The sequence below is a fragment of the Anas platyrhynchos genome, chromosome 14, assembly GCF_047663525.1.
Source record: "Anas platyrhynchos isolate ZD024472 breed Pekin duck chromosome 14, IASCAAS_PekinDuck_T2T, whole genome shotgun sequence".
In the NCBI taxonomy this organism is placed as follows: Eukaryota; Metazoa; Chordata; class Aves; order Anseriformes; family Anatidae; genus Anas; species Anas platyrhynchos.
Genome location: NC_092600.1, coordinates 3,456,270 through 3,527,253, shown reverse-complemented (window position 1 = coordinate 3,527,253; position 70,984 = coordinate 3,456,270). Strand labels below are relative to the sequence as shown.

The 70,984-nt window shown below is 48.2% G+C and overlaps 2 protein-coding genes across 2 annotated transcripts; both read left to right on the top strand.

Annotated features, from left to right (window-relative positions):
• The first annotated feature begins 32,483 nt into the window (after positions 1-32,483).
• On the top strand, positions 32,484-40,715 carry CXCL14 (C-X-C motif chemokine ligand 14). The gene is made up of 4 exons (XM_038186609.2): positions 32,484-32,762; positions 33,658-33,763; positions 37,840-37,950; positions 39,571-40,715. Exons 1-4 carry the CDS (start codon positions 32,699-32,701, stop codon positions 39,584-39,586), a joined length of 297 nt encoding a protein of 98 aa, XP_038042537.1. The 5' UTR covers positions 32,484-32,698; the 3' UTR covers positions 39,587-40,715.
• A 14,276-nt stretch (positions 40,716-54,991) lies between these two features.
• On the top strand, positions 54,992-55,528 carry NEUROG1 (neurogenin 1). The gene has a single exon (XM_072044664.1). It carries the CDS (start codon positions 54,992-54,994, stop codon positions 55,526-55,528), a length of 537 nt encoding a protein of 178 aa, XP_071900765.1.
• The last annotated feature ends 15,456 nt before the right edge of the window (positions 55,529-70,984 follow it).

The window sequence follows — 70,984 nt, the reverse complement described above, 5'->3', positions numbered from 1 at the left end:
ATCACAAGCCAAAAGTCTTCATGACCATATTCTTTCAAAGTTAAAAACAAAACCACTGACCACTAATAGTTCCCACAAAAAGTAACCTTGACACCCCGAGGAACATTTCCAAGGCAAAATAGGGGATTTCTGGTATAACAGTCCCATTAAAATTAACAAAAACTAAGAGACCCCTACATACATCCATCATCATGTCAGACTTCAAGATGATCCAGAGGCTCAAAATTCAGCTTTCAGTTTGGGTGATTTATTTTCTGACATGTTCCCCCATCCCATAGCTCCACTAACGTGCTGTTGGCTCTCTGTTTAACACGCGCTCTGGGCTGAGCTGTTCAGTATTTTAGAGCAAGAGCATACACGACACGAAGTAGGGCAAGAGGGGTTATCCCCTCCGCGTCAGAGCAAACCCCGAGCTCTTGCTCAATACTGCAAGCGATGAGTTGTGTGAGAGCGGTATCGGATACACTAATTAGTGAAAATTGTTTCCTTTCCAACATCCTGTTATTTTACCCACACAGTGATTTACTGATGTTAGAAATTGGGTTTGGCAGGTGGAGTCCTCCTTGCTGCTGGTAACTGCCAGACAAGCAGGTGTCTTGTTTCAGGATTTAAGAGGCCTTTTGTTTTCCTTTGCCTGGATACATTTTTCTTTTTGAATATACCTTCCCCTCCTTCAAGGATTCTTTCTCTTCTTTGCAATGCATATCTTTTTTTTTTTTTTTTTTTTTCTAATCTCTGATTTTGGACCATTTCCATATTTGACTGTCACTGGTATTTAAACAACTTCCTAATCTCGAGGATTTCCTTTCCTCTGTAAATCACCTTTAAAAACCCAGCAATCCCTTATTATATCCTCTTTCATTTTCATTGTCTCTTCTATAACAAGCAACATTAAATCCAGAGAGCATTTAAGACTAATTTCAATTTCTCTATGAAAATAAAGTCTGAAGAAGGATTTTTGCCAGTGCAAATATTTGTTCTCTCTCTAGTAACAAGGTGACATGGTGCCAGTTCAGTCTAATTTCACATGGGGCCAGGAAAGATTCATTTAAATGACCATACTATCCATTCAGTGCTTCTTTCAGAGTGGCCTAAATAATCTAAGAGCTGTGTGATGTCTGCTGAGTTGCTTCCTTCCTCCCAGGGAAATCGGAGGGCTGTGCTTCTTTCCACAGGTAGCAACAAAAGAGGCCATCTGCTTGGCTATTTTATAAGCAGCTTATTTATCTGCATGTGACCACTACAGTAGGCTCCAAGCATGCCCCCAAAGCTGATGGCCAGAGGGGAGCACTGGTGTCTGCATATTCTTTGGGACGAGACCAAAGTCCACCCCTGCATTTTCTACCCCATCAGTAGTCCCTTTGGCTACGCCTGTGTTTGATGGTATTTGCACACAACATTATCTGCAGAAGCTGGGCTGAGACTCAAAGCTACAACAGGTGGGGAGAAATCGGCCAAGTGGACATGGCAAGGGGATAGAAGGGGCAAGAGGGGGGTGGTAATTAGCTGCGTGCAGCCTTCATAGATGTAAGGAGCCCAGCAGTGTCAATAATTGCAGTAATCAAAGTGAATCACATCTTGCCACTTGCCTAGATGACATTTTTCTCTCTGCACATGACAACAGAGATGAATTTTCCGGTTGCGTTTGAAGATGACGGTTTCAGAGATTTTGCAAGAAGATTAGTTACACATTTCAGCTGGAAAAAGAGCTCATATGGAAAAGAGAAATTCAGAGCTTTTAGTAAGATTTTGAAGAGCGCTATGGAGATCTAGACGTAAGTCAGAGCAAAAACTGAACCTCATGACTGCATATCGGATTGTGGATATCCTTAAAAGAGCAATTGTGCTTTGAAGTACAATAGGAAAATAGAGATCTTTATCTCAATGAGGTATGATGATAATTGCACTCAGAAGCTTTAATCAGCATGCTTCAGATTTAGGCAGATGGATACGGAGGGCAAATCTGTGTAGGATGAATTATTTATTTTGGGCACACTAAAACTTTGTCTCTTAAAGGTCATCAAACTTTCAACAGAATTGACAAAGTCTGCTGCATATGTGAATACGATTAATCTTCTCATTAGCGAGAGGCAACATTTTCTTTTGAACTTGATATGCCTGGTAGGGGGACCAAAAAAAAATCAGAACAAAATCATTTATGGAAAAGTACAGCTGAAGAGCATCTGTTTGTCTTACATCAGTGATCCTGCTCAATTGCTAACCAAAAAATTAAACTGGAAACCTTAGGGCAGAATAATATGTTCTGTCCAGTAGGCATAAATATTTGACGGATGTATCATTTTTAATAGGATTATAAAATTAAAAGCCCCAAATCAGTGTTTATCAGTTAGCACGATACCTCTTTAGTGGCTGGCTAAGGGACTTCAGTGTCAAAGGCAATAGAAGTCATTTACACTCTGTACCAGAAATCAGCAGTGAATAAAGGAGAAAGCAATCCTATTGTTCATAATTGACTTTGAGACTGCTCGCATGGGTAAGCTTAAACACATGTGGGAATGGCTTTAAACGATTTACAATACTTTGCATTTAAATCAGGCATGGGTCAAAATCAGGCCCCCAGCTTGAGTTTGTCCATCTGGACCCTGAGCGGTGGGGAAAAATATTTATTTTGGGGGTTGAGCTGTGTTTGAGACAACGTAGGGTCAATGTCTGCAGTGGGCAGGGGACACAGTGAGGGAGCCAGCCCTAGCCCTGGTGGGTTTCTGGGGACTCCTGCATGAACAGAGGAGCCCCCAGGTGCCAGTGGGGTGCAGGCATCCCCACCAAACCTGGGGTCAGGCCCCATCGTGCTCAGGATCTGCTCCCTGTCCTGTCAGTGTCCCAGTGACTGGGCAACTCTTGCTGCCTTTGCCCATGTGAAAAATAGGAAAATAATCTTTTCTTTTTTAGAAAGCACTTTGAAATGTGCAGGAGATAAATGCTCAAGGTAAGGTATGTGGCATGAGCTGTTCACATTGAAAATATACATATATATTATTTTTATTTATTAAAAAGAAAAAAACTAATTCTTGAACAGACACTATTTCAAAAGCATTTTATATGATTTCTTTTACATAAAAGCCCTTTAATTCATTTGCAGCAGGCAGAGAGCCCTCTGCGATTTTTCAATCAAGCATCTCAATGAGCTAATTAGGGACAGGACAGGTATTATTCCGTCAGGCTTCTGAGCGCATTATAATAATCCCGACACTCAGCACATCTGACATTTGCAAATGCCTGAAGGAATCCTTCATGGAGGGATGGAGGGCTGACAAAGGAGAGCTGCACACTTGTGACCATGGCTCTGCATGGAGTCTGGGGCTGGGAATTTGTTATCCTGCCCTGTAATGACCCAGCCGTGTGCCCTTGTGCCCTGCGTGCTGCAGGAGGTGCCACAACCTGGCAGAGTGCATCACTCGGTGCCCCAGGACATTCCCCTGCCATGTCCTGCAGGAAGAACCAAGTTGTATTTTATGGAAAGATATTACTCATTAAAAAACAGCCAGTGAACAAACAGGAGTGTGAATTTCAATTTTATTTTCCTGCTTCATTACCCCAGAGATACAACGTTTAATCGCCAGACCCTGAAGCAGAGCTGACCTCCCTGGGTCCACCATCTCCTGCCAAACACCCACCAGCCACTGGCGTGAAGGGAAAGATGAGGGCACACCGTGGAATTCAGAAATGCAAACAGCACCTTCATGCTGCCATCAAATCAAGGATGTTGTGTGACTACTGCACGTGAAGGGGGGCAATTAACTTAATCAAATAACTGAGAGCGCTTCGTAAAATTACATCTCTCCTCTTCATCTTCCCAGGTGAAAAATCAATAGGAAATTATAGCCTGATGTACCTGAATATTAAAACCTGGAGATTCATGTAGGATAGGGAAAAAAAAGCTGAGATCCTAGCAATTACTCAGATGACACAGTTATTGAATTAATGACACAGAGCTGAGCTGATTTTTACTCTCAGAGTAGGGCCAGGATAATATTGATGGCTCCTTCTGTGGCTTCCATTAGTTGAGTGCAGCAAGAGGAAAACTTTTAGCCATGGGCACCTCTTTGTTCGTGGCGTGGACTGCAGCCTGCCCGCATGGAAGCACAGCACACGTGTTTCGGTGCAAGCTCCCCTCCGCTCAGGAAAGTGCTTCAAGATGCACAAAAGTACCTTTTTTGATCAAGAAGTGAGCAACATGAAAGGCCTTGGTGCTAACTTGCCTTTCATAAATAACTGCTCCGCAACGGGTCCTTAAGCACAAGAAGTGCTGCAGCTACTTTGAAAACTCTGCGCCCACACTAAGTGCTTCCATAAAGGCAGCTTTGCCTGAAACCTGGCCTCTGAAGAGGAAAACCTCACAAAGTTTGTGGCCTTAGGCTTAAAGAAAACACTCTTGGGTGCTTTATTTGTGGTGCTAGGGTTCATAGAGGGAACCAGGCCACAAAGCAGGGTGAGAGCACAGCAGCCTGGGCTCGGGGCAGTCTGCTTGCAATGGGGCTGCTGGGCACCAGCTGAATCCTAGCAGTGCTCTGAGTTCAGCAGCGACACTCTTAATTTCCCCACTGTTTCTTCTTCGATTTCTTTTATTTCTTTTCCACCCTCTTTGGCAGCGCCTTGGCCACTGCGTTTTGCCACGCACCTCTGGCCACCCAGCAAGGTGCCCCCAGGGAGCTGTCCCATGGCTGTGTATATATCGTGGTGGCACAACCCCAGCGCAGGAACACCCAAAATTCAGCCCAGGGTGCTGTGCATCTACCAGGGACACGGTGGTGATTAAAAGTGAAAGAACTGCTGCCAGATATCCCAGCGTGGCATTATTGGCAGGGTGAGGGCTGAGCAAAGTAAGCTCCAGAGGTTATGTACTTTGAGAAGATTTTCTTTCGTAAGAGAAGGTTGTGATTAAACAGTCCTGGGAAGAAAAAGGCCTTTGAACAGCATACTTAATGAAGTACTAAATTTAAATTTAAACACACACACACACAAATCATTTCTGAATGTTTATTTCATTTCACAATGGGAAAATCCCCCTTCCTTTGGTTAGAATTATTACCTTTTAATGGGTACCAGAAGATTCGTTCATCGCCGTAATTTTTTCCAGGACTTTTCTTCCTTTGTGTGCCCACAGTGTTCCCTGCTTCCCTCTGTGCGGCGGTGCCAGGAACGTGCCCTGTGTTCAGTGGGACAAACAACGGGGTGGTTTCAGCATGCCTGAGATGTCCAGCCTGCTGCGGCAGGCAATCCACCCACAGATTTTATCCTGGAGTCTAGAACTAAAGCAGAGCAAAAAAAAAAAAAAAATAATGAAAGAAACAAATGCCAAAGTGCTGTTATAAACAACCTCTTGGTATAAGGTGCTGCACATAACAGGGAATGACTCCGTTATCTGTTGTGCGATTGGAGGTGCCACATCTGGGATGTCTGAACCTTCTAAAATAAATACAGGTTGGTGTGAGAGTTTGTGGGCTGGGGTGATGCACAGATGATGAATTTCAGCAACGTGCCGCGCTGCTGGGGTGAGCCTGCAGACCCCTGCATTGCAGAAGACTGGCAGCAACCAGCCCCCGTCCCGGGCTGTGAGCACGGCCACGTCCCCGCACCAGCGAGGGGCTGAGCATGAAGCCAGGCCGCCTTAATTTATTGCACGGAGGAGGTCTGGAAAGTGGAAAATTCCCCCGGGCTGAACAAAGAGGCTCGGCTGTAGGCAGGGGCGCACATCGAGCACCACCCAGGATGAGGGGCTGAGGGAAGAAGTGCTGCTGTACGGGGGGAGCCAGCTCTGCTTTCACTGGGAAAGCGGCGTGGTTAAGGCAAAGATGGGCAGGAATTGAAGCTTTGGGTGATTTTAAGGAGAAGAAATAAGCTGCATGACGATTATCTTGCACAGCCCAAGAAGGGTTTGACCCCCGTCAATACTGCAATGCAAGGGTCAATAGGCTTGTATTTACGCACCATAAGGATGCCCAAATTTTACACAGCCCCGTAACTTTCTACAGGGAGGAAGAGCAGTAGAGAGAAGCATGTGCAGGTATGGGAAGCCTGGTGTAGCAGCCAGGGCAACCTCTCCTTTCATTTAAATGAAAAAATTAGCTTTCCTAAATCCCTTTCTCACCTATCTCCCGGCACAGAAAGGACATTGCCATTTATTCTGTGACACATCCAGCACGGTGATATAAAGAAAAATCAAGGATTTTTCAACATTTCAACAAAACATTTATTTTGTTGCCTGGGTCAACCCTACAGTTATAATAGGATTTTGTTGGATTGCTAAAACAATTTTATTTCTTGTTGGTAAACCAGACGTCCCTCCACAGTTACCAGCTGTTTATCATCTGACACGGTATTTTTTCAATGAAACAATTCTTTCACAATCACTTCTTTATCACAGCTATCATTGTTTAAAAGCTGCAGTTTACAAACAGATTGTGATTACAAACACTTGGAAATGGACAACAGGAGATTATTTATGCTCTGTAAAGGGTGAGTAAATGTATAGGAGCCTGTTAAAGCAATAGGAAATGAGGAACCATGAACACACACTCCGGCAGCATGCAGAAATTTGTTCTACTCTCTTCCAGGTGGACACAAATCTGGATTTATGCAACTAAATTTGGGGCGAAGGAGGCATTCCCTGCCTGCATGAGCTCCATCCCCAAAGCCAGGAGGGAAGCAGCCACCTGCACTCCAGTAGTCTGTGACCCAACGGTGAAGCAGAAAAGGATAAATACAGCTTGTGTCCTGTCCGTGTGTGTTACAGGAAGGCAATAATCACATTATTTTTCTAGCTTAGCTGCTGAAGTTTTAATCATTGCTAGGAACTCAATTAGTCACTGGTTTAAACAGCAGACTGAATGTCAGAGTGGAAATATTTGACATTTTCTTAACAACTTGAAAAATTCCAAAACAAACTCTTTTGGGGTATATTATTCCAGCTGAGTTGCCAAAATCTCTCAGCTATCGCAGATCTGCGGCAAGCGTCTGAGGGTTTGGGTAAGGGAATCTCAAACCCAAACACTGAAGAAAGTCCCACGTCATACCCGGGGAACCACGAAAGCCACGAACATTTGTAAGGTTTTCCACTTGCCAGAGGGTCTTGGGCTTCCAAGAGCTTAGGGAGCTCGTTCTTTGCTACCTTAGGGTGAGAGACTTACTGAGAAAATGGAAAAGCTGTTCTCAGCTCTGCCTTCTTGGGGCTGTAAGGGAAGCACCGAGCGCTGAGGGATTCCCAAAAAAAGTGAAGATCAAAGACCTGCACCGGCTGAATGAGGTGTTGAATACATGGGCCGTGCTGGCAGGGGGAGAGGGGAAAGCAAAAAGGCCCAAAGGGGCAGAGGGGCAGGGCTGGAAGCCCTGGGAACCACAGCACCCAGCCCTTGGAGAGTCAGCGTTGTTTCCCAGCAGCAGTTTTAGGAGAAACATCCCAAAAAAACAGCAAGGACAGATGAGAAAAGGGAGAAACCTGCCACCTGCCCCAACCACAGGGATCTTCAGAAACACGTGCAGGCCAAGCATGGGATGCTCCTTGGCTGCGTAGCTCATAAATTCCTATTTTTTTTAATGGCCTAGGAGCTGCCTCACCTCGCAGGTTCCCTCCCCATCCGTGGGACACGGCGTTCCCCCCACGGAGCCGGGTTTGCCAGCGCCTCGCAGAGCAGCTCGCAGCCCAGGCCGTCGGAGGAGGCGCGTTAGCGGAAGAGCTGCACTCAAAGCATATTTCCTGGAAAATGATGATTCCCACATGGTCCCGAGCGCCTGGAGGAGCTCCCACTCAAACCTTGCAGCCGTGCTCAGTGGCTTCAGCACGGGCAGCGCAGGATGCTGAGGTTTTGGTAGCACCCTGCAGGAGCAGGATGAGCCCAGGGGAAGGGCTGGTGAGGGGAAAATCAGGCTTGGGGGGTTCCTTTGAAGTGACCTCAGCTGAAAATGAGCATTTTTAGCTGAGAGGGAACCAAGGGGGAAGGTGGGAGGCAGCAGCGGGACCACACAGCCGAGAAGCCCACGCTCCTAGCACAGCTGCTGGGACGCCTCCTCGCCGGGAAGGTGACAGGGAGGAATCCGCAGCTGACACACGCGTTTTTCTGCTGGAGGATTTCATGTCTTTTCTCAGGCACTGTGACTAATTATGCAAAGGAAAAAAAAAAAAAAAAGAAAAAAAAAAGGAGGAAAAAAAAAAGAAAATCGCAGATTTTGCCAGCAGACATTAGACTTTAAAAAAAGAACCCAGCAACCTACCAAGGGACAGTTCACATGACTGACCAGAAAAAAAATGGCAAACAGCTGTGCGTTAACATCTGTACTGCACGGTCGTGCTCCGACAGAACGAGTAAATGGCCAGAAGAGAAATTGTTGAGAGCTCCGCTATACAAGCCCAGGTTTGGGGACAGGAGGGACTTAGACTCACGTGGAATGACACTGAGGAAAACTCAAATTTCCAATCCAAACGCATTCGCCTAGAAGGGTGCTGAATTGAAGTGCAGAATTTCAAGCTCTCCACCCCTCTGCTGGTGGTCAGTCCTCGGGGATGTGGTGCTGGGAGCTGTAAGCAGAGCTGTGCCCGCTGCCCGGCCAGCCCAGCCTCCAGGGCTTGTAATGGTTTTATTTTGAAATTACCTGGGGTTCTGGTTGATTCTCAGCCCCGATTGCAATGGTAGTTGCAATTCCCAAGTGCACATTGCAGGTGACAGCACAGGTCAGGACAGCAGCAGGGAGGCTGCGGTGCCACCTCTGTCCTGCACCCAGCAGGTCCCAGCTTGGCCAGCAGCTCTCAAAGGAAGGTACTTGCAAGCATCCAAAAGACCCAAAGGCATATTTGTTCCCCATGCACCTTTTCTTTAATTACAGAAGTAATTAATGTCCTGCCTGTTGAGACGCACTAAGATAAATTTACTGAAAACTGCAACTTAAGCCTTTTTCAGGTGAGATGAATTAATTTAAATACTAAGTAAATCCAGGCAACAAACTCATACAGAATTCAGCCGAAAGTGATGTGAAGCAGCCAGTGAATGCCTTCTTGTTAGCAGCAGGAATAGTTTTCTTTGGTTGTTCCAAAAAGGTTTTCAAAGACAGATGAATATGTTCAAATAACATATTCATGTTCATTTGGCAATATTTCTAAAAAGAATTAAATGCATTTCCAAAATTGCCTACATATTTCAACATTTTCTAAAAGAAATAGATTACATTTTTATATGAAAAAATGCTGTTTCTTTTTTTTCTTTTCTTTTTGCAACTACTGAAAACTGGGGGAAGAGATTCTATCATTTGAAATGCCTGGAAATCATTTTTTTCAACGAGGTTTTAGATCACTCAGCTGGCTGGAAAAATTGTTATATCTTAGCTCTCTCTCTAGAGAATACACTTTGATTTCATTAATTAAAGAAAAGAGGATGAAAGACAGGCTATTGAGTTTGCCTCAGAACCCCAGCTTGCATAAATTGAAGGAGAGCCATAAAAAGGGACTCGATGGTTTACAAGAGCTGCAAATCTCTTCCATTTTTGCTACAAATATGAGCGCTGGAATGTCACGTACACTCTCACATGCTAATAGCAGAGTCGTATTAATGCTGTGAAATCACACTTGTGAGCTGCAGACTTAGATGTCACTTGGGTAAAAGGATTTCTGAACGGAGCACATAAGTTCCCCAAACTTGCTTTTGGCTGGAGGAAGAGGAAAGCGGACAGTCCTTTACACTTTTATTTTTGACTTCTCTGTCAATACCGACTAGCAGTGGCTTATCACATAATGCAGCTGGCACCCACCCAACACCGAGTGAAACCAACTGAGAAAATCGCCGTGAACATTTCTGGGCTGGAATGATGAGTTTTGGTAATGAATATTCTAAGCTCCTTTGACATTTGCAGCGCTTGATCCTGGGGCAGGGATGGATTTCAAAGACAAGTGGAGGATCCTGGAGGCTTCTGACGTCATTTGTGCGGCCGCGCTCAGCGAAACAATCTCATTACCTGGGTGCCAAAGTGGTGCACAACCACAGCCCCTGCGGGCTGGGTCCTAGGGGATGCCTCAGGTCTCTTCTTCAGATCATTTCTCGCTTTGTTTTTTGTCTGTAGTGCATTAGGCTCTGTGTCTTGGCATGGTTAATTAATTAATCACCTTAAGTGCTGCCAGATTCCCGCAGCAGGCAGAGCTGCACTGCCCTGTCCATGAGCAGTGGCAAGGCCACCAGCAGCGCTGCCCACAGGCATTGGCTTCCAGTGCATGGGGCAGCTCCTTAGGGTATGTTTTTTGGCTCTTTCTCATATTCCTTTGATCCACTGATGTACCAAGAGGAGTATTTGGACCTTGGACTTGTTCTCTCCTGCGGCATTGCCATTTGCCTTGGAAAACCTCCATTAGTCCCAAAAGGGAGACTTTTTTTGATATCCCATGGGCTTAGAGCCCAAAATTTTACCAACTGTGATTTTACATCATTTTAATTAAGGACATTTTTTTTTTTCCATTTGTGGTTTTGAAATTAGGCACCTGAATTTATATAGTTTCCACATCAGTTCTCTGACCATAAAAACAGTAGGCAATGTGCCTCTACTCTCCACCTCTCCCTTGCCTTATCTGAGAGTGAAAGCAAAAGAGAAGGCAAGCAGCTATCTGTATAACAAAAGAAGGCTCAAGTAACTTTACCCTATCATCATAGACCCTGCCCCATATTGCACACCGTACCGTAACTGCCACGCTTGCATGGACTTCTCCATGCCAAACACCACACAGCCCCCAAGCCACGGGTCTGCTTGCTTATTTATGTATATAAAGCAGCAGGAAGCTTTTAGTACTTAGGCTGGTGAGCCTGCCTGCCGTGTCCCCCAGAACCTGGAGCTCTGACTGGTTTGTCACAGCATGACACCAAAATTAGCGACAGAAGAATTGGGAGTGGGCGAGGTGTTCATGTCTGCTGAGCCTTGAGCAAGGCCAAAATAAGAAAATGAACTCGAAATAGAGCCGGAGGTGCTCCTCCCACAGAGATGGGAGATATTCCTCGCTGCAGTGTGGGAATTGTTTGAGTGTGAAGAAGAGGTTCGGTATGAATCTTTAAGTTTGGAACTAATCTCATATTTCAGCTCTGTAATCTAGGACCATTAAATATTTATACTGTTGGGATCCACACAAAGAAAATTAATACCTGTTCAAATGAAAGGGATCAAGCTGGGAAGGAGGTTAAAAATAAAAGAGAACAAAATATCAAGTAGGATTTTCTTTCCAATTTTATTCTCAGCTCTCCTTCTGCTAATGTGTTATTTCACCCTCAATACCTCTGACAATACCAGCTGCTTTGATCCCAAAGGCTTATTTGCTCCCTAAGTCAGCAAGTTGGCAATAGCTTAAATAAACTCCTAGAGGTTCAAAGCCCAGTAGAGAGAGATAAAGTATACTTTAAAAAGACATGAAGTCAGGAAGGCATGTGTTTCTTAATGACTTTCCTGGAGGCTATCTCTCTTCTCCCCCCTCTCCTCCTCCTCATCTACCTTCCTTCTGTTTCCTGGCTTAAATTAGACTGTAAGATCTTCTGGATAGCGAATGCATCCTTCCTGTGTGTGAATGCAGTGGGCCATAATCTTCACTGGAGCCCCTGCTCGATACAGGGACTAATTTTCCATCTGTTGTCAAGGGCACCTCTTTGCTCCACTGACAAACAGCAAACCAAAGAAAGCAAAACAGGACAGTCCACACATAATGTGTTATTTCTCATCGCTGCTCGTTTCTCATCTCCAAAGGCTTCTTTTAAAACGCAAAGGGTATTTTGCTCTCGTGTTGATGCAGTGGGGAGGCTGTGGACAACCATAACAAGCCCAAACAAGTTATGGAAACTGGGAAGAGTGCTGTTATACACAGCGTAATTTATTACCTGCTGTGTTTTGCTAGTGGCAGGATTACATCTGTCCCTACCTAAAGGGAGGAATAAAGAGGTTCCAAATGGGTGAAATACCTCAAGAGTTACTGAGTGTCCTGAAGATGCAGCCTGCGGGGGGAAAAACAACTTGTCCTGAGTGTAGGTGTGGGGAAGGAGGCACAAATGCAGCAGAGAGGATTGTTTTTCTTTGAACATAATGAGGATTTCTGTCTGTGACAGCACTGAGATCAAGGTTGGGCTTTGCACTGAGTGATGGGCATCCCCTTTTCAGCATTCTTTTGGCTAGCAATACCAACGATGTTTCCTCCACACGCTGCCTGCTGCTGTCCTCAAGATGTTCTCAGAAGTCAAATGCTAAGGATGTAAAGAGCGAGCTGTGCTAGGCTCCCTGCAATTCAAACACCTCAAGTGAGGCCACAAGGTTTTAAAACATGGGGCTCTCCGCCACTGCCAATCTGCAAAATGCCCCAGGAGGGATAACACTGCGAGAAAGCTGGGACTGTAACTCCCCACTAAAAGAGGGAAAAAAGAAGAGCTGAACGTGTTTGCTGCCAGTGCTTGAGCCTGCCTTGAGCTGCTCATCCCACTTTACCTCTTTCCTCAATCAGCAGTGCAATCCCTTCTGCTTCCCAAATCTGGGGAGTCTGGTCCTGATTAAAATAAACTCCGATGATTTTCCCATTGGCTAATCAAGGAGAGCTCTGCATTTTGTTCACCATCAAAACACAGATTATCAAATTTTAAGTGTTTGCATTTCGAGTAAATTGCTTTTATGGGGAACACTTGCTCGTGCTCCTGCAGGAGGGCAGCATCTTCCCTTCTCCTTCCCTACGTGACCGTGGGCAGTGACCGCAGGAGTCTCTGAGCCACCCCAGCTGGGGCCCAGAGCTTTGTGCTGCCCACACACCTTGCTGTTTACCACTCATCCCGACTCATTTCAAATGCAACTTCTGGTTGTTCAGTTTGCACGAAGGAAAAAACACGGATGAACGAAGCTCTGGCTTTGCGAGGCGGGGGGAACAGCTGGGAGGCAAGGCTTCTACCACACAGATGGACGTGGGTAGGGTTATTTACTCTACAAAATGAAATCAGAAGCCCCAGCCAACACTGACGCACACCTGGGACCAGGTACAGCACCAGCATCACCAGCTGGGAGGTATGAATGGGATATTGCCTGGGTATCTGCTTTCAGAAGGCTGAAACTGCATGCGGAGGTGTCTATTCCTGCTCCCCAATTACAAAGCAAGCTTAAAAACACCTCACTCAAATAGAGGCTCTGCTTTTTGACTACCTGACTCCCACCCCAGTCCCCAGCTCAGGTGACAACTGCCCCCGTAACTGCTCTGTCCTCTTTGAAAATCTTTCCCTTGGCCTCTGTACTCTCTTGGTGCTCACAGGTCCCAGCAAAAGAGCATCCAGATGACAGCAGTCTGTTCGGAGTGACAAAACCCAGTCCATTTCTGCACAGCTCCACTCAAAAGCTGCAGAAAAGTGGTTGTATTTATTTATCCGTTTATACCCAACAAGGGAACAGTCACAAGTCATCTAAAGTCATTACTGCCACGTTCCTGTGTGCAACCTGAGTATTTCTAAGCTTCTTTAGCAAAACAGCCTCTGATCAACAACCATATAAAACCTTCTGCGTGTCAAACTCTGCCTAACTCTCTTCTTCTAGAAGCAACTTCGGTAGTTGATCCTAATCCAAGGCCTTCCAGCAGTAGAAAGTTATTGTGCATTAAAAACACATGTAAATCTTTGGTAGATTATGTCCAAAAATGCTGAGAACAACAAACATGCACATCTGACCAGTAGCCACCAGCTTTGCTGTAAATATTTATGTAGGAAAACAGGCACAAAATCTTTGTTTACGGCATAGCAGTAACACTCAAATTTAAGGAATTTTTAGGCACATACGCAGCATTCATTAGCTGAAAATCTGTAGTTGAATTTTGAGTGACAAGTCCTGGGTTTGGTTACAGTCAGCCACTTTGAGTCTCTGGCACTGGATTTGAGGCTCCAAATCTTTGGTAGCAGCAATGAGCAGCTCTTCTGGGCCATTCCCAGAGCTTCAGATCAGGCTGTAAGGTCCTCCTTGGGAAGGGTTTTTGAGATTTTTATGGGGTGTGGATGCATTAAATTAAATGTGGGCCATGACATACCCTTGTTGCATGGAAGGGGGAAAATATCTGAGGAGGCAGCTTTTGGTTCCAGCTTTGCAGGTGAGCTGGAATGGCAGGAGCTGGGTGCCTCACCAGAGACACACATACCAGAATAAATCCTCACCCATGTCTGTGGGCTTTGTTGGTTTCTCTCCTTTTTTCTCAGTCTGTTGGTAAGACAGAGAACTCTATCACGCGGGTGTTTTTTTACAGGATACCCGAGGAGCAATGACACGGGAAGACAGATGCAATCAGCTTGCCATCTATCAACCTAGGGAGAACAAGGGTTGGATCTCACAGCTGATGGTTCCCTGTCCCATCAACATTTTTCTTGTTATTTCTAGGATCCTTCCTACAGCAGGATGCTGTGGTAGCTCCCAGCTGTGCTTTCCCCAGCCATGGGTATGGGTGCATGCTGAAGCAGGGAGGCGATGCCCCATGTGCCTGGGGGACGGGGATGTGCCCACAGCCACAGGCAGGGTGAGCTGGGCCATGCCCTAGAGAAACAGCTGAATCAAGATGTTAGACTTCAATGCATGCAAAAGTAATGGGGAAGGGAACATATTTTAACACTTTATTTATAACCAGAGAGTGCCTTTTATTGAATGGGTTTCCCCTAAATACTTTTCCCAGGAAACAACCCAACTTGGAAAGAGAGGGGAAAGCACTGATGAACATCTGATCTCACATAGAGACGGGCTAAAAATATTAATCCTGTTTCCGATGGAGAAAACAATGAAATAATAAGAACTTAAAATAAGCTGCAGATGATCAATCCTGGAATATTTAATACTGTATGTAAGGAGACGCAGTTTGCTAACGGATTTAACATTTCCTCAGTACCCTGTCTGACAATTTTCTCTATTTCCTTTGGATTTCATAATCTTGATAATTTCCTATTTTGGATGCAAAGTAACAAGTAATAGTCACTCAGGGAAAAATGTATCAAACATAGGAGAGGATTTTTTTTTCATTTCTACTGCTTAATAACTTTAGGAATGTGTGTCAAACTATTTCTTTCTCTACTTCTATTACATTAGCGACACACAGAGATTTTAGAGAGAGCTCCATCCCCAGTGTTCCCCTCCATCTTTCTTTTTTAAATCACATAAAATTAAAATAAGTTTTTCTGGGATACCCCAAGCCAGTGTTGTGCAAAGGGATAGAGATACTGATCAAGGCAGTCCAGGCATCCAATGGTGCTGTGCAGGATGGGAGCAAGGCATGGGCTGCCTGTCCTCTGAAGGTAGGGGAGAGCTGGATAGAGATCAGACCCCTTAAAAACATAAACAAAGACTAAATCCCATCCTCACAAGATATAGCTCTCTCTCTCCTTGTATCATGCTGCAACAAGCTTTTTCTACCAGGAATTCTTGGTAAATAATTCTCGGTATCTGCAGGCCAAAAGGTCACTGGAAGGGTAGAGGAAGTGCTTGTGGCTTTATAAAATGTCCCCCTTTTTCTCTGCTCTGCTTACAAACCTTGTGTTTCTTACAGATAGAAAGGGAAGTGCTCTTGCATTCCTGTTCCCCACAATTATTCCTCAGTTGAGTCAGAGTGGGAGCTCCAGAGGGATGCTCACTGCCTGCCTTCAAAGCAAAATTCACAGATACTGAGTAACTCAGTAACTCTTGGCCTAATCCCTGAGAAATGAGATCTGGCCTACTCCTGCTATGGTGGCAACGAGATGGTAATGAAAGCATCGTATCAACAGCTCTGGGGTTGTCTCCGTTATTTATACTAGAAGCTGGTGATAGATGCAATTACAGTAGATTAACTTTGGCTTAGCTTCAGCATGAAAACAATATACCAAGGCCAAATTTTATTCCAAATATAATCTCTCTATTGCCTTGCCTGAGTTTCTATTTGTTTGGTTTGGACTGACAAACTTTCATTCAAAGAATGTAATTACAACATAATTTGCCACTAGGATTTTCAGGACTATATTATTCATTTGAAGGGAAAGTAAGTTCACTTCTCATTGAGCTTAAATCTGAAGGTTAATTTTCTTTGAGGTAGAGGAGTTTGGTTTTGACTTGATTTCTATGTATTCGGGGCAGGCAGCACAGCTGTGAGAACATAATTGCTGTTAGAAATTTCGGGCTGCTCGTTCTCATTTTCAAAATTGCTCGCTCTTTTGTGTGCTTCCCGAGTGCGAGCGGAGTGAAGCGGCGCTGATTACCCGCCGCAGGTGCCAGCCTGCTGGGCTCCTCGCTACCTCTGGCTCCAACGCTTCCAACCGCACTCTGCAGCACAAAAAATAGCCTAATTACAGACAAGAAGCTGACCCAACAAATTGGCAGAGGGGCCGGAAAGAGAAGCAGGGAAGCTTATTCGCCCCGTCAAAGTCAATAGGAATTTCACCCGCAGGCAGCCCCGGTGAGATGCTGAGGATGCTCAGCTCCCTGCACCCACTCCCCAGCTCCCGCCCCAGTGGTAGGATGGCTGGAGAGCTGCCTGCCAGAGCAGGGGGGTGAAAGAAGAGTAGAATCCCATGATGTATGACCCAGGAATGTAAATAACAAAGGTAGGTAGAGCAGCAGCATCTCTGGGACCTCACCTCTCAGCAGGCTCCGGACAGGATGGAGACTTCTCTGCAAATACACGGAGCTGAAGCAAAGCTCCCGTGCAAGCACCCATGTCCAGCAGGATGCACCAGTGAAGCACAGGGCAGTGTCCAGATCCACGGCTGTAATGAGCACATAAATTATCCCTAACGACCCCCTCCACAGACCGGCATGCATGTGGGGACAGAGAGCCCAGCCCACGCTCGCGGTGGCTGCTGGAGCAACGCGTCGGGTTGCAGGGAGCACAAATGGCTCTTTCACACGTCCCAGCAGATGTTACTCATTTGCTCCTCATCTGACTTTAGGATTTGGCTCCATTCTTTCGCTGCTCCCAAAGCCCAGCAGTTGTCCTAGAAACCTCTCCATGGGCAATATGCTGACCGGGCTATGGCAGGCGCCATCCCACCCTCTAATTTCTCATCCCAATCACCTTTTTCTTCCCCAATGAAACCCATCCTGCCTACTGGCCCCTTCCACTGTTCCACTGCACATTATTTTATTCATCAAGGTGCTAAAATACCACACAACTCGTCCCTTCTGCACAGTGACAAGCACTCAAAAATGTTTAAGGACATCTGCAAAATTTGGATGGAGGACAGTCACAGCAAGCAGGACCTGATGCTCAGGGGGAAAGACGAAGGCTGCACCTTTATAACACAGCATCCAAGGCTCAGACCTGGACCTCAAGGAACCCAAAGAGCAGCTGGGGAGACAGAAGAGCTCAGGGATGGGGTGCACGTGCAAGGGGCTGAAATGACTTCCAGAAGCACAAACAAAAGTGACCTGATTTGGGTGGGTTTGCCTGTGTGCACTAACAGAGCCTTTTTTTGTAGAAAGTGCCAGCCACAGAATACCCACTGCAGTAGATGACTTCCAGGTACTTAGTCCCATTGGAAACCTTGTTTTTCTGGAAAAAATAAACACTGTATTTAGCTCCCAGTCCCTTCTACTTCTTGGTTCCCCAGCTCTGCTTGAAAATCAAAACATCTCCTGCACAGTCCGGGCAGAGCGTGGGTCTTACTGCTTTGACTGAACAGTCACCCATGTGAGTAGGAGTCTGTAATTCACATGGTATTTTTCCATAAACTATCTTTTAATTTATTCTAAGGATCCCAGAGGAAGCTAAAAATCCTCAATAGGCACTTCAATTTCTTGCCATGTCAATAGTTTCAGCCGTATTGCGCTCTGAAAAGTAAAAAGATAATAGGACCAAATTCTTGGAAATGGATTGCTGACAATATGCGTGTATGTGTTTTTACTCAAATCTATAAACCAGTTGTGCATCACAAGGCATACATGTCACTAACCAGTCCATAACTCAAGATAAATAACATTCCCCAAGGATCCTACCGGTTATATTAAGCACACAGATCACCCAAAGTCAGTTGTCACCGCCGGCAGGAACTGACCTAAAATAAATCACCAAAGAGATTGCAGTGCAACGACTGGAGCCAAGGGTTTGGGGGAAAGGGGCCGTTGAGGGAATCTGTGCCTCCTGCCCGGCTTTGTCCTTGGACTTCCCCACTCCAGGGTAGGGAGTATTCACAGGAAATGCAATTAAAATATAAACACTTGAGGAAACCCTCCATGCAAAATGTTTTACCCCAGATCTACATTGAGCAAAGCTGACTTTAGAAAAGCCTGGGGCAATCGAGCAGCAATATGACAGCAACCACCACCACCAGCTACTCAATATGTAACACAGGCTTGACATAACATTGTCGTATGGGTGGAGAAGCTAACCACATTGCTCAGGGGGATTTGCTACATGCTCATATGGATGAGAAAAAAATAAATCCAGAGTGGCTTCAGGTAATCAAACCTCAGCAGTTGGGGCTGAACGCTGCCTTGTCCAAAGCTGCAATTTGTTGTTGTCTGGGAGGAGATTTGTGGTGCTCTTCGGCACAAGAAATGTGCCCGTAAATGTCTGGATTTACGAGCATGCCTCTGGGCTGTCCAAAACCCCGCTGCCGCAAGCTGAGGGCAGCATGCACCATTTTCGTTCGGGAGGTACTTCAATAATTAAAACACCGAGCGATAAGCTGTGACGGTCATTGAAAAAAGACTTGTAAATATTTTGCAGGCAGCATGTTCGACCTTTGCCCTGCCGTTTTCTCTTCCACAACAAACTCAAACCATTTTGGCAAATGCCTTTGCCACCCTCTGCCACCACTCCCAGCCCCAAATGACACACACACACCAAAAAAAAAGTGAACCATTTCCCCAAACAGAGGCCAGGGAGAATGGTCAGAAATTAATTAAAATCAAAACAAGTTTTCAGCAGGAAACAATGGAACAGATGTAAGAATATTTATTACTGGAAACTGCTAAACACGCCAATTAATTTTGAAGGGACTTAAATGGATTAAGCTATTTTTTACTGGAAAATGTGAACAAGTCATGAATCATAGTAGTACCTTCAGCAACCTAGATGGGTTTTCCTGGAAGCCTGTTCAGAAATCAAAGAAAAGAAATCTGAAACGTCCAAACTGGGCAATAATCCTTCTGTTGCATCAATTGCATCAATGCTGCTGTATCCCTAGAAATGACTCTGTTTTATCTGTATGGGGAATGACACCAAGCATGAAAGCATGGCAGTTGCTCACAGCACCCCCAGGCCAGCAGACTCATCCTGGGTCTGCATCAGTCCAAGTGGTCAAAATCGCTCTTCCTTGGGGAAAATTCATGGAACGGAGCAGTCCCAAAGCTTGTGCAGATTTCTTTCCTGCCAGTGCAGACAGCCCCTTCCTAGGAATGCGAACTGAGAAGTGCTTTTCCAGTAAATCTAGAATATCCATTTAATTTTTCCAAAAGGAAATTAAAAGTACATCATGACACTGAAATTTGTCCTTTGTAAATGCTGATTTTGCAGAGGGGCATTTTCCTTCAGAAAACCATCCAGAGACACTCTGCTCAGCTCTACTCATTATCACTCCCTTCCCTTCCTCTCACATTTTATATAGCACTCCATGTTTTCCTATGCAAAATTGTCTTGTTCTTCCCAAAATAGTACTCTGTTTAGAGAGGTTAGAAGGAGGCACTAATAAAATTCTGGTTATTTAAAGAGTACAAGATAAATGTGAGACACTCACTCTGCTAAACAGAAAGCAGCTGGAAGAATACTAACAATGTCAGTGCTATGTGTAAACTCCATTTTCCTATCGAAAACTATGGAAACAGAAAAAGAACCCAGAAAAATTCAGCCTTTGCTTAAGCTGAGACTTATTGCTGCTGATTCTGGATGTAGCTGCTACACGAGACAGATTGCTTCGCGTTTCCAAGCTTTGCTATTCTGATCTCAGCAAGTTTCATTCTGATTTCCTTCCTAACACCTTAAAGACCAGAGAATTGTATTTTCTTTGGCAGATTCATAGCAATTGTGAAAATATTTTGTCCCTAAATGTGAGGAGGTTTTCTTTTCAACATAGCGACCTAAACCCCGGAGATTTTGACCCATTTATGCAGACTGAATAACACGCCTCCCACTTCTCGGAATTTGGTGGAAGCTTTGGCTCTAGGAATAACCTAAGATGAGACTTTTTCAACAGGGGCATGGTGGTATTTGAGCAGTCCCTGCAGGTCCTTCAGCAGGCTATGGAATGAGACAGACATGTCTGAAGCCCAGCCCCATCTCTGCTGGTGAGCGAGGACACCGGTGTGACTGCCCCAGCGTCTGCTGTCAGCTCAGGGCAGCCAATTCCCACCACAGAAATCCTCAGGGAAAGGAGGGAAATGCTATAAATCCAGTCTGAGCCCTGCAGGAAGGCTCTTCCCCCTGTAACACCAGCCCTAAATCCTAAGCGTTGCCATCATACTACAACCACAGGAGCCATCCTGGTGAAAAGGGTTAAAAAAAAACCCTCAAGTAATGAAAAGCGAACAGCCTCAGGGCACTTCAGCTGCTGAAGCAGGTGTCACTTAGGGAAAGCTCCCAAAACACAACCTTTTCCCTACCACCGATGCTCAGGCCTGCAGGAATTACTCTCACACTTAGGCCCAGGTGCTGCAATCAGCCGCGCTCAGCCAGCAGGGATGGACCCTCCGCGTCTCACGGGCTGGTTTGTCTCAGCTGTAGGACAGACAGAGCCAAATCGCACTGCCGGGGACACCAATGCATGACCCTGCTCCAGGCCACACGGTCCTGCTGGAAGGGGACCGAGGATGAGGGGCAGGAGCCGGCCGTCGGTCCTGTGCAGCAAGTGGGAGGCCTTGGGTCAGGCTGCTCTTATTTACGGGCTCCTCCTGCAGCCAGACCTGTTCAGCTGTAGCCCTTCCTTGATTATTAAATATTCGATTATGAACTCTAAGTTCCTTGACAATTAGGACTTTTTTTTTTTTTTCCAGCACAGTTTGGGCACAGGAAAAAAACTCGCTGTGGCAAGTTGCTCACACTGTCTCCAGATGGATGGATGGGTGAAGCCTCCAGCACGCAATGGAAGTGGTTTAAATAACAAATACTGCTACTCATGCTGTGTTCCTGGAAGTAATGCCACTGACTGATCAATTGTTTCATGCCTCCCAGGGCATTGCCACTTTGGCCAGCTCTGTCCCATGGGAAGCTCAGCTTCCATCCAGCCAACACCAGTGCTAGGCAATAACCCCATCCTCAGAGCTCTGCCAGCTCCTTTTCCAACCCCGTACTTGTACCCACTATTTATGCAGCTTCTCCTCACTGGATAGAGATACAAGACAGCAGATTTCAGAAGAATTGAAGAATGACTGGTTGAGAAGGGTAATGACATCCATCACCATAAGCTAAAGATCAAATTGACGTTGGGGTAGAAACATTAAGGCACAAGGAGCTTCCAGCTCAGGTCTTTAAAGTCAAACACACAACCATGAGCATGGTGAGGAGGGGGAGGAGCGGATGAAGGCTCCCATTGCTGCCATGGGATATCCACATGACATGTGCTAAGAGCTCTCTGTTCACACTGTCCCCTGTATCCACCCCAAAAACCTGTGTGTACGTGGCAGAAAAGCAAAGCAACGTGACACTCCTTTGGCTCAGCCCCCGGAGAGGTTGTGTTTTACTAAATTAATAATCTATTTAGATCTGTTCAGCTTCAGCTTCTTAAGAAACTAATCCAGACAAGCCCAAAAATACTAATAACATTTCAGTATGGGCTTGGAGAGAGATTAGGGAACATTTGTTTAACTTCCAGTGTTTTCTGATTGCTCTCAACCTTTCCTTGCACAAGCACCTAAATGAGGAAATACGGCCAAAAAGACTAAGTAGTAGGGTTTGTGTTGAATTAAATTCCACTAGAAAAAATAAAAATAAAAAACCTGAGGTAACCTCAGTAAAACTGATCCACTTAACATTCAGCAGAAGAAATGCAGAGGAACACACTTAGCTCTGCATGTAGAGAATTGGGGATTTATACCTACATATTTTAAAACTACTTCAATGAACTCCTTCAACTGCAACTTAAATCTTATCTCCCAGATCACCTGCAACTCCCTGAAAGTTGTCGTACTTGAATTCTCCAGCTTTGATTTTTCTGGAGGGTGTTTGGTGTTGGGTTTTTTATGTTTTTTATTTTCTTTTTTTTTTTTTTGGCATCTTCAGCAGAAGCATGTTGATCCAGGTGACAGAGACAAGCACCTAATCCAGATTTTTTTATTCACAGAATAAAAGTCAACTTTCTCCTCAAGTTCCACCTTTGGCCCTTAAATATTTGCAGCATAAATATATCGAGGCAAGGCAGAGTGGGAAGGCTCCAAAGTGCAAATGTGGAATTCAGGTTGCTCTGCTCATGCCTGCAGATGGAAGGAGCGAGCAGAACATTTCATTACCTCCAGAATAGAGTAGGAAAAGAGGCTAGCTAAACAGGAAACATCTCAGGGTGAAAACAGCAGGTAGTAATGGCTGGGGAATAAAAATGAAGCCAGTTCATCTGGGGAGAGGTGGGGCAAGGTGTGTTTGCTGTAAGTATCACTGCAAAAAAATATTGGGCAGGGAGCACATCAGTCTGAGCCTGGGGAACCTGCAGCAGTGAACCCACCTGGCGAACTTGCTGGGATTTATTGGCTGATAAGTGGATCGTGCAGGTAGGTATGAAGCCGTAGCAAGATTATCTGAGGATGATAAGGAGGTTATAGTCTGTAAGGAAGCACAACGCAACCCCTCTAAAAGGCTTTGATGATTGATGGCAGCAATATGCAACAGCAGTTTATACAAGGTTTGGCAGCTGGAAAACTGCAAAGGCCAGACGAGGTTGTGCTGGAGATGTGGAAATGGAGGCGTGGGGCCGGTTTCTCTCATCCTGCGGGAGAGAAAAGTGCCACCCATGGGCACCCACCCACCAGCCATGGGGTAGAAATGCTGCCAGGGCAGGGCCACAGCGTGCGTGGCTCCAGCAGCCAGGAGAGGACAAGGATGCTCAAGAGGGCTAAGGCATTGATTATGCAAAATTCACCCTGCTTAAAGGAAATCAAACCTTAAAAATCCAATTTTGAAAAGGACTGGTCTTATGATTTTGCCTGTGCAAGCCCATGGTATGGCTTCTAGGAGTTCTTTGAATAGTTTACAGTCTTTGCATGGCCATGAAGTCATTAACCCTCCCCTTGTTTCATTAGTTAATGGGCACTTCTGTTTTACAGGCAGGGAGAGTGGGACAAGGGCACAGCAAGTGATGTCCAGGCTCAGCCACAAGCTGGGGCTGGAGACCACAGCCCCGAGCCATGCCCCTGTCTACCCATGTCCCATTGCTGTGTGGCTCTGCGGCATCTCAGAGCAGGCAGGTACATGAGCTCAGAGTCACCAAATCGCCCTAAAGCACCCAGCCCCATCACTTACAACTCTTCCGAAATTGCCTGTGAGATATCAGCCCCCTGTTAGGCTGCACTGGAAATAGCTCGCAGGTTTAGATACTTCTTGTGGGAGGAGAGAGAGGCAGCACAATCACACAGCTTCGTTTCCGTAAGAGACATGGCTAAAGCTGCTCACGTTATCAGGTTACTGAAATGTTGCTTTGGTGCAGGACGCCTTCATCATTCCTCAAATAATTGCATGTTTAATCTGCTCGAGAGAGGCAAAATTTATGGAGGCATTTAACATAGCTGACATCTGCCTTGCTGTATTATGAAGTGTTTTTTAATAAATCAAATTCTTCACCATAAGGCACAAGTTTTAACATGAGAAACGAAGAGCAGAGGAAAGGCACCCGCCCGGACCCAGGCTGAACATACATCAAACCCACGGGCTCCTGGGCAACAATAGCCAGAGCTATCAGCGACCTGCCCATTTTCATAAATAACATCCTGACAAAAATGAAAGCAGAAGGTGATTTGTCAAGTTAGTTTTCCTTCACGGGTCAAAGTCGGGGTGATTTATAGCACGCATCTTGAACAAATTAGGGAAAAGACATGGGATCTGGCCACCGAGATGGTTAAAACTACACACTGAAAAGAGCCAGATTGTTCCACAGCAGATCTGCTGATGGGACTGTGCTGCCTGACATGTCCTGAAGGCCTGATAGGTGCTTTATATTGTTTAAGGAATTCCCCAAATTCCATACAATACTCTGTCAGTCCTGCCAGCCCAACATCCAGCAAACTCCACCATGGAAAGGCGCTGTGTCTTGGACATGGAAATGTTCAAGAACAATAAAGCATAATGCTGCAAAACCAGAGCTGGGCCTGAAGAACACCAGGAGGAGCTTTTTGAGGCAGAAATACATTAAAATCCCAGCCTGCCCTGCCCTGTGTAGGGACAAGGGGCTGGGCTGCCCTACTGGGAAGTCTCCACCACGCTCCATGTATGACAGAAGCAGCCCCTGGTCTAGCACTGGGATTGCTGTTATTTGCACCACGATCATTGTGGTGCTTCTCTTCCCACCCTGACCTTGCCCAGTAGATGTTGGAACCAGAGCTATCCACAGACCAGCTCTCATTTATACACAACAAGCACTGAACAGGTTTGAACAGCAGTAAGCATTGACACACTGCAGAAATGTTTTTTTCCTTGGAGGCTGAAGAAAACAAAGCAAAGGGCATTAAGCTGAAGGCTACTAGAAACATCTACTGGTCTCTTGCTCCTTTTTTTCCACAATTGCAGGGAATCTGAGAATTTGGACCTCATGTGTACCATGCCTGCCTCTGCTAGAGACAGGCTACATACAAAATCCAGGGGCCTCGCCCTGGAAATTGTCTCCCAGCAGCACAAAACAGAAGTTGAAGAATGTTAAAGATTGGCTTGTCTTATCATGCTCCAGCCCCAGATGGGTTTGTACAGACAGAGGCACAAATTATCCCTTAAAATAACGGGCTGACACTTGAGAAAACACTTGCAGCACCTTTTTTCCCATTTGCCCTCACCAGCCAGATTCCCATCTCTGCAGCACCAAGCGTGACGCCAAGTGAATTGCACAAGAGGCCACAAAGAAGGAATGGGCTGGCACGGAAGTCACGAACGTCAGTAATGCCCAGTGGACTGGGGCAGGCCCAGAAGTGTCTGAAAGTTAACATAATTGTCTTTAAATGTCTTTAAATGTGACTTTAGGGTACTACATCCTCAGCTGTCTGTTGCTGCTGTGTCCAGAATTCCAAAAAGAAATAAAGGGGAAATTTTGGAGAGTTTCAGCATAGTTGGAAATACCACTGCGCGTAGTCATGGGGGTGAAGAAGGGAAGGGGGGGAGCGTCTCCTTAGACTGAGCTGGGCTGTTTTAAGAGCTCCTTAAAGGAAAACAAGGCCACCCTGTCCTACAAATACAATGACCAAATCAGTAATTGTGTTCTTGGCTGATGAAGTCCTTCTGACCAGCTAGCGTGACCACAGATAGAGCATCAGGCCAGTGCTGTGGGAAAGGCAAACTTCTGCCTCCTTCCCTTTCTTGCAGCCAGCCTTATCTGATAGCTTCATTTGGAGCTATTTACGTGCTCAGGCCATTGCTCCGGGTACAAACATGCCTAAAAACTGTGTGGGCTGCTGCTCCCTCTCACAAAGCGCGCTTTGCTCTCCAGGAGCCAACCCAGCATCCCGTTTTCGCTTCCGGAGAGCGGCTCCCAGGCGACTTTCTTCCGCTGACCTTCTCCGGTGAGGAACATCAAGGGCCGAAGCGGACCTTTGAAGACAGGGCCAACATTCCCAGTGTCTCCTTGGCAGGAGCAGAGCCTGCAGGGCGGCCATCCCACCTGGCGCCCTCGGAGCCGCGGGGTGGGCCACGCACGGCGGGGGCGCAGGGCACAGCTGTGCTCGCCGCACAGCAGCCTTTTCCCAAGGCAGGCACAAAATGCAATTAGAGAAAGCAGGATATTCCGAGTGTAGGGTATCAAAACAACCCGCTCACATGCAGGAAGCAAGGCTCGGGACACGTGGAGCTGGCCTGCGTTGTGCTGGCACCGCTGCTTGCAGGCAGGGCGAGCAATTGCTGCTTAAAAGCTTTCTCGTGGTGCTCTCTGTGTTTTGGTTTTGGAGCCTGTTACTGCAATTGAGGTGTTCTTGTTGCTGGAATGTAGCTCGTAGGTCACCAAAGTGCCACTTCTGTGGAGATTTCAATATGGCAAGGGGAGAGGGTGCTTCATGGCACAGCCAAAGGCATTGCGAAGTAGAAAGAAAAGCCCACTGAGATGAGATGCCTGCAGGGGAAACTGGTGCCTAACGTAGCTGATACCACCGGGAAAACACTGGCTAGTGTAGCTGATACCACCACAAACATGTGCAAAGCGCCGGAGATACAAATCCTGATGAAGAATTTATAAAGGCGAAGGAGTTAATTAGAGAGCCCTCAGTCTTAAGAAGCAGTGACAGCAGCACAGAGATAAATCATTCATTTCGGCCTCTGGCAGCACTTGCCTGCTGTCAGCCAGCTGGCACAGATCTCAGACCAGGGGCTGTGTGTCAGGGCAGGGGCAAAGCCCAACTGCTGGAGCACCGGCAGAGAGGAGGTGGTTTTGGCAGCATCAGGTCACGGCAAAAACCCTGAGCCTTTGCTCACGGGAGGCTGGGCACCAGCCGCTGGCTGCTGGTACCAAAAGGACGGGGTGATCACACCAGCCTATGAACACAGCAATTATTTTTGCAGCTTCCACGAGCCCAGGGCAGCGTCTATCAGCACCCCGCTGCTTCGTCTGAGATGGGCCATTGCCTGCCCAACCCCTGCAGGGGATCAGCCTCTGTCACGGGTTTTGTCCTTGCAGTCATGTCTTACCCAGCTCTGCTAAAAATATAAGAGAATATTTGATCTCCTACAGGGAAAATTTCCCAAATTCGCCATATGAAATAACCCGTAAAGCAGCATTTCCTTTGATTTCTCATTTCCTTTTATTTTTCCATTGGTCTCATCACATTCTCTTGTTGTCTCATCTTATAGAGCGAGGCAAGAGGACAGCTAATCTGTTTTCCCTCTGCCCTTCTTAATGTCTTCTTGATTGAAATTCACGTTAACTCTTAGGTCCCCTGGTCTCAGAGAACATCCATAAATCCACATCTTGAGGAAGCTCCCATGGCCTGGCTGTCACCTGTAGGGGTTGGGACCAAGATGCAGCAGCTCTGTCTGATTTCACTGAGTTTCTCTGAAATCCTCCTGGGGACAAAGCGATGCCCTAGCACAGGGGGTGAAGGGAAGGAGGAAGGCTGACTGCCCACCCAGCCCCTCCTCGGAAAGCTGAACCACTAGCACAAAGCCAGACCCATCCACACTGGGGACAGCCTTGGGCACAGCCCTCTCCCGCAGCATTAGGGCTCCATTCTGCTTCCAAATTCCTTTAGCAACAACTGCCTGCCTTTTCAGAGACAGCCAACTGCCAGGAAAGGCTGCCAAAGAAAGGCCTTTGGAAAGGATCGTGAGCTGGACATATTTTTGTCCCCAAGAGTGAAGGCAGTGGAGCCCCGAGTTTGGGGCAGACACCTCGGCAGAGCTTTGCAAGCCCTGTCCTGGTCCCACTGCCGATGTGCAGCCCCACAACATCGTTGTGTTCAACATTTACACACTTTATCATCCCTGCCTTGTTCTCTAGCTGATTCCTCGTTTAATTTCAGCAGCTAACACCCGTGCTTCTTCACCACGTCGGCTCTCCAGTGTGCCATCCTTGTGTGATTTTATGATTGATTACAGCCTACTAATCTTCCGTCAAATTTTCAAAGTCTGCATCGTTAGGTCATTCATTTTTTTTATTTTTAAAGATGTTACATATGTTTTCTATCCCAGGGGGAGGTGGAAATCAGTCTATGAAAAATACCCATCATTACCAACACACAGCTCAGCAGAAAAAGAACAGAGATGGGGAGCACCTATCCTGGCTGCAGCAGATGGGGGCTTAATTAAGGGTTTGCAAGGGCTTTAAATTATGGGGATTTTTGTTTAATAACTCTAACTCTTGATTCTGGGGAGTATCATTGCTGTGATTAAAGGGCAAGAGCAAACAGATCTCAGCTACCCCTGGAGCAAGCTTTAAAAGAAACCCTCAGTGTGCAGGGGGTTACGTGCTGCAGCCACACAACCACTGAATTTGGGGGTGGGTGGTTTTTTGTTTGGTGCTTCTGCACCTCTGAATCTCCCTAAGAGCTCACCTGGGACTGGGTTAGAGACCTGTTCAGCACTGATCTCATTTGGACATGTCCTGTTGCGAAAATGAAACACCTTGCGGTTCGCTTTTTGGATTCCCCAGGGCTTTGAATGTGCGTGGGCTATCTGAGGAGCCAGTTCCTTTTCAGAAAATTGGCATTAATCAGTGTAGAAGGGGGTGCCTATAGCTTACTACATCCAGCAGCACTTTAGGGATAGGGATGCCCTTTAAGGACAACCACACAGCATCCTTGCCTGAGTATTCACAGTCCAACACCAAGGATTAAAACCACTTAGGAAACAGAGTAGGCAGCAGGGTCCTGGTGTCATCCTGAATCATATAAAAGCAGTCGCCTTGCTTGCCTTGGCTTTGTTCCCCTACAATGCAGCAGGTGCCAGGGTGGGTAACAAAACAATGATCCAACTCGTTGCGTCATCCCATGCAAAATAAATACCTGCAGTGACTCTCGGCTTAGACGCCTATTGAGAGGAAGGCATGAAGTGCAAACTGTGCTTGCACGTGAAAACAAACGGTGAGTTGTAGCACGCAAGGAAGTGAGTCAGTAGAAAATTAAACACAACTTACTATTTTCTCAACAGAAAAAGCCACGGGCAGGATTAAACCTTTTGTGCGTCTCCAAAGGTGATTCTCGGATCACCCACACAAAGTGTCAGGTCTCCGTTTTGCCATGCTATTGCAGCCCCTTTTAATGATTCATGATGACAAGCTTCAAAGGGCTCCCACACATGACAGCAGCCCCAGATCAGACCTACTCGTTCTGATCTCAGAAAAAAAAAAAAAAAATCCTGCTCGGTGAATAATTTAGGCCTGTGAAGAGAGCGGTCTTAAAACTGTTCCCAAGAGAAGGAGCAGAGTCTAGAGTTTAATCTCATAATGGAAATAAAAATAAAAAGAAAATATCAAAAGAAAGCAGTGACTGCAAAAACAATACGCGGCTTATTTTGCAGAACTCATCCGTTGTGAAACTCCGCAGAAGGGAACACAGCTGTTTTCCCTGAATTATGTTTCATGTTTCCCGAGACAAAAGGCGAAATCCAAAGCCTTGACTTACAACCGACGATAGACAAACACACGCAGGGATGACACAACTACTGTTCATGGCTTTTGGGGAAAGGAAAGGGCCGTTTGGAGCTAAAGGTGAAAACGCAGCCTTGACCACAGCCCTTAGCACGTCCGCCGATGACCGAGGAGGGCACAGCAGGAGCAGACTTGCAACACAATCCCGAAATCTGAGGCAATTCCCCCACTCACTCCCATCTGGGGCTGGCTCTGTGGTGAAGCTGAGGGCCCGTGAGCCCCAGGAGGCTCACACCACCTCGCCCACACCACACGTCGGATCTGATGCCAAACACAGACTGCTTGAGGAGCCAAAAAGGCTCGAAGAGCGAACTGCACCACCCAGGAAAAATGCTGCGTACAGCACACGACACGTCTCTGCGCCTCCACCTCATTTCTGCATTTTTTTAGCGAACGTTTAAGTCTAATTCCTGCCCCGAGTTCCTGACAGGAGCTGCAGGGATTATGTCACGTCACTGCAACTGCTTAATCTTCTCCTCACCGGGCTGGTTGGGATATTCTTATACATTAAACACAGAGGAGCTAGTCACATCAGTTTGCTTCCCTGGCAATAAATAAGTTTTCTGTTTCATGGCCATTTTGCCAAGATTTCCCACAATGGCAGCATCTTCATCTTCCTGGTACGACGTTCTGAAGGACAGTTAATCCAAGCTGAAGCTCATCCTGTACTCGAAATAACCAGCACTTAATGTGATGAAATGACAGACCTTTCACAGGGAACAATGTCTTTCTAATTAGCTAGATGAGGCAGGTGATGTGCTGCACACACCGTGGTGCTCCCCTGGGGACAGGCACGGCTCTCTGAGCACATCCCATCTGCAGGACCAAGGGCAGTGACCAGACCTCAGTGACTGTGGTCCTAAAAGTTCCTTTTGTGGGGGCAAAATCAGGCTTTGGAGATCTCCTGGAGATGCTGCAGGCACACAAGGCATCAGTGTGTGCTGATCAGCTCAGCGTGTGCTTGCACAAAGGAAATACACCTGGATGAGCAGGGCTTCTTTAGGGTCAGACTGGTGAATTCCCTACACCTCTCCTTTCCCTAAAATCCTCCGCCAGAACTCCTTCCTCCTCTGTGACCATCCTTCTGAGACTGAGCAGGTGTCTGGGCAGCCATACGTGGCTACCAAAATCTGTCCTAGCAGGCCAGAGAAGCGTTTGAGCTCTCAGAAATAATTATTGTCAAAGCCAGCACTTGGCACACAGGCACCAAACTGCCCGGGCACACAGGGTGTATTTTCCGTACCCACACATGTCACACAAATCCATTTCCCCACGTAAACTGGAGCTAAAGCAGCCCTTTGCTTACCAAACATCACACGAGCTTGGCTCTTTCAACACTAACAAGAACCACATAAGACGAGGGGATTCGCTTTTTGGAAAGCTCAAGAATTTCCTTCGTTTTTTCTCCAGCCTGGACACGAGTTTCCCGGTTTGGGGGAAGTTCAAATTGCCGACAGCTAAAGCTGCACCCAAATTTTTATTAGCAGAGGGGGAGGGAAAAAAAAAAAAAGAGCTTGTTCTTCCCACAGCCCCCCTCTGTGCAGGATGAGCACAGCCTGGGGCTGCTCCTGTGCATGGAGAGCGAGGTGCAGGGGGCAGGATGGAGCCCTGGGATGGGACGGGGGTGACCTGATGCTGAGTGTCCCCAGTGCCCTGCCAGCATCCCCCCCACTCTGAACCCAGCTTTTTCCCCTCCAGCTTTTTCTCTTCCCCGTGGAAGCAGCTGGATACCGGCAGCACCTTTCAGAGGTTTGAGCTGAGCTCCCCCCATGCCTCAGGTGATTGTTTTTATCACCAGGCTATGGAACAACAACAACAAAAAAAAAAATCTCTTTAACATTTAACAGCACGCAGAGCATCACATCCCCAGCAGACTTCAACAGGAGACTCAGAGCTGGCGTAGAGCTGTGCAGCACAAACACCCAGAGCCCAGCAAAAACCTCCCCCCCAGCCCCATCACACCAGTAGCAGCTGCGCAACCCTACCCACAAATGGGTTTTTCACCCCAAAAGCCCCCAAAAGCCACGTCCGCCGCCCCCCCAGGCCTCAGTCCCGACGCAGGCTGTTCCCTGCGTGTCGGCACGTCCCGCATGAAGCCCAGGGCCGGGAACAAGGCGTTTGCCTCCACCGCCTGCGTGCAACGTGCAGGCTGTGTGTGGTAGGGCTGTACTCACTGCCTGCCAACACCCCAGCAGGGAACGCCGCGGGAAGGCCGCTGCCAATGGGAGCCGGCAGGAAAAAAGCCAGGGGGGGAAACTTAAAACGCTGCCGGGGCCGGGAGAGCGTGGAGGGGGCTCCCCAGCCACCCCCAGGGATGGGTTTGGGGTTTGGGTCGCTCGTGGGGTCTGTGGGTACGTGAGGTGGGTAAATGTGCTGGGAGAAGGGCTGACACGGAGCGGGGATGGGCAGCAGCATTTGTTAGCAATGTATTTCGGATGCATTTCAACGAAGGAGATCAGACCTGAGTGATTTTTGCCCATTTCAGCCCCACAGGCAGAGATCTGGAGTGGGGGTTTTAAGGATGCTCTGCTAGCTGTGAGCGGAGTCGGCACCAGGAGAGGAGAGGGAAGGAGCATCTGCATCCACGGGGCTTCTGCCTCTTGTCACCTTGCTCCTCACAGAGTGGAACAGAGCTTGTGCATTTGTTAAAGCAACCCTAAACTGATCGGATTTCCTAAAATACTCCATAAACCAAGCCCACCTAACACCGCTCTTAGGAGATTTTCTTTACTTTTTTTTTTTGTTTTGTTCTTGTTGAGTTTTGTTTGTTTGTTTGTTTTGCCATTGATTTCACCAAATTTTCCTCTAAGGTTGAAAGCAGCCCTAGGTGACCCTGCAGGCAGGTGAGACCTCCCAAATTCTCCTTCTGTGTCTGGATGCCCCACTGCCCTTCTCCCATCACTCCACCACGCTGCCCTGCTCCCACTGCCCAGCAGAAGCATGCAGGGCACCCATCCCACCCCATCCCATCCCATCCCATCCAATCCCATCCCACCCCATCCCATCCCATCCCATCCCATCCCACCCCATCCCATCCCATCCCATCCCATCCCAACCCAATCATCCCATCCCATTTGCTGTACCATCCTACCCCATCCCACCCACCCCACCCCATCCTGCCCCATCCTGCCCTATCCCTTCCCACCCCATCCCATCCCACCCCATTCCCATCCCATCCCCTCCCCTCCCTCTCTCTCTCTCGCCCCCTCCCCGCCGCCCGCCCTCTCTCCCGGGGCCGGGAAGCGGAGGGAGCCGCGCGGTCGCTCTGCATATTAATGAGCCGGCAGCTTTAAATGAGCCCTTTTAAAAGAGGACACGCGGGGGAAAGCGGCAGAGCTCGGGCAGCAGCACCGCCCGCAGCCGCTCCTTCCCCTGCCCGCAGCCGCCCCGGGGACAGGGACCAGGACAGAGACTGGGACAGGGACAGTGACAGTGACCGGGACCGGGACCCGGCGAGGGGACAAATTAACCCCCCCCGGCGCTTTTGAGGCACCCGCTGGCTCACCATGAAGCTCCTGACAGCGGCTTTGCTCCTCTTGTTCATCGCGATGTGCTTAGCCAGCGCGGAAGGTAAGGGTCTGGTTTTTAATTTTTTTTCTGCCTATTCCTATTTAAACTTCTCTCCGGGGGTTGCTTCTCCGCTATTTTTTGATTCGTTTCCTGAGACCCCCGAGGAGGGTCTGGCGGTCCCCTGCATGTCGGGAAGGTGATGCACGGAAAGGTGTAAGGCAGCTGTGGGTGTCCCCAAAAGTGGAAACAGCGGGGAAGTGCAAACGGCAAAGTTGGGGCTTCCCTGCAAGCCGAAAAGCCCCCGGTGCTGAGCACCAGGCTGTGCCCCTGGTCATTCAGGAACACACCTCCAATATCTCCTGAAAACGCACGGTGGCTCGCACGGGGAAGACAGAGCCGGGTTTGACGTGGTGGCACGAATTGCACCGAGGCTGCCAGTGTGCCGCTTTCTGCTGCGCACAAAAACCCCAGTTAAAAAAAAAAAAAAAAAAAAAAAAAAATTGCTCAGCTTTTGTCTGGCTGCGAATGCGTCGGAGCACCCGGGAGAGGCAAAAGGACTGAAAGTCCCACAAAGTCTGGGCGAGACACGAGTGCGGTGAGAACCTCACCGAGAACTGCGTTTGCTTATTCAGTTCTAAGTGAGTCCCGGCTCTTTCATTTCCTCCTGCTAAACGCAATCACATTTAATCACAGCAGGTGCACTTTAAAAAGCTCCCCTATTTCCCGAGCCCCAGAACACACGTAGTGCTCCGAAGTCCATTTCTCAGGGAGCCGCTACCTTTCCGTGGGACGTAGCAAAGGAAGCATTACCCTTTTTAAGCTCACCAGCGTTACAAAATTCAGCTTTTTCCACTGAGGCTTGCAAGACCGAGCTGGAGTTTGCAGGGGCACACAGGCTGTGGGCAGGGACGCTTGGTATGCAGGAGGCTCTGCAGTTAAATGCCTTCTCTTCCAGGCGTAAAGTGCAAATGTTCCAGAAAAGGTCCTAAGATCAGATTCTCTAATGTACGGAAGCTGGAAATAAAGCCGAGGTACCCGTTTTGCGTGGAGGAGATGATTATGTAAGTTTTCCTTCATTTCTCGCCCTGTTTCCCTGTCACTGAGTTGCTTTGCTTTACCCTGCAAGTTCCCTCTTTGTTCTCTGCTTTCATCGTGCCGTGGCACTCCCAGGAACAGTCATTTGCTGTAACAGATGCAGTCAAATTTGTAACTCTGATCAAAACCCCAGCTATCAGTTTCTGACAGAGTTGTCTGCTCAAAGGATTCGTTCCTGAGCAGGCAGCGAGGAGAGGAGATTCGTTAGTCTGAGTGGAAACAGGGACAGACACGACCGCGAGCTGTTGCTGTAAAACCCAGAACTATTCACTCAAGTTTCTTTGGATGAGCAGAGTAAGAACAAGAGCAGAATCTGGTCCGTGGTGCCTTCTGCAAGGAGTTGTTATCCCAGACAGAGTCTGATTATTTTATTTTTTTTTTGCCTGCCTCGGCCGGCGGCGATCGACCCCCCCGTGCCCGGTGGGAGCACCCCGGGTGTCAGCGAGTGCTTCCCTCCAACCCTCACTGACAGCTGTGAACAATGCTGCCGGGATCCCAAAGCAATGCCCTGGAGAATTAAACCAAGGAAATAGGGATTTTTGAGATCTCTGATGGTTGGATCAAGAGGAGGTGTTTTCTTCCCCCTCATTTTAAATATGGGTGGTTTGTGGGGTTTTTCTGTCCCGTTTTGTATAAATTTACAATGCCCTACAAAGCACCAGCACATGGGGCTGGATAACAACAGAGGGGCAGGTTAACAGAGAAGACTGCAATGAGCTCCTGTCACCTAAGAGGGGAAAAAAGGATCCTGAGAGCAGCTGCACACCCCAAAAAGCCACGGACTGATTTACTCCAGCGTTCACAACACAGCATCTCAGAAAGCTGCTGTAACAGGACCTCAGCACCCTGCCCCACCACGCTGTGCTCTGTAACATCCCCGGGGCCAAATCCTGCCCACGGGACTGGCACAATCATGGCAAAACCCCAGAAGCCGCAGAAATGGCTGGCCAGGCTCCACAGAGGCTACGGAGGAGGGACGGAGCATCCATACCAGGCTTCTCCGGATTTACACCAGCATCCCCGTGAGCAAGGCACAGCTCAGGGATCTTCAGCCCCAATCCTCTGAAGCCAGGACGAGCTAACAGCACCTGAAGAGGAGCATCGCTGCCCAAATCAGCTCCTTGAAGTTTTACTTTCTTTGCGTCGACCTTCGAGCAGCATTAGCGTGGTGCAGGGGAGCGCTCCTTGCTCCCACCCCAGCAGCCCACGAGCGGCAGGGCCAGGCTCAGCAGCCAGCAGGGAGGGGAGCACCCGGGTGAGGAAATACAGCTCATTGGTACAACTTCTCTACAACTTCTCGCTTGAAAAAGAAAGCTGGGAAATCAGCAAACTCACACGAGCAGGCTGGTTGATGCTATTCAAGCCTGGAGGCTCACAGCAGCTCTGGGACAGAGCCATCCCATCTCTCTCCCGTGTTCCTGGGGACACCCCCGGGGCCAGCTGACGTGCTGCCACCACTGCCCTTCCAGCCACCCCAACAAAGCCTGAGGTCCATGTCGAAACCAAGCTTAAATTAATATTTAGAGAACCAATTTGTCAGGAGTCTCTGGACAAGGCACGGAAGAGCTGAATTCCTGCACCCCCGTGTTTGTTGCTGTGGTGATTGTTTGAAATGAGTCGGTGAAGCTGGTTCCCCTCCTGCCCTCCTCAAAATCTCTTGTGTCTTCTCACGTGAGAGGAACGTGATGTTCGTGGTGTTTTGCAGATTAGACGTGGGTGTCTGGACGCAGTTTAGGAAGGAATGTGTCTTTGGCCACACACCCTCCAGCAGAGCTGTGGCACAGCGTAAAAGAGAGCCAAACCGAGTCCTCAGCCCGGTCAAAACCCCTCAGGACTCAAACCAGGACCCTGATGGCCTGGGGACAGGGTTCTCGTAGGCAGAGCTGCAGAAAAGATGTGTGGGGCATGAAGCTCTGGTGTGTCACATGCTGGCCCAGGGGTGCTCGTCCCAGTGCTGGAGGGATGGACACATCAGGAGGATTTGGGCTCAGGGACCTTCAGATCCCCAAATCCCACCTGAAGGAGCTCATAAAGGTGTAAGACACCTTTATGTAAGAAAGGAGCTTCAGCCAACTCCTTGCCCAGAGTATCAGCTCTTGTAATGCCCTTTAATGTCCCCTTACACCTGCCAAAAAACTCTTGCAGCACACCTGCACCCTAAGGGGGCATTGCCATGAGACCATGGCAGGGCCAGGTTAGCTCAGGGTACCCCAAAATGCCACCACCCAAGGCTGTGCCCTCAGCACCAAGGAGCACACAGGAATCTCTGGGGACCACAGGGACATCTCAGGGATGTCCCCTCTGCCATCCCACTTCCAGAAGAGAAAACCTACACCCAGCATCAGATCAAAGTGTCTGTGAGAAAAGCCTCAGTCGTTCCCCAAGAGGCGCACACACCATGGATCTCCTCCTCGCTGCTCTGATCATCCCCGAGCTGCCCTCCTTCACTCCTGGTGCACAACTGGGACTTGCTGGTTTCCAGAGCTGCTCCTGCTCCTCTCCTCCTGAGATTTTGCCTTTCTGGAAATACCTCCTGTGCTCTGTCACACGGGAAACTCAAGCCAAGGTCTGACATCAGGCAGCGCAGACAGCACGGCCAGGAAGGTGGCTGCTGGATGGAGAAATGTCACGCTAACCTCGAGTCCCTTAAACCTTGCATGTCTCGTGCCTTCAGTGAGCTCCTGGATTTGCTCTCCTCCTCTTCAATGTACTGATCCCCTCAGGGCTGGCTGAGTGCACTTAGAGCAGAAACAGACCCTAGCTTTCAGCAGAGACCCTGCCCTTCTGTTGTCTGCAGCCCCAGAGGCTCTCCGAGGCCATCAGCTGTTTTGCTATGCATTTGGGAAGGGCCAAGTCCTGGCAACAAATCACCCAAAAATTGCCCTGTTCTGATGAATTCAGCTTGTACCTGTTGGACGTCGAGTGGAGACAGCAAGCAGGGAAGGAGATTAGCTGGATGGGAAGAAGAAATTGAGCCCAGTGTCTGACACTGATCTAGGAAACGTGGTGAGCCCCTCAGCTGGGCTGAGAGGCAACCTGCAGGGTTTTATGTCAAGTGAGGGCTGCCCTCTCTGCACCAGGAGGGGATCTGGGAAAGCTTGCAGGGGCTTCTTGTTGGGCTGGGGGAGACACAGCTCCTTTCAGAACCGAACCACGCTAGAATCCCATCAATTTACACAGATATCTCTGGGTTTCTGCCATTGTTCTGCTCGTGCTTCTAGCAGTGTTTAACTAATTCCATTACAATATTTTGGTTAGATTGAAAACCGTTTCCCTGTTATGGATGGTATTTACAGAAAATGAAAAAAAAAAAAAAAAGAAAAAAAAAGAAAAATTAAAAAAAAAAATTAGGTTTAGGTAGGGTTTTTTGATCACAAAAAAAAATGAGTAACAAAAATGGAAAACCACTTGACTTTGATTCCTGAGATATGGTAGCAGTCTTAATGGTTCTGGAGAGCCACCCTTTTGGGAAGCAGCTCCAGATCTCCCACATCACCTCGGCTGTGGCAGACTGACCAGGAGGGCTTCGCTGAGTGCCCTGGGCTCAGAGCTCACCCTCCGGGTGGGCACCCTGCCATGTGCAAGTGTTTAAATATTGCTGACTGGGGAGGGCTGGGGGGGATCGATGATCCAGGTCTGATCATTTCCCTTTCATGCAATGCTGTTGAGCCTAAGGGAACCCTCTCCTGCAAGGACCTTGCGGCTGCCTGACTGAACCCTAATTAAGTCAGCTATTAACCTCAAAAGAAAATATCCAGCAGACAGGCAGAGCAAGCTCCCTGATTAAAAATACCGGGTATGTCTTCATCTGGTACGACTTAGCCTAGCGCTGCGGACAGGGCTGACACGCGCTGATTGATAACAGCTGAAGATCCGCTCCAGCCTTTTTACAACTCAGATGCCTGCCATAAAACTCAGCGGGAAAACCCTGCCGTTGCCTGCCTGGGTGAATGCTCTGAGGGATGTGGGCATTTCCTGGAGGGTGAGCAGCGGGCTGGGCTTGCTGCGGTGCCCCTATAACCCCTGCTGGCTTCCCTTGCAGCGTGACCCTGTGGACGCGGGTCAGAGGCGAGCAGCAGCACTGCCTGAACCCCAAACGCCAAAACACGGTGAGGCTGCTGAAGTGGTACAGAGTATGGAAGGAGAAAGGCAGGTAAGTGTGAGTTTGCTCCGCAGGTGGAAATTTCGGGGGCGAGCAGTGGTGCACAGGCACGCACTGTGACCGCTGCATCCGTCACGGAGGAGGCATTTCATTTCCAAACCTACAAATATCAGCGGATGCTCGATGCGATTTCTTTCCTGCCACATGCACTCCTCCCTTCTATTTTAGGATTAGGCTCTTACGGCTATAAATAGTCTTTGTTTTCTGTTAAACTATTTGTCAGCTGATGTCCTCAGCTACGTACGTGCGCTCACCTCCTTTTTACGGGTAAAAAGCCAAGACGAAAAGCTTAATTACTTCCACACAGTCACAAGGAAAGCAGTCAGCCATGCAGGGAAGAGACTGCCCCACTTCATGTCACACACACCAGAACTTACACCTTCTAATGCCACAAATCTGTGCCAATTTTATCTACTGCATCATTCCCAGGGAAAAGTGGCTTGCTGGTAGAATGCACCACCACCTTCTCCTTTGCAAGGAGGATTTAATTTCTTTTTTTTTGCAAGCTGTCTGTTCTAGATAGATGAGAAGGAGAGAAACAAATGCCTGATGTTTGGTGTTATAACCCCTAGCCATAATGAAGGGAATGGCCAAATTCCTGTTGCAGCCAGGAAAGAGCCTCTGTGTGCAGCACAGTCCCCCCAAAGCCTGATCCTTCTTACCCACTGGGGAATTCAGTCCCTGAGCCAAATCTAAGTGCAGACAGCAAGCTGCAAGCCCCATCTCCTGCAGAGATGAGCAAGGGCTCACCGAGCTCCGGTGCAGCTACACGGGGCCTGGATGATGAACACGGCCTCATCATTTTTTTTAACACATTTAAACAATTAAAAAAAAAAAAAAAAAAAGGCACAATTAAAATGACAGAGGATGCTCAGCCCCAAGCTGTGCGCTCAGGAGAGGCGCAGGCTCCCCCTCTGCTGCTCGCCGTCTCCTCCAGAGCCCAAAGCAAAGCAGCCAAGCTGGGCTGCAGCCGAAGCAGCATCAAGTGGATGTGTCAGACGTAAAGGGCCTGATTTAAACCAAAGCTCCGTAATAAGTAAACAATTTGTCAGTGCCTTTGGGCCAGCTGCACCAAGCCCACTGAATTACTCCCCAGGGGAAGGCAGGGAATTTGAAGTCAAGCATGAATGTTTTCCCCAAAGCAGCATTGCCCCTGGTTTTTCCCATTCATTTTTCCTGGATTTCCCCTTCCTTTTGCCAAGGAAGACTGCTTCCACCTAAAGACTTTGCAAGAGAAGAATTTTTCGTCAAACAGCTCTGCCAGGTCTTCTCCTCAGGTTGTAAACTAGAAAAAAATAAAACGGAGTCTGCTGTTATTGCAAACATGACAGATACTGTTAATTTATTATCCATTCTAGTGCAAATATACAACTCGTGATGTACTTCATACGTGGGTATGTGGGACGGATTCTCCAGCGGTTAAAGAGTATTATAGGGTGGGGATTTCCTCATCTTACGTGTCCCAATAGCTGTGGCAGAGCACATCAATAACTCGCTTCTCAATTTACTTAAGCAGAGGCTAAAAGGCTGGCTTCTGGTTTTTAATTATTTGGAAGGGAGCTGCTTCATTCATGGTTTAAATACTTTGCTCTTGGCTTTCCTCCTGTCCAGGGTTTATGAAGAATAAGAGGAAGTGGCATGAGGAATGGAAAGGACTCCCTTGGCTGGTGTAGGACTGGGCTCTGCAGAAGATTATTCCTCTCTCACAGACACAAGACAAATTCTATATTATTATAAAGCACTTTTTACCAAGGGTCAGTTTTTACATTTTATAGCCGCGTGCAAAAGGCTTCCAGATTCCATGAGCATCTGTTGCACTTCAGATTTCACACCTGTCTGCTTTGTACTGAGGTCGGGAAAACTCATGCTTTGCATTTCAAAGAGTTTGTTGGTTTTTTTTTGTTCTGTTTTGTTGTGTTTTTTGTTTTTTTTTTTTAAATGTTATTCATTCATACTTCACTATGATTGCAATCGAGCTTTATAAGCTCATTAGGCAAACAGCAAGGTTTGTACAGGTATTTTACAGCCGCGTCCCTCACCCTTTTGCTCTGGGAAGGCGGTGGTGCCTGTCAGGGCATCGCCTTCATCCCAGGACGAAGAGGAGGGTGCCACCGAGATGCCACCCGGCCTGACGTGAGGTCCCTCGGCTTGTCATCAAGTGCGTGTGACCATCCTGTGTGTACCTCTTCTCTTACGGACTCGGGGTCTGGCTACGAGGCAAAGCGAACCACACATCCCCGCACCAGAAAACATTTCCAGCTCGGTTGGTTGGTTTTTTCTATTACCAATAAGGAAATTGTTTTTGTTTTTTCCCACCTGAAGTTCTTACGGGAAGTTTGTGGCTTCAGTACTGAGACATTTTAAGCTTCGAGACTATTGTGTATGATTTCCTAGATTTGTAGCAAAAAAAAAAAGCCTTTAAAAGGTACCTTTTTATGAAAAATATGATAGGGCAAACATATAAATACCTATATATGTTTTAGTCACAATACAACATATTCATTATTTTGAATGTAATACTTCAATGTTAAGCAGTGCATTCCTCTTTTTAAAATAAAATAACAAAACTACCTTTTCATTTGTAAATACACTATAGGAAGTCTCCCTATATTATCTTTCTGTATAATGTACTGTACTGCTAAATTATCATATGCTATTTAAATGTTTGAAATATTTAGAAGGTTGCATGCAGATTTCATATTTCTTTCTAAGACAAACGGGAAAAAAAAAGTAATAAAAAATATATTTAAAAAAGCTGACGATTGCTCTTAAATTTCCTTAAACCACCAGGGAACTCCAGCCATTTCTAATAACATTTTTAGTGGGAAATTTGCTTTGGGAAAAACACTAAATCAGGCAGGGTGATTTAGAGTCAGGGCAACTTGATGACACTGGGATTAGAAAACATTATTCTGGTCCTGTTTAATTCCCTTTCTCATTTTAGGATTTGGATTTTACTTAAATACTGAGGAATCCAGCTACACAAGCAATGGCTCTGCCTTGTGCCTACAGCCACTGCTCTAGGGTTACACTAAATAAATATAAACCAACCGCCCCAGGTGTACATAAAAGCAAATAAAAGGCAGTGAGTTAGAAGAGGCTTTGGCTAGATGAGGGTGGGTTATACAGGGAAAGTCAGGTGAGCCTGTGAGCCCGAACTGCTTTTGTTCTTGGAGCTTCTGCCCTTGCCCAAAGGGACAGATTTTGAACCCAATAAATGGCCCACCCAGCTCATACACAGCTCCCACCTCTCGTGATGCTCCTGCTAGATCTTAACTGGGTTTCGATGCACAACAGATTGGAATTCCTCATGCCCTGAGCAGCTGAAAAGAAAAGCAGCAGAAAGAAACGGTAAAGGCAGCAAGTTTCACAGCAGAAAGGCAGCCGGAGTCCCCAGGCAGCCCTGCTGCCCTCGCTCGCCTGTTCCGTTGCTGAGATCGGTGTAATTCCTGCCGTGGAGATCCATGCTGTCCAGGCTGGACACTCCTCTGGGCTATATCAAGGCAGTGCCTGGCTTCAGCTCAAGAGGTTCCTCCAGTTTGGATAGAAAATAAAACATGCACACGCATTATGTACCCATACACTGTGCAGAGCTGCAGAAGGAGCTGTTAGATTTCAATTTCCCTGCTCCGCACAAGGAAGCAGCTACACACTTCAGATTCCTATTAGTAGCATGCTTGAGAAAAATCTCAGAGTATGTAAGGAATAAAAACAAAACCTCTGGGGACATTAACCACAAGGCGCTGCTTTGGGCCGAGCATCTGACACCAATCTATGCGCAAACCCAGGCCTGGGGGCTCTCGAGCTGCCCCTCGCATTCCTTGAGTCACATTTTAGTGAAACCAGTAGTTTTTTTCCTTGAGGAGGCTGGATTTCAACATGCCGACAAACTTCAAGAAAGAGTTTGTGCTGATTTAACAACTACTAGGCGATGAATCTGCTGGAGAAGCACCAGCGCGGTTGCACAAGAGGGGCCGCGCACCACCGGGTGCCCAGACGTGCCGCAGTGATTCACACTTCACAGGACAGAGCCTGTACAAGCAAATCTTAGCCCGGGGTTGGTCTAACATACTGGAGAAAATTTGATACAGAGGAAAAAAGTAAGTATTTTTCCCCCTCTGATACAATGGGAGTCTAGAGAAAATGGGCTGTTCAGTTCAATATGTTTAAGCTGAAATCCATCCTTAGGATAAAGCCACTCTCTGAAATGTTGTTCAAAACCAAGGAAAGGAAAATCTGCTGCTCTGAGCTGGTCGTTGCATGCCTGTTAGACCACAGCTCTGGGCAGGTTGGGTGAGGCCCCACAAACAGGAGCAGCACCCGCTGCGCTCCCCGCTACTGCAAGGGGAAATAACGCGCCGGAATAATGGCTGCACACGGGAGATGCCAGCTGATTCCCTTCACACCGAAGCAGCTTTGCTAAAACATAAATAAATAAATAAATAATAAAAATTAAAATAAAATAAATAAATAAAAAATGGAGGCACCTCCCCCAGCTAGGTTTGGTGGCAACCTCAGGGTTCGCCTTTGTTTCCCCCAGCAGATTTGCAGGTCGTGAGGCCACGGGAGCCCTGTCCATCCCCCTCCCCTATACATAAGCCACGTATTTGCCCTTCAGGACTGAAAAATAAAGCCCTGTCATCCCCACCTTGGGGACAGGGTCCTCCCCGGTGCCCCTGTCCCTCCCTGCCCTCTGCCGTGGGTGTCACCGGTTGAGGAGCAGCGCTCTCAGGTTTTATTTCAATAAAAGCAGGAGGGTGAAGCAAGCAGCTGCGGGGAGAGGACACAATAGCAGCGGGACCTGCCTGGCCTTTTCAGCGAGTGCACTACATGGGATTAGTAATGTTATACAGATCCTTTCACCACTTGCCTTTCACTTGCTCATATACGCTCTGGGTCAGCAATAGCCAAAAAGTTTATTGAGGCGATAGCTGGCTGATGTGCGCAGGACGGCACGGTCTCTGGGCTGGTCCCGTTCCTGCTGTGCCCCCACCCCCTGAACTCCTCAATTTGTGGGAAAAGGAGCAAATGGGAATGAAATCCACCACCCCCAGGACTCGGCATCCTGCTGATATTCTTTTCCCCTCCAAGGCCAGCTCCTAAAAATGAGGCATCTCAATCCAGACACACACAGCATCTGAAGACCTCACCGACACCAAGTTGCTCAGCACCTCTGGAAACAGGGAAACTGTTTCTGGATGAGTTTGGGTTCAGGATCCATGAGACTGGGCAGCCTGCTTCAAAGCCTCAGCCACACTGACTTCATTTCAGGGTGGCTCTCACTTTCAGCACTCTGTAAATTTTCCGTTGGAGCACTCATGCTGGGATTTCTGCTTGTTCGGTCTGTTCCCTTCAGTGGGAGGCGTGTGGTCACGCATGGAGATAGAAGTATTTTAGGGGTCTGTAGCTCTCACTTTCCCTGTGTTTGCTCTATCAGGAACACTCTGTCTGTCATTCACTGGTTTCCCTCTGATCCCAAACTGCAAAGAGCCGAGTGACCATCCTTGGGCCATCACCTCAATCAGTGGCGTTTAGGCAGCGATGCCATAGCCATGTTCAGGTCACACTAGAGGTGCTGAAGTGTTTATACCCAGCACGAACCCAGAGTTTGGCTCTGGGGTTCTTTCCAAAGACCCCCATTCCTGTGAGCCTGCAGTACCCAGCACTGTGCAAGACCCAAGGGATGTTTGGGAAGGGGCTCAGCCCTGCTTTTTCTTGGGCCAGCAGCTGGAGGAAAGAGGAAAGCAGGGCTGAAAGGACATCTAGTGGCAGCCCTGAGCTTTCTCAGCCAGCCTGAGGACACCTCCAGCCTTGGGGCTGCTCAGAGGATGCTTACACACAGGTGTGTTCGCCTGCTGTGCATGCTAAGGATGCTGTGGCCCAGAGGACAAGTGGCTGTCACCACGCCTGCAGGACCACAGCCACCACACCTGCACAGGATGCTGCTTCACCGCACAGCCCTGGGAAGGCTCACTCCCAAACAGCCTGCCCCAAACCCTCCAAGAGACCCACAGTTTCTGTCCCATGGGCCAAGTCCCATGGCTTCGTGCCAGCTTTGACATCTCTCCCCCTGCTGCTGCCTCCTCCCTAGCGAGCCCAGGACCCAGCAGAGCTGATATTCCCCAGGTGCTGCATCCACTCCGTGTCCTCACACCTGACTGCCCAACTTCCCAACAGTTAAAGAAAAGGAAAAAAAATAATAAATCATGCCATCACCTTGAATGCCTAAAGAGGACGACTTGCTCCTTCTTGCTGGGTATAAGCACACCTTCAGCCAACCATCAAAATAAAGCCAAGATCCCTGGAGGAAATGTTTTATAGACATGCACTAACATTTATCTTAGAAAAGATGAGTGGCAGGTGGATTTCTGGTGCTCCTGCTGACCTCTGTGAAGCACTCATCTCCCCTTTGATTTGCCTCTCATCTTCTGCCTGTTTCTACTACCAGCTCCTTGGGCAGAGGCTGCTCTGGTGACACAGGTGGAGGGCACCCAGCCCAGCAGGAGCTGTGCAGGACACGACACAACACGACACGACACGAAGTGACAGGGAGGCAGGCGGCCAAAGCCTGGGAAAAATCACCACGCCCGTGTTTTTGTTTTTCTTCCCACAAAACAAAAGAGGTCGGTGAATTCCTTTTGGATGGGTTTCAGAACCTCAAAAAAAAAAAAAAAAAAAAAAAAAAGCCTGCTGCTGTTTGCTTAAGGCTGATAATTACAGGAGTAATTATGATTTATTCCCATCATAAATCTTCGAGCAAGAAAAGGATTTTGAGGCTTGCAAGATTTGCTGGATGACAGAAGCAAAACGCAGCTCTAATTGCCCTTCTTTGTTGTGTTTAATTAAGGATTCTGAAGCAACTGATCCCTGTGTCTTTTCATGGTTAGAAACCTGCAAGGAAAAGGAGCCCTCGCTGCAGAGCCACCACTCGGAGCTTTGTTGGGTTACTAGGCTCCCTCAGTCCTACATCTGAACACTCGGGACTCCCAGCAAAAGAAGCTTATTAAAGGAGAAGAAATGTTACAGTAGTTTTGGGGGTTTGTTTTTGGTAGACTTTGGCAATTTTGAGCTCGCTTCTAATCCCGGAAGAAATGCCTTTTGTCTCTATCCCTCAGCATTTCTGCCTTATTCCTGCCCATTCCATTGTGCTGCATAAAAACTCTTCTCTAGTACCTTCAGAATTGCACCATTTACAGTTTTTTTCTTGGGGTTCACTTCAGCTTCTTCTCTGACTCGGGGAGACCTAGCACTTCTGCAAATACCCCAGGAAAAATGAGTGAACCTGGAGTTACCCAGCTCCCTTCTTCCACCAGTAATTCCCAGTCAGGCACCGCTCCTCCCCAGCAGGAACCAGTTTGCCAAGTGCTACTTCTCCAGTTCAATGTGTAAGTGACTGGCAGGGTGTTCCCTTTCTTTTTTTTGTGCAACAGCTAAAGGAAAGCTGCCAGGGAAATCCAGTTCTTTGCTGCAGGAATCCCTGTGAAGTTGTCACACGTGGCCCTGAGCAGTGCCACCCAGCCACTGCCTCCTGCCCAGGCTCTGTGAAGCTAAGGGGTGAGGCAGCAGGACCTCCTCGGGATGCCTTCTGAGTCTCAAGGCACTTGGGGCGAGTTTTGGTAGAAAGCACTTGCACCTGATAAGCAGGGCAGAGCTCGGGCCACAGGCAGGACCACCACCCAAGGGAGCACATGCAAGGAATCAAGAAAAAAAAAAAAAAAAGCAATCCAACAATATAGAAAAGGTGTCAAATTGAACTTTTTTTTTTCCAAAAAAAAAAAAAAAAAGTAAATAATAAAATAAAATAAAAGCTTCTTGGGTTTATCATGCCTGGGAAGCTTCTTCTAATATGAGGGGGGAAAAAGGATGGGATGAAGGAGGACAAAACTAGCACAGGGCTCAAAAAAAAAAAAAAATTAGTAAAAAATCAGCATCATTACCGATCAGAGCAACAGGATCTGACCTCAGCTCATGCGTTTTGACCATGGTGCCAGTGCACTGGGTCCCACTCCCAGCCCAAAAGCCCTCCTGGTGCTACTGGCACTGCCCTGGTGTCTTGGCATGGCCAGGTGCCAAGGGCCATTGCCTGGGGACTTAATTGTTTTTATCTTAATTAGCCACAGAACCTGGAAAGGATCAAACTCAAAAAAAAAAAAAAAAAAAAAGCTTTTCCTGTTTTCCTAGAATTTCATCCCTGCACTCTGCAGTGACTTGCTTCTCACAGAGATGAGGCATGGAATTTTTTTTTTTTTTTTGGATAATCCTTCCTAGAATTCACTACAAGCAACGACAAGAATTTGGCAGAAGAAGTTCAATGCAATAGAAATCAAAGGGATTTAAAAAAAAAAAAAAAAAAAAAAAAAAAGGTCCTAAAGAAAAGAGTGGTAAAATAAAATAATAAAATAAAATAAAATAAAATAAAATAAAATAAAATAAAATAAAATAAAATAAAATAAAATAAAATAAAATAAAATAAAAATGAAAAAATTCCCATGCTCTGAGAAGCCGCAGAGGGCTCTCGCCCTTACTGGAAGCAGGCACCAGACTCGCCCCGCAGCCCCGCGGCTTGGTAGGGGCTGCCCCCTCCTGGCCGCATCCATCACCTGCAAGCCCGGGGATCCCCTGGGGTCACTGACAGGTTGATCACGTAACACCAAAGGGTGGAAAATAAAATAAAATAAAATAAAATAAAATAAAATAAAATAAAATAAAATAAAATAAAATAAAATAAAATAAAATAAAATAAAATAAAATAAAATAAAATAAAATAAAATAAAATAAAATAATAAAATATAATAAATAAAAATGCTCTATTTATTTCAGGGGGAAAAAAAGGCACCTCTTTGGGATAGTGACCACCTGTACATACAAAAAAATATACAAGTAGCAAAGAAGAGATCTTGTAAAGGACATCTCTATAATTTCGCAGCCCCATCCGGGTCCCCTCTGCAGTTTGCACAGTGGGCTAGGAGGTTCAGAGCCTTTCCTACCTCTGGCAGCCGTTTTAGAGAAGTTTGGCTGCGCTGACTGCAGAGAAGTTATCTCTAATTCTCACCAGAATAAATGGAAACGGGATCAAGATCTGCAGTGCATTAATCCTGCTCTGAAAGAAAAATCAGTCCTCTGGGCCTTTCTCCAGGAGGGTTAAAACCAAGGAAAGGCCATAGTCTCAAGTGCTACATTCAAGTTCAGGCAAGAACTGAAGATCCTTAAATCTGTATTTTTGTCCCTGAAGAATGGGAATATTAAAAGATATTCTGCACATCTCATACTAAGGTAATGAACGGTAAAGCAGCCCTGTTAAATGGCCGTTTAAGTCAATGCAAAGCACTCCTTTACCTTCTAGAAAGCAGAGCAGATCTACAAATTGTTCACCGTTTGCTTTTGACCAAGCTTAATGAAATTTGTTTGAAAAGCAATAAGACGTCCTTCAAAAAGATGTGTTTGCATAAAAAAAATAAAAAATAAAAATAAATAAAAGTGAGTTACTTTAAAAGCTGTTGGTGCATCCTTTTCACTGTGCCGTCACTGAAGCATCCTCCTTCAGAAGCAACCAAATATTTCATCCTGACATTTTCTAAACCTCACGTTTGGTTTGTTCCTGCACTGCAATGTTCACACTTGATGCTGTATTTTCTCAGAGCCAGAGACAGCTTCCAGCGGGACATGCACTGCAGGCTGACACAGCCTGCTGGACATTACGTGCACAGGGAGGTATTCACAAAAAAAAGCTCTTCTAAGTCAATTTTTCTCACTCTGAAGATTTTATGCTTGCACTCAAAGCCACATAAAAATTTTACTGAGATAATAATTATAAAAACAGAGAGAGGTGATTATTTTTAGAGGCAAATCTTTCCTACCTGAAATGAGAGGGTGGATGTATTTGAAAACCACTCAATATAAAAACATTTCTTTTTTTTTACTATTTCCTTTTTAATGTATTTGTGCTCTAATTGAGAGAGCACAGCAAGGACTTAGGTGTGATACGAAAATTTCACCAGGACCCCACGAGACCACCTGTAGCTTGACTTTCCTCTCCCATTTTGTGAGCAAAATGCATGTGAGCAGAAAGTACGGGCTACATCACTGTTCTCGGGCATTTGTCTTGCCTTTAGGTATGGCCAGAGGCAGGGAGTGCAAAAAAAACCCTCAGAGGCTGTGGGATGCAGCTGCTGGATCCTCTTTTTGGGATGGTTTTTGGTCCTTTGGTCCTTCCTGGCCTTCCTGCTGGGGAAGGGGGGAATTAGGATTGTGCAGCCCCTCCGTGCCCTGCTCATCCCACTTCATGGCTGTGCCCATGCACCTGCGTGCCCGTGTTCACACGCGTGTGCACGCACAAGTGGGGATGCACACGGGTGTGCCGTGCTCCTGTGTGTGCACAGAGGGTGCAGGCATGCACGGGGGGGGCTCCAAGCCCGGCCCCCCCCCCCGCCCTGAACCCCGGGGAAGGAAGCCGGCAATTCTCTGCGGGCGCAGCCCGTGTCGGTACAATGCCAGGGAGGGGATTATGCCGGGATTAACATTTTAAACTCCCTCTCCAGACCTTTCCGACTCCAAGATCCTCAGGCCAGCAATCGTCCTGCTGCCTCCGGGTTGTGGCATTCCGGGATTCAAACCCCACTGCCAGGTGAAGTGGGGAGAGCTGCCCGCAGCCCCCAAAAACCCCAGCTTTGGGTTTTTTTTTTTTCTCCTTGTCTTTAGCCATTCTCTCAGTTTCCCCCGCTGCGGCCGGGAGAAGACCCCACGAGCGCTTTTCTTGTCGCCTGCCTCCTCCTAATTCCTGGTAATTTATCCCGTATTAAAACTCCCTTAAGGAAGAAAGGCCCGGGACCCAACACCTGCTATGCAAATGGCAGCAAATCCCCCGGCCCCCCCCGGCGGGCGGTGGGGACCCGCGGGCTGCCGGTGGTCCCGGAGCATCCTCCCCAACCCCAGAGCCCAGGCTTGATTCCACCCAGCAGCTACAGCACTTTTTTTTTTTTTTTTCTCCCCATTATCTTTTCTGTAATAAAAAATAAAAATAAATAAATAAAAAATAAAGAACAAAAAATTAAAAAAAAAAAATAAAGGAAAAGCCAAATTTTCTCCTAACCAGAATTGTTGATGTGAAAGGTGTAAAAGAAAACCCGAGCATCCCAGCATGTATTAATCTTGCTGCTTTGCACATCGCCGGGGGGATTTCATCCGCACCGCGGTCAGTGAATTTTGTCCCTTTCTTTTAGGATAAGTGTTCGAGCTTCAATTAACAAAATACAGATCCACAAAAGAGGGGGACTTGTGGGCGGGGGAAAGTGGACGGGGGGGAGAAAAGAGAAGAAAAACCTCTGGCACAATGAGGTGGGGGGAAGAAAAGGGCTCGTTTCTCGGGGGTGACATCCTAATCTCATTTTTCCCAGCTAATGTGGTAGCCGGGAGGCTGGGGAGGGCCGGGAGGGGAGCGTGCCCCGGCAGCACGCCCGCACCACCAGGGTCCAGCCCTTTTCCTCTGGGATCACTGGGACCCCAGATTAGGGCTGTTGGAGCTCAGGACCACGCTGGGTACAGCCTGGGGGTGCCCCTGCCAAAAGTGGGGGAGCACCAGGGTCCCGGGCTGAGCCCTGCAGCCCCACGCTTTCTTCCCATCTCCCGTTAGGATGATCATATATTTCCCAGCGCCGGGCGCTTGACTGACATTTGGGCTATTATTCGGGGAGATAGATTGTTTGGCCCGAAGATGCATTGTTTGGGCTCCTCATAAAAGAAACGAGTTAAATGCCGCAGCTACCACACACAAAAATGATTCCTTCTGGCCATAAAACCAGTGGGACAAGGAAGTGGTTGTAGGAGTCAAACATAATTGATGCCCCGAAAGATGTTATAAATAATCTGCGCCGAGTCCTCTCTCATGTGCCTCAAAACCACAGAAAGTAGGGCTTTTTTTTTTTTTTTTTCTTTATCTCCCCTTGAATTCAGGAGCATAATACACCGTGAGCACCAATAATTGATGTATGTTATAATTCTTCATTACCCTATCAGTAGTCTGGGAAAACTGGAAGAAAAGAAAATGCCAGAAAGTTATGGTAAAACTTAAGATGCGACAGAAGTAGCTTTCTTTGCTCATGCTGTGAGTGTTTGAATAAGAAGAATGTCCCTGCACTGTAACAAGCTAAAAGAATGAGGAAGACAAAGGATTTCACGAAAAAGGTTTAGATAGAAGACAAGGCAAGTGAAACTGAAAGGAAGGGAAAAAAACCATTTACAATGGAACAATGCATGTACTAATCGCTTTGATATATTATACAAACCCAAAGACCCAAAACATTGTGTAATTATTTATAAATGACTTCTCCACTCCTGTGTATAATACCGGAGAAAGAATAAAACTGCAGGCTACTCTCTAAACTATTTCTAAATAGACCTAGCTCAAAAGGAAGCAGAAGTGTTTGAAAAAAAATAATTAATGGTTGATTTTATGGTTGTCTCATTAAAACATTTTAATTACAACAAACAAAATACATTTGTGCTTGCAGGGAACAATCGCTTACCTACCACCCCCCCTTCCAAAAAAAAAAAAAAAAAAAGAAAAAAAAAAAAAGGAAGAAGATGAAGAAGAAGAAGCTGGATCACACGTTTGAAACCTGCAGACGGAGCATCCCCACTATTTCTGCAGAGTCCTCAGAAGGCGCCGAGCCCCTCGTGTAGGATTTTGGTATGGAGCCGGCTGTGCTGTGCCAGGACCCTCAGCACCCAGTGCCCTTCCTGCAGTGCCCCCAGCACACGGCCTCAAGCCTCACGCTGGCGGGGCAGGTAAGGAAATACGTTAAATAAAACCTCGGGAAGAGCCCTGGAGCTGCTTCCAGGGCTGTTCCTCACCTATAGAAGCAGCCGCTGCTGCAGCAGGGGTTAACATCACCTTCTGAGACCCTTCCAGCAGCAAGTGTGTGAAGCCCTGAACCCTCTGGTAGCTGCGAGCTGTAAGCTGACTCCAACTCGGTCCCAGGGGGGCACGGCTCCTTCTGTCCGTCTGTCCTGTCCATCCGTCCCTGCGAGCAGTCGCCGCGCTCTGTGCTGCCCACGCAGCCCCACCAAGCTGTCCTAACGGGGCTGTGGCAGCGACCTGGGCACCCCGACCTTCCCTCTGCTGCTGCAAGGCTCCCGCTCGAGCTCCCTGCTCCCAGGGTGACGACTCAGCCACCAGCCACGGCACGTCTCCAAATTCAGATTGAGCACCTTCTGCAGGCAGCTCTGCCCCCTCGCTCTGGTGATGCTGTCAAACTGTGAGCACAAAAGTGGCATTTGCCTGCTCCACGCACTGCTCTGATGTTCTTCACCACATTATTTTAAGCCCTCATGTATCAAAAAATATTTTGGTGAGTTGTTGCATCTGTGCATGTCCTAAACCTTTGAAAAAAAAAAAAAAAAGGCAAAGTTTCTAACTTCTCGGAGGCACATTCCCACTGCGGGCACAGCTGTGCTGTGAGCTGTGTGTTTCCCTGCTCTAATCTCCACAGCTCTGGTCAGTTTGGAAATGCAAGGCCTGTTTCTAACCCAGAGATCTGCGCAGGTTCACGGGGTGCTCTCAGCCCCTACAAGGGCATGGGCTCCTCTCCTTGATGTGGCGCACTCAGAGCAGAGCCGGGCACAGGAGCACCTCTCCAGCAGCCTTTCCTCCTCCTTCCCCAGCTCACAGCCTGTGGGATTCCAGCCACAAGCAACACATCAACCAAGGGCAGGTAGAGGAGTGGGCTTCATACTCGACACTGGGCCCCACAAGTGATGAACGTGCTGCATGGAGCTGCCCCGTGACATTTCCCTCCAGTCTCAGGGGACCACTTTGGCACCTTGCACGCCAGACCACTGGTGCATGGCACATGTGGGGAGATCCAGCTGTGCTCCTAGGGGTTCCCCAGTCAGAAAGGCCATTTCACACTTCTTTCTACATTTTTTTTTTAAGATCAATGTGTCTCAAAGCAAACAGACGACATATTTATGGTAGGTGCCCTTAGAGCTCAAAATACAAACCTAATAACCTCTACGAGTCCATCGGAGACCAGTTCCCCTTACATCCAGGTGGAGATCCTAATATCAAAGGACAAAGGCCAGAATATGGCCATGAGCAAGGTGCCGGGAACACAAGCTGTGTTCCATTTGGGGATTTTTTCTTTCCCAGTCCCAGAAAAGTTGGTGAAAGTTTGGCAGCTGACTTCCTTAGGAGCAGGCCCATAAGGTGTAGGAGCTATTATCTGCGTCGGCTGAATAATTTATCTGCAAAATTAGTAGACTGCCTGCGATAGGACTGGTTGAATTATTCATCGGGAATAAATTATCCAAGATATTTAGCACTTCTTTCTGTTTGCGAAGGCTTCCTGAAACAATTCTGGTTCTGTGAATGCATTCGTTATTCATAAGTATTCAGTGAATAGATTATGCAAACAAATTTCAGCCTATGGGTTGTTTGTGAAACACTCACTTCAGCGCTGGCTATTCATGGCTGTGACTGATCACAGAGACACATGGTGCTCTCTCCCCTCCTTGATTGGAGCACAAACTTTTAAAACAAGAGAATAACAAATGACAAACTGCAAATGATGGATAAGGACTAATGAATAATGCGCTTTCACTGCAAACTTTCAGACAAGTGATCGGTTGTGCCAAAGTCTGTGAAACTCTAGGGAATCATAAACATTTTAATGAATAAACTATTGACTGCTCAAAGACACCTAAACAAAAGGCAATAAAAGTGTTGCAGACAACACCGGAGTTTATATCACTGTATACAAAGTGCACGCTAACAAAAGTTTAACATTTTTGGCCATATGCTTCCATAACCTTTAAATTTCTGCCCCTTCTGACTTTCTCCTGGTTTGTGCTGGAAACTCTGCCACAGATCTCTGCCTGCTGGCCGAGGCCTGTGATCGTGCCGTCACTTAAGGACATGAGTCGCCCAGTGGAGTGGAACTGCTTAGTGCAGAAAGTCATTTAGGTACGCACGGGCCCTAAAAACATCAGCTGGATTGCAGGTCTGGTGATGGAGAGGGCTCGGTCCCTGCGCAGCACAGCCAGGCCCTGCTTTTGCCCGGGTAGTTTGCGCATCTGAGGTCCGTAAACCCAGAAAAATGGTAAAAAGCACCAAGCAAGCTGCTCCTGCAAGCTCGGCCCTTGGAAAAGTATTTCTGTTTTGAGGCTCGTTAATATTCATCACCCAGGGCTTTTCGGACTGCTCACTTCTGTGAGTGATCTTTTTAGCACAAAGAAGCTTGTTTGTGGCGGTCTGCTGGTGTCACGGATCGTCTCAAAGTGGGGAGGGTGGAAAGCAGGAGAAATAACCCCAATCAGCAAACCGCTCGCTCAGGTTTAAGCCAAAGAACAGTTGCTACGAAATTAAAATGCTGAGATAAAGACACTAACTTCTGCTGGCAGTTTTCCCCTTTTATCAAAGGCATAGGAGAAAATCCTACAGAAGTGGGAATAAATCTACAAGTAATGTCAGGGGAAATTATGTGAATAAATAGAAGTTTAGGCACAGAAGTCTAAAAATGGCTATTAATGGATGGTGAAACTGAAAACCATCCAGGGAGCCAAGTACCTGAGTGCTGGCAATGGGGCTGCCTTACAGCACGGGGACACAGGGTGCAAGAAGCCAGATGTCAGACCCAGGAAACCTATCAGGCACTTCTAGGACTGATCTTCCCAGAGCTGTGCCTGATATAGCGATAATGGGGCACTGCGTGGGGATGGCAGTAGTTATAGCAGCTTTAGGATAAAACCAGCACGGTCCTTTTTGTTTGGTCGTTTGTATCCACAGAGAAAGGGTCGCCTGTACACGTTCAGAAACACTGAAATTTGTAAAATGAAATTAATGTGGAGTTTGCAACTTTCTGAGCACCTGCAATAAGCTCTCTCCGAAGCAAAGCACACAGAAACCAAAGAATACCCAAACATTCAGTACTGAAAAAAAAAACCTGCTTCGAGCTGAACCTTTACCATTTCACAACATTTTCGCTTCGACGGGCAGAAAAAAAAAAAAAAAAAAAACGCAAGGTGAAAAGAAAAACCCCAAGAAACTTTGAGCACGGGGCTGACCGAGAGATTAAACTAAGCCCCCCCAGGGCCAGAAGCGGGCGGCGGGGTGGGAGCGGGACCCCCGGGGTTGGGGCCACCCCCTCGGGGGGACAAAAGCGGGGGCTCGGGGCGGGGGAGCGGAGGCGGCGGCGGGGCGGGGGGGTGGCGGCAGATGCGCGGCTGCCCGCGGTAATTGCGGGCACGCTCCGGAGGGCGCGGCGCACGGGGCCGACCTGCCGCCTCGGCGCGGCCCCGCGGGGCGGCCACGGGGCCATTGTCCGCCCGCCGCTATAAGTACGGGGCCGCGGCGCCGTCGTGTGCCAAAGCCGCCGCTCACACGAGCGGATCGCTGCCCGCAGCACTTCAAAGACAAGAGCGGTCGCGTGGCCCACATCCCCCCCCCTCCTTCTCCAACAGCCCTCCTCCCCCCCCCCCAGCCCCGCCTTTCTCCGCCGCTCGCTCGCTTTTTTTTTTTCTTAACTCTTTTTTTTTTTTCTTTTTTCTTTTTTCTTTTTTTTTATTATTCTTTTTTTGTTGTTTTTAACTCTCCTTTTTTTTTTTTTTTTTTCTCTCGCCGAGGAGCTGAAGGCCGCCCTCGCTTTCCCCTGCAGCGAGGAGCTTCGCTTTTTTTTTTTTTTTTTAATTTATTTATTTATTTTCCTCCTGTGCGTGTTTTCTTTTTATTATTATTATTATTATCATTATCTATTTATTTATTATTATTTTTTTTACGCCGTTAGCGCTTAACAGCGGCCCCGGGACGTGCCTTGCTGCCATGTGAGTACCGGGGGAAGCAGCACCTGCCGTGCCGTCGGGGCCAAGCACCCCCCTCTCCATCCCTCCCCTGGGTTATTCGATTTCCTGGGATTTATTTTTTTCCTCCCCCCCCCCTTTACCCCCTTTACCCCTTTCACCCCTTCCCCAGCCTCTTGGCACCTTCCCTATTCTCTTCCCCCCCCCCGTAGTGACCGGAGCCCGGCTTCTCTCCCGCAGGATGCCCTCGGAGGCTGCGAGCAGCGGCGCGGAGCCCCCCGGAGCCCCCAGGGAACGGCGACGGCGGCGGGGCCGGGGTCGGGCTCGCACCGAGGCTTTGCTGCACACCCTGAAGAGGAGCCGCCGGGTGAAAGCCAACGACCGGGAGCGGAACCGCATGCACCACCTCAACGCCGCCCTGGACGAGCTCCGCAGCGTCCTGCCCACCTTCCCCGACGACACCAAGCTGACAAAAATCGAGACCCTGCGCTTCGCCTACAACTACATCTGGGCCCTCTCCGAAACCCTCCGGCTGGCCGAGCAGTGCCTCCCTCCTCCCCACTCCTGCCGCGGCCCCCCCGCTCCCCCCAGCCCCGGCAGCGACGCCGGGTCGTGGCTTTCCAGCTCTTCCCCGGCCCCCCCCTCGCTCTGCGCCTCCGCTTCGGGCCCCAGCAGCCCGGCCACCTCCGAGGACTGCGCCTTCGCCTCCCCCGACGGCTTGCGGGGCTTCCGCGGGCTGCCCCCCCCCGCCGCGCCCCCCGGGGCTCCCTGCCGCTAGCGCTCCCCTCGGGGGTAAAGGAGGGGGCACCCTCCCGCTGCACTTTCCAGCCCCCTCCTCCAAAAAAAAAAAAAGAACCACCCCCCCCCCCCTCCTCCCCAAACCCCTCTCCCGGGTGCCCCTTCTGTCCCCCCCTCCCCCCCCCCCTTCCTCCCTTCTCCTCCTTGGAAAAGCCGGGGAGAAAAGCGACAGATTTGCTGCCGCAGACGAGGTGAAAAGTCAATTTTACAATTTGTAGCTCTCCGGCGAAGAAAAACGAGCATGAAAATTTGGTTTGAACGCCCTGACAATGCCATGAAAAGGCTTAGGGGGCCGATGCTGCCCGGGGCGCAGCACGGGGCTCAGCGCGCATCCAGCCCCCAAACCCCCCCGCACCAAGCGCCCGGGGCGGCTCAGCCCCTCCCGGGGGGGCCCCAGCACCGGGCCCGATGGGACCCCCGCACCCAGCGGCTCATGCATTATAGATGCTGACCCCCGGCGCGGAGCGGGAGCAGACACGGGGTATTCAGCGAGCGGGCCAGCGAGCGGTTTAATTTATTCAAGATGTTCATTCATATGAAAATTGTATTTTTGTACATAAAGAGCTTTATTCTATTATTATGCCTCTTATCAAAGTGGGTTTTGTTTTTTGTTTGTTTGTTTGTTTTGTTTTGTTTTTTCTAAGAAATTGTGCTTTACCCTGTAAATAAAAATCTTTTTAACGTTTTTACTGAATTGCGGCGGTGCCTGTGGAGTTTGGTTTCTTAAAGTCGGGATTTTCACCCCTTCGTGAGGAGCCTGGGTTGGAAGGGAAAGGTTCGCCCCGAGGTGACACCAGCATTTCTCACGCCACCCCGCTCACAGACACGTGCAAATCCTCGCAGCCAGCCCGGGGTACCTGCAAACATCAGCTGCCCCCTGCATCTCACGGGGAAGGGATTAGAGACCCACTTGGGACACATGGGCAGAGAGCAGGAGCAGCGTGGTGCCTCCAGCACTGCTGGCTTTTAGGGCCAGCCTTCCCACGGCTCTTATAGGGAGCTGGGAGCTTTCGGGGGATTTGGGGTGAGGAGTGGATGCTGCATCCCTGGATGGGGTAAGGTTGGCTGGTGTGAGCTGCCCCTTCCCCCCTAAACCCAGAGGTGCTGGTTGCTGCCACACAGGGAGCTCAGAGAGGGGTGAGGCTGGAGGCACAGTGCATGGGCCTGGCACCGCTCCTGGTACAGAGATGGCTCAGCAACAGTTTCCTCTTCCCCCTGTTTTACAGGGGGATTTAAGGCAGTTCAACCATATCTCTCTGTTTGTCTCCAAAACTCGGATCAATCTGAGCTGTAAATGGGGTGTCTGTGGGGAAAGGCGGTAGGTGCTTGGGTATAGGGCACTGTCCAGGCTGGAGTGTGCTCAAAAGTCAGGTCCTATACATCCTGGATAGGACAGCCCATGGTTAGTGGAATTAATTGATTTCACTTTCATATGCCTCAGTTTCCCATCTGTACAGCTGGGATACCACCATCCCTACACATCGTTGGTTAGCTTAAAGATTTCACTTAGCAGAACACTCAGAGCACTCGGATGCTCAAAACCCAAGAAAAAAATCAGCCTTTGCGACAGGATCATACACTGAGCTTGGGAAAAGGCAGAAGGTAAACACTGAAAGCACTGGGCAAAACCCTAAGAAGCCATTCAGCACACATCAAGGCAAAATCAGTGCCTTAAAGTCACCTCTCCTGTGTAACAAAGAAGGTGGAGATACTATCTAAAATATAACACAGGATCATGCAATTGCCACAAAAATAATTAGGTTAATTAATAAATAAAATAAGGAAAGAAAGGAGCTGACATAAATTAGCACAGACACAGTGTCAGCATCTCCTCCTTTTTAAATGCCTGCTCCTGCAATTTTTGTGTTTCTTTAACATAATTTTCACATGCTTGTCCCTGCACACACATACATCCAGCTCTGTTTCGGTAAGGGTAAATATTAAAAAGGAAATGTCATTGTTTTTAAATTTTAATAGCACTTTAATACTTCTATTAATTAAAGACACCAGCAACAAGTATAGTCCAGCTCCTTAATGATGTCCCGTTCAATAAAAGAGATTTGTGAAATCTAATTCTGGCAGTAACAGGTCTTGATCTGTGACGCAGTGAAGCTTTGCTTGCACCTGCCCTTGAAAGCCAGGAGGTTTTGTATGGCGTAGCCTCCAGGGGCTGAAATTTAGTACAGTCCGTGGAGACGGAAGGTCATCTAAAGTCACTGGGTCCCAAGACACTGGACTTCAATCTCAAAGAAAAAAAAAAAAAAAACTCCACAAAACTTCAAAATATCCTCTATTCCTTTGTGTTTCCTTAGCTGCCAGCAGAGATCCGTGGACATTATGCAGTATATAAAGACCGTACATCTACGAGGACTCGGTTTATGGTGTTAATGTTCCTAATGGGCACTGAAAGCTGCATCCTGCGGGAGGGCACAGTCGGATTCATACATTAACATGAGTCAGAGAACAGTTTTTGCCCCGAGCCATGATAGCTTCAGACATAGTTGAACAAATCTGCTGCCGGGACAGATGGAATGCCCATATTCAGGGGCTGCAGCACCCAACGGCACCCCGGTTCACAACAATTTGTTTATTTGTGTGAAAAGAGAGGCTCTGCGAGCCGACAGGGAGCTGGAACGGGCTTCCCCGGCTGCAAACAGGTGGCTGGCAGTTGCACTACATTCACCTCCACACACAAATAGAAAGGGAAAAAATAGGTAAATTAAGTGCTAAAACTGATGAAATCTTTGGGAAATTCTCTGATAATACCACAAAGTTACTGGGTAAAATATTTCCATGATCTGCCACCCGTCTCAGTGTCAGTGCAACTGGTGGAAAGACCCTTGCTGGTTTCAGAAATCACAGGCTCAGGCACTCAGAGGCAGTGAAATAGCTTGAATTTGAATCTTGGCAGCACACTGCATATATGAATATGCATTTTTTCAGATGTCTGCTGATAGGGGTTGGTAATCCCTTAACCTTGCTGGATCAAAGCAATCACCTCTGGGGCATGCCAGGGTTAGGGACCCTCACCCAGGAGGTCCTGGAAGTCCTTGGGTCTCATGCATTTCCCTTTGGATTAGGTAAGAAAGTGTGAGATGGCCCCAGAGATAGGATATCTGTGATAGCTGGGAAGCCTGCTGCTAGCTCAGGCTCAAAACACAACGGCAAATATCCCACTTTCTCTCTGCTGAGATTTACAGTGGGCAAACAGCCCGATACCAATCGCAAGGTGCTCGTGTGTTCTGCTGCAGGGGCCACAGCAGCCTCTGTCCCTGCCTTTTCTGCCCAATATGAGCCTCTAGAGAATCCCTGAATGACCTATGCTTAAAGTATACACAGAGGGAGCAAACAGCTGTGAGTCCTAAACTCTGCACAGGTTTTAGATAACAAGTGTTTTCTGTGATTTCGCTGCCATGTGGTGCACTGCTGGGGCTGGTCTCAAACAATGCTCGGGGTTAGTTATTAACATGAACATCTTCCGAAGGATTTTCATTACTGGGTGTCAGTCTGTTGTAGATTCTGATTTTACTCTGTGCATGATCTGGAAAATACGGTCTGCACCACTACCTGTGAGCACATGAAACTTCATACTATAATTATAGATCTCTGGGGCTCAAACACTCCATTAAGTGTGATTTGTATAGGAGGTACAGATTATCAGAACAGAGGCAGGTGAGAACTAATTTTCAGGAGCTTTTTCATTGGTGGCATATGCCATAGAAAGAAATCATCTGGAGGAGCAAAGTTGCTAAGGATGGGGCAGATTTACGGTCAGGTACATGAGCACTGCAGAATGGAGATGCCAAAATACTGCATAAAATAATCCCAACTTCTGATACCTTAATGAACATTTACAATCTAAAATGACATTACTGAATCATTTGTTAACCTTGATTAGCAAATTCACTGACTTGCTAAAAGCAGTTTATGGTCAGTATTCCAGTAACACTGCCTGTGATCAACCGGTCCTTTTTCTCTCTCCCTCCTCAACCAAAAGGCAGAATGACCAATGTTAAAAAATACTGAAGATATCACAGATGTCATGGAGCCATGCTGAAGTAGGAGATCCTTTTAAAACTACAGCCCCTTTTTAACTCTGCTTTACAGCTTTGCATTCCGTGCCCTGTCAGAAGACAGATAACCAGGGAAGGTGAGAAAGTGCCAAAAAGAGGAATTGTCACTGATGGAGACTATGGAGAATCTGGATGGTGAACAACAGGTTAGGTCCAGACTTTGAAGGTTACTTTAGGGTTTCCCTGCCTTGTTCTGAAAGGCCTGTGGGGCCCAACCCCATCACTAACCACCAGGGCAGTGAGGAGTGTAAGGCCAAGCTGAGAGGTGAAATCGTTGTGCCCTCTGCAATACGGTTTTCCTCCCCACTGCCTCTCTGCTGGGGTTACTGCCTTATCAGATGAAATCAAGGCTCTGTGGATGCTTCTTTATTATTGTTGTTGTTATTATTATTATCATTATAATTCAGTTTGACAATCTTCCAGATTAAGATGCACTAGACACGAGTGAATACCCTCGTCCCAATGGCTAATGCCTTTCTCCATCAGCATGGAAATGCTGATGGCACAGCGCTCATTATTATTCAGGTCTCCCTCTTTCACCTCTAGTTGTGTCTGCAGCAGCATCTGCCAGCACCTCCCTTCTCACTATTCAGAAATCTTATGAAACTCTGATGGCTCAAAGAGGGAGAAAAAAATATCACCTTAGAGAGGCTGTGACAGAGATGCTGTCCTTCTCTATACGCAGCTTTTTGGATATAAGAAATGTTTCTCACTCTGCTCCTACCCCATTCATTTGACTTGTTGGCTGTTGGTAAGATTTTGGCAAAGTTATAGGAAGGGGTGCATGGCATGACATGCAGGATGGGATGAGGATCTCCCCACTCTAGCTCTTCCCACCAGTCCTGGCCCTTCTCCAATTCTCCCTTCTCCTTTCCCCAAATGTAAAAGTCAGTCCCTACCTGCAGTCAGCCCCCCCTGGGGCTGAGCCTGCTGGTTCTAGGCATAACTTTTGTATATGTCATGCGTAGTAAAACAACATAGTTGTACAAAGAGTAAAACCTTGCTGAAGCAGGACTTTTAGAGGAGAGAATAGCTTTATTCTTTGAGTAATAGTGAATAAGAACCAACCAACATGGTCCTGCACACACAGTCCTAGTGGAAGTGTCACTGTTGAGTTCAGAGAGAGCTGGGTTTTCTAATTTCTAACTGGAAAAAAAATGCTTGGACTGCTTTATTAGTCCCTGCTCTGAACTCACTCATTTAGCTGCACTGTTCAGTCCCCTGCTCCCTCACTTTCCACCCAGGAGCTGCATTGTGCTTTGGGAAAGGCCAGCCTGTGTCACTACACAGTCCCCTTTCCACTCCTGTTTCATGCCCGTGAGATGTGCTTACTGAGGAGCTCAAGCATCTGAGGCTACTGATGCCTCTATTTCCCAAACAGGGATTTGGCAGCTCCTGAGGACTTCACTATCTCTTTCTTGGATTATTACATTCTGCACATTCCGAGGTAATCTTTTTTTTTTCTTTTTTAACTTGAAGATTTCACAACATTGCCTTCTAGGAAGGCATTTAAAGCTGTCTAATGGCAGTCCAAGGCGATTACGGACCATAATGGTTTGTTGCACAAATACTGGATTAAGTTCCATCTGTAGGACTTAATTGGACTTATTCCTACAAACAAACAGCGTGTCCTGCCTCTCTCTGCATGGCAGATGTCAGCAATCTTTATAAAACCATGCCCACGAGTACCTCCAGCAGGGCTGCCTGCAGCAGCATTCGGCCTCTGCAGCCCAGCGCAAGCCTTGCAGACATCATGGGTCTCCAACCTGCACGTTGCCATTGGCCTAAGAAACCAAAAGGAACACAGCATCTGCAAATAGAAAAGGTGCAAACACAAAATCCCATACCAAAGGGGGTGTTTTGGAAGTGGCAGGAGAGGGGAGAGGTAACCCTAGAGAACCAGACACCCTGGGTCCCATAGTTCATCCCTGAACAACTGATTAAAATTTAGCACTTCAGTTTAGATAAATAAGGTAAAACAGAAAATATTAGTGCTAAAAACCAAAGGGAGGCAGGTGAAATGCCAAGCATGGTCATATTCATGTTGAATTCCCCATGTTGACTTTCAGGATAATATAACAAAAAAAGTATCTCACAGGCCAGAGATCGGAGACTAGAAATCACCAATGGCAAGCAAAAGCTCAACTGCCTCCACTGAACAGCCCGTCTCAGCTCAATTTGTCCTTTAAAATAATTAGTTTTGAAAAAGCAGGTCTCTCCTTCGGCAAGGCCAATCTCCTTGTAAAAGAACGGCACCTGGCCTTAGGATGTTAGGGTGTAAATCTTGACATGGGCCAGAAAAAGCAAATATCCTTCCCCTGTGTTTTTCCAGTTTGGTCTCTTGGATTTGTGACAAACAGGCCACAATTATTATTATTTATAGATTATTTTTCCCAGAACACAGAAAAGCTGGAGACCTTAGCAGTGAAAACCAATAACTGTATGCAGCTGGGTCAATCCCTCCCTCCAAAGCCTGCATAACTCAATTTACATTTCTATATTTCTTTACTCAGCTATCCCTAGGTAGAAATGCTCAAGTTGTTTCTCTCATTCATCGGTATGAGTATCCAAGGAGTGTAACTCCTGAGATAAAAGAATAAAGCATTTATTTCCTTCCTATTCGAGTGCCATCCACCCTGCACCACGTCTTTGAGCTGAAAGGAAAACCTTCCCTGTCACAACAGCAGTAATGGATATTGCTCTCTCAATTACCCCTCGCTTCACCAGGAGAGCAACTGATGCGCATCGTGTTTATCCAGCTCACTGAAGTGCTTTCATTATCTGAGAAAAGAGGTTAATTAGGATTTAATCAATCTTTTCACAGGGTACAGTTTCCTCCTCTCCTATTTGCAATCCAAAAAGATGTCAGCTCCCAAAGCCGTAATGCCCTCTTGGTAAATCAAGTGGCAGCTAATGAGGTCCGCCCGGTGCTGGGGACTGGGGACAGAGGAGTGGGGCTACCTGGCTGCGGCCACCACCTGCACCTGCTCTTGGCCCACCAGCGGGGTCCTGGGTGTGGTGGGGACATTCCCTGGGTCACTTGGGGCACAGGGACAGGGGTGTGTGCCTCTGGCTGCCTGCAGGGCTCCAAGGAGCCGCGAGATGCATCCTGCAGTAAGCACAGAAACTCTACCCTCCTGAAGGAAACAGATGGGACTTGTGTTTTTTTTTTTGTTGTTTTTTTCCTTTTTTTTTCCCTTTTTTTTTTTTTTTAGGGGTGTTAAAAATAAGCTGGGAAACGTCTCTGCACCTGTACGGGGCTGAACTTCGGAGGTGAATAAGAGATGCTAATGATGCTTGGTGTCAAAATTAAGGATAATCAGAGCATTTGTCCTCTTAAAAGAAACATATGTAGAAGGATGGAGTTTCCTTCATTAGGCAGGAGGCGAGGTTTTGTTCTTGCCTCAACACTGCCAGGAGCAAAACCGAACTCTCCCTGTCACCGGGAGCCCTGCCGGCATCTGGCCACGGCTCTGCACAGCCACCCTGGTGCTGAGCTGTGGCTGAGACAAGCAACCACCAAAGCAGAGAGGCTGAATTTTGGCCACCCCCACAGAGGACCCTGGCTGAGATTCCGGCCCAGGACAGCTCTTCCAGCCGTGCAGCCCTCCTAGAACAAAGTGTTTGTACTAACATTGCCTTTCTGACATATTTAAGCAGAGAAAGTGCCCCGTGCAGGCACATGCTTAATGCTTCTTGGCTACTGGGCCATTCCGCCCGTAGCCACGGCTGCTGACAATGTGGGGCTGAGCCACATGCCCTGTGGTAGCCACACTCTGGGTTTCTTTCCCTGACTTTGGGAAATTCATTGTCTTTAGCACAGTCTGTAGGTTCAAAGTCTGCTTTCGCTCGGCGGGGCGCCTTTTCTGGGTTCATAAAGCTACGTTCAGAAATCTTTGGGCAGACCCAAAGCTGACAAAAGTGTCATTAAATAATGCTGCCCGTGAATGAAGCTACCAAAGAAGACATAGTCCAGTTTGCATCTCAGTTACCAGAAGAAAGTGCAATGACAGAGTGAGTAATTGGCTAATTGTCTATCCGAGCCCTATTTTAACAGTGCAGTCGTGCGATCGCACCATCTGGGGGGAGCCGGGGAGCGAGCCCCACGCACACACAAAGCCGGCCCGGGCCAGGCCTCTGCCTCCCTCCTGGCAGCCCCCCGAGCCCCCCGGGCACCGCCTGAGACCCTGAACTTCTGCTGAGAGCGCCTGACCCAAAAGCTGGGGTCTGCCAAAGGGTTTCTGTGGGGTTTCGGTGAGCTCTGAAGCCCACCTGAGCTGTGCCCTGAAATGAGCCAAGTGGCACTGAGGGGCGATATCTGCCTGATTGCCCAGCTGCTAATGAGCACAATTAAGTGGGCACTGTTGGATCAGAGGTAGGGGCAAAGAGCTGCCATCCCCAGGCAAGGTTCGGGCCCAGCTCCCCGCGCACGGGGCGTGCAGAAATGATGGTATTTCCCCCTCCTCGTTGGGAAAAAGCTGAATTACTGCCTTTCAGGCCCCATCTATTTTCCTCCAAAGTTACCATGAAGGAAAAAAAAAAAAAAAAGTATAAATCACACTTTTAAGTGGGCCTGGCACTCGGCTCACAAGAAGAAGAAGAAGAAGAAAAAAAAAAAAAGAGGTAATGCCATAATGTAAAATAGTTAAAAGCTTATTAGAGCCGTTCAGGGCAGTATGATTTCCACTTTGTTTCAGAACACCCCAAGCCCATCCTTTCATGCTATTGTGAAGGCAGCAATTCAAATCTCCCTTTGTCAGTATGAATGGCCCCTCTTAAAGCTCTTTTATGCCAACATATTCCCTACAGGCATATGCCCTTTAGCTCTATTACTGATTTACCCAAGTATTCAGCCCATACCTTCTGCTTTTCTTTTGCACTTACTGAAGTTCCCCATGACACGAGCTGCAGCCTCCGCTCTGCTGCCGGCCCCGCACCCCGGCCCCAAACGGGGATGCTGCTGTCCCCGGCGCAATCCTGCTCGCCAGGAAAAGCCGCAAAAATATATATATATAATTAAAAATAAATAAATAAATAGATAAATAAAACTAGCAGAGGGGACTTTTCGAATGATTGATTTCGCTTCCCCCCACCCCGCACCTCTCCCCCTTCTTTCCAGGCCCACATTTGTCAGCGCAAACAAACGGGCGAGGGTGTCCCCCCCCCCCCCCAAGCCTTGCAGAGGCTTTGAGGGGGGAAAAAATGCGTGCGTAAAAACGCAAGTGGGCCTATTACCTCCACTTACCCTAATTAGACTTGCTTTGAAGGGCTATTCAGCGGGTTTGAAAGGCTGTCCTCTCCCTGCATCTCATTGTGCAATGTTTGCAGAGACATTTGCATCTGTTTGTGCTTCGGAAAATAGCAATGGATGCTTTCAAGAAAAAAGCAAAGCCACCTCCGAGCCCCTCGCAGCCGCCCGGGGCCGCGGCGGAGCAGGGGAGCGCGGGGCGGCCGGGAGGGGGACACGGCTCCCGCCGGGCTCTGGGGGTTCCCGCAGCCCCCCATTTAAACAATTGCCCCTTAACAATGCAATTTGGAGGCATAAAAAGCTGCTAACTAGATTAAATCCAGATGACACAGGACGCAGAAACAAAACCCAGAAGGGAAAAAAAAAAAAAAAATCAAGGAAAAAGAAAAAAATCGTGGCTAAAGTAAAACGGGAGGCACCCTAACAGGATAGAAAGTGTGAAATCCATGCGGAGCGAGAGAGAATAGCGGGCAGCACAGCCCGGGCTTTCATACGCATATGGCCTTGACCATTTGACTCTGGGCCCATTGAGGTGATCAGCTGGAGACGGGAAGGGGCATCTCTGGCAGCGCACACGTCCCGCTCGCTCCTTGAAGAAAGCCCAGGGAAATAAAGCTGCGGAAAGGTGATTGATAGTAAACATTTTGTAATTTGGGGGGATTAAACTCGCGGATGATCTTGATCAGGTTCTCAAGGCATTGCCAGAATGCAATTACATTAGAATAGCCGCTGCAGGATCGCTGCTGGCAGAGCCACAATATCCGCCAAAGAAAGGGGGTGTGAATGGGACAAAAGGGTTAATTTGAATACGTGCTGAAAAGACTGGAGGTGGACAAGGAGCTCTGCAAGGACTTCATCAGGAGCCATGGGCAGAAGGAGACGGTTTTGCAAATACAGAGGGCGAGCGCAGAGGATGTTTGTAAAGCACACTTGGAAAGGGGGGAGAAAAAAGAGAAAAAAAAAGCCCCACAAAGCTCAAACTGCTTCTTTCTTCCATTGCCCTTGGCTACGCTCAGAGGAGCACTTTAGATGGATTAATCACAGGGAAAAACAATAGGATAAAAGTCTTCTTCTGCTGGAGAGCGCTCCTCCATCCGTCTGTCCTCCACTGCTCCTCTTTCCCACCCAGACACAAACTCCCAGCATGGGCCCGGGCTCAGCCACATGCCCACAGCTCTGCCCGGCCTCTGCCCTGCTTCTTTCCATGCATTTTGGGGCTGGGAGTCCCCCAGGTTTTTTGTGTGGCACTCCCAGCTGAGGTGATGCTATCAGGAGGTTGAAGGTTGGAGCAGATCGCTCCCCCAAAACGCTCGGCAGGAATTAAGCATGCAAATCCATTCTGCTGCTCCGGAGACCCCGCCACGCCGGAGAGAAATTCTCCTGCTCGCTCAGGCACCCATGACATGTGCTTTTCCGCTCATCTTTTTAACCTTTAAACACACACTGGCATCTGGAAAATGCTCCCATGTGCGGAACAGGCCTGGCAGCTCTGGGTGGGCTGAGGGGGGCAGAGAAATGCCCCATCCCACCTCCAGCAGCACAGGGCACGTCCCACCCCTCCGAGGGGACAGGGAAGATGCTCGCTGCCACCTCCTCCCCACCCTGCCTGCTCCAGGGTGCTGTGGCTGCACCCTCCTCGCTGCAGCACCCAGTTAAAGAGGGGAAAAAGTTGTGTGCCCTCGTGGTGTGCTGAGAAAGACCAGAGCCTGAGCTGGAGCAGCAGGGCCTGGAGGCAAGATGGGGGGAAGCACACAGGTGGGCAGCCACCCCAGCCCTTTTGGGCACTGAGACCTGCTCAAAGCAAGGCACTGCTGGTGCATAACAACAGCAGTAGCGACCCAGCTCACTTACAGACCGCTGCCCGTCCTGCCTGCGGGGCTGTGCTCGCTGCCTTCCCCACCACAATGCCACCCCAGGGACACCGCCACCCCCAGGGCCCCCCAGCCTGGCCAGCTCATCAGTGGTGGCACCCCTGGAGTGGGTCAGGTCGGGGCTTGGCAATCTCCTTGCTGCATGGCCTCAGCTGCCCCAGCCCTTTTTTTGACATTTGAGACGCCGAGTGAAATTTCAGCATTTTCTGCCCAAAACACCAGTAGCGTTTAGCTCTGGTTTTTTGGGGTTTTAGGCATGCAGATGCACAATCTCTGCACTGTATCTCTGCCACTGCATTCATTAAACACTCTTTAAGCAAAGCAAACCTATTTGATTTTAATATGTAGGAAAGCAGACCCCCACTTTCCATCACCCCCCAGCTTGCTCAGCCCCCCTGTAGCCAGCAGAGCCCCCCGACAGCCTCTTCTCTGGGGGCTGCTCTGCCCAGCAGCTCGTGTGGCTGCGTTTCGCCCCGGCTGCCCCTCGCTGCCAGTTTGGGGAGGGTTTTTTCCAGCGGGTTTTGTTTCCTTTGAGCACACCCCGTGTTTGTGTTGCTCTTTCTCCGCGGCACAATGCTCCTCTCCATTTCCTCGGCCGGGGCTGGCGCGGGCGTCAGATCTCGGCGGAGCGAAGTCGCAGGGGTCGCGGGTCACCCGAGGGCATCGGGGACAGACAAAGTCTCTTCAGCAGCTAATGTAAGCCGGGTAGCGGCGCGCTGAAAGCGCATCCACTTGAGACTATCTACAAGGCACTCAGCCCTCTCTAAGGGCTTATAATGTTGACTCTCCTGTCATTGGATCCAACCCCGCTCTAAGCCCTGGAGGTACGGGGGGCTTAGAGACATTCATTCAGAAAAATAAATCCCCCTGCTCCCATTCTCTTCATGAAGATAAATATACCACAAACAGAACAAGGAAAGAGGCTGAACTCCTGATCTCTGCTCCAGCCGCTTAAAAATTGCCATCAAAAAAAAAAAAAAAAAAGAAAAAAGAAAAAAAGAAAAAAGCACATTTTATTAGACTCCCTTATTATTTGCATTAAAAAAAAAAAAAAGGAAAGAAAATAAATAAAAGGAAAAAAAAAAAAAAAGAAGAAGAGTTTATTAGACTCCAAAGCAGTTTATTATTATATTTTATTTGCACAACTTGCTTTCCAGGAGATGTCACTCCCCTCAAGACAGACGATGGGGTTTGTTTGCATCTGAGCTTGCTGCTTCGTGCAGCGTTGCAGCCAGAAGCACCCTGTTCCCTTGTGGAGGGGCTCATTGCCCTGCCCCAAACTGCTCCTCACAGTGCTGCTAAACCAGGAAAGCTCCTGGCCAGGCAGGACCCACCTTGGTGGGGCTGTGCAGAGCTGGGGAGACCCGGGGCTCCCGCTCGCAGCCCAGAAAGGCTCTCCCAGCACCACGGCCCTTGGGGGAAGACCACCAAGCACCGCATCGTCAAGCCTCACCACCTGCTTTGCCTCTATTATTCTCACCCAAGTTTTTGTTTATGTCAAATCTTGCTGAAATACTCCTTAGATTGTGGCTGTGCTGATGGAAATTTGGGTGGCTGTGAATCTTTGCAAACTTACGGAGTTTTTCTGCGAAAGGTTCCCTGGTGTCCCCTGGGAGTGCAAAAAGTGCAGCTCCCTCTAAGCCCTTGTCTGTAAGTGCATCCAGATGGGGTGTTCCCAGGAGCTCCACGTCCCCACAAGCTGGCTTCTTGTGGCCAGGGCTCCCTGTTTAAGCCAGTGAACACAAGCCCGAGCTGCCGGCCAGCTGCTCGAGATGTCACCGAGCCTGCAGAGGGGACATGCAGAAGGTCTCCAGCAGAAGCACGGCACAGCAGGGCTCTGACCGACAGATCTGAGCCGGTGTCAGCATCAATTCCTCCACTCCTGTGTGGCTGGCTCACTGCAAACACCACCTTTATGAGGATTTTGCCTTTACCTCCTGCTAGACAGAGGTCTGAGCATCACGTCGGGCTCTGCCTCCAACATTCAGGCACTGAAACTTCACCAGCACCTTGAAAGCAAAGCCCGAGAGCAGCAGGCTTTGAAGTACAGAAAATTATTTCTTTTTAAGCTCAGAAAAATAGCTGCCTACTTCTCTACCTCTTCTCTTCTACCCCCATTTGCAGTTCCTCAGCCACCCTTGCTGGCACCTGCAAGGGCTCAGGGGGAAGGTCCCAGGCTCCTGCGGTGACACCCAGGCTCCGTGGCACCGCGAGGCTCTCGGGGAGGGAAAACACACAAAGGGGGAAAGTTGTTGCCCTGGGGAGGGAAAAGGCTGAGCTGGTCAAACAGCTGATCTAAAGGGGGAATAATGGGATTTTGCGGGAATCACATTGATGTTCGGATGAGAGGAGCCTCTGGTTGCTTTTTATTCTTTCAAACCACCGAACAAGAGTCTTAAAGCCCTCTAAAATCTGCCTTTGCTGAGCTAATTATTATCACCGGAGTTATTAGACAAAAGCTCAACGGCTTTTCCAGTGGCCCTTCAACAGTTTGGGGGCTGCCTCAATAGCAAGAACTACAGCTGCCTTTTTGCCGTATTCTTCCACGAGTTCCCAGATGTTGATCTTTACTTTAAACCCTACAAAAAAAAAAACACAGAGAGGTGGGCACCCACTGCCCCGGCTCTGCCTCCTCTCACCTGCCGCCCTGCACTACCGGCACGCAGACGTTTTCTTTTCTGAAGTCCACCAGCGGAAAAATAAATGTCACAACAGAGTATCCAGTTTTTGAGTAGCGAGACGGAGGCCTGCAGGAAGCGTGCGCCCGCCGAGGGCTATCCAGTGACTTATTGAAGGAAGCCATTCACGCCTTGTCCCCAAGGAGAAGCTGCCCTGGGAAGCCACCGGCACAGAGAGGGGCTTCTGGGGTTTCTGTCTGAGCAGGGAGTTTGATACACTGACTTCTTTTTTTTTCCTTCTCCTTTTTTTTTTCTATTTCAGAAGCAATAGTTGCATGGCTATAACCAGGGATACCCAAGGAAAAGTAGAAAACAAAAAGCAAAGGAAAAAGTCATAGGCAAACGAGCGAGGGCAGCAATACGGGTGTTTAGGGTGGGTATTTCTTCAAAAACTCCCCAGCATCACAAGTGTCTCAGGACCTCATTTAGCACCTCAGAGGTCGGTAAATGTTCAGAGCTCCCCAGGTGGGAGAGTTTCCCCTCTCACCAGCCCAGTGGCAGAGCACCAAACTGTCCAGCAGTGAAAGGATCTCACCCAGTGCCTCCACCTGAACTGGCGGAGCTGCAAGCCCAGCATCCCTAATTTTTAGGGAACAACTGCTAAAATGAAGCTGCTGCTGGAGAAGGCAGGGACTGGTTGTGGAAATGGCTGGAAGCTGCCCCACAGAGCACTCGTAGCCCCACAGCTCACCCGTCACCCGTCACCCTTCTCTTTTTTTTTTTTTTCTATTTCAGAAGCAATAGTTGCATGGCTATAACCAGGGATACCCAAGGAAAAGTAGAAAACAATAAGCAAAGAAAAAAGTTATAGGCAAACGAGCGAGGGCAGCAATACGGGTGTTTAGCGTGGGTATTTCTTCAAAAACTCCCCAGCATCACAAGTGTCTCAGGACCTCATTTAGCACCTCAGAGGTCGGTAAATGTTCAGAGCTCCCCAGGTGGGAGAGTTTCCCCTCTCACCAGCCCAGTGGCAGAGCACCGAACTGTCCAGCAGTGAAAGGATCTCACCCAGTGCCTCCACCTGAACTGGCGGAGCTGCAAGCCCAGCATCCCTAATTTTTAGGGAACAACTGCTAAAATGAAGCTGCTGCTGGAATAACCCAAGGACTGGTTGTGGAAATGGCTGGAAGCTGCCCCACAGAGCACTCATAGCCCCACAGCTCACCCATCACGGGCCCGTCCTCGCTGTGGAGCAGCACTGAGCCTCTGCGGCGAGTCCTCCCGCATTGTTTGGAGAGGGCCCTCCAAGATGAATGGACTTTTTTCTCCGCAAGTGAACATCGAAACAAAACCCCTCCAGCAGCTCGGGGAGAGCCGCCTGATGGACAGCCAGGAAATGGGGCTGATCCATCACCCGCTGTCGGCCCGGCGCTGGCACCCGGGCTCAGGTTTCGGGGCAGAGCCCGCTAACGAAGCGGGCTCGTTTGTGCTCTCCTTGCCTTCCCCTGCAGCACACGACCAAGAGGTTCCCTGACAGTGCCAGCACCCATCCCTGCAGGCCCTCAGTGTTAAATACACCTTGGCTGAGTCCTCGCGGGCTGTTCCTTCACTCAGCTCCAGCCCCAG

Excerpts from the sequence above, each read along its gene's own strand:
- NEUROG1 (XM_072044664.1), top strand. The coding sequence starts at position 54,992 with ATGCCCTCGGAGGCTGCGAGCAGCGGCGCGGAGCCCCCCGGAGCCCCC.
- CXCL14 (XM_038186609.2), top strand. The coding sequence starts at position 32,699 with ATGAAGCTCCTGACAGCGGCTTTGCTCCTCTTGTTCATCGCGATGTGC. Across the intron at positions 32,763-33,657 it reads GTGCTTAGCCAGCGCGGAAG|GCGTAAAGTGCAAATGTTCC; the intron begins GTAAGGGTCTGG and ends CTTCTCTTCCAG. Across the intron at positions 33,764-37,839 it reads TGCGTGGAGGAGATGATTAT|CGTGACCCTGTGGACGCGGG; the intron begins GTAAGTTTTCCT and ends CTTCCCTTGCAG.